A 72089-nucleotide genomic window follows, 5' to 3' on the forward strand; every position below is an offset into this window, starting at 1 on the left:
ATTGATCAATCTAGTTGTTTATTTTTGTGCTTTTTAGTTTGATTTCTGTGGGTTGGAGTATGTGGTTTTGGACTATTTGATTGGTCATCATAAAAATGGTTTTCATTTGAAAAGAATATACATTAGATCAGGTTATTATTTTGTTTATCTGGTTGCTTATTAGATGTTTCACTCATTCATCCTTGTTAGGTTTTTTTTGCTTTCTTTTTTGGTGAGTTGGGTTTGACCCACTGCCCAAAAGAAGAACAAAGTTCCCACCTAAACCTTCATCCCTCAAGTTACATGGCTTTTTTTCGGTGCCTCGAGATGTTGCACAGAAAGTTGGCCGTTGGGGATTCAAAGCAGATACTCGTTGCCTGCCAGCCCTTACTCGATCCCGTTGAGCCAACCCCTTTGAGGATTAATCTTTGTTATGTTAGGTAGCGTGATTTGGGTACATGATCTAATTCATGTCATGCTTTCATATTTAATTCACTTCTAGATTGGTTTAAAGTGTTGGGAAATAGATTGGATAGGTGCATCTAAGTATAGTTAAACATCTTAACACGGTTTTAGGTAAAGTTATTTCACCTTAAACAATTTGCTCAAGTACAATTATAGATGATGATGACAAATTATTGTTTGATTTTAAATTTAAACAATTTACTCAACTATGATTAGCAACCATTGGTCACAAACTGCACATGATTTGAACTTTTTTTTTCAGAAAAAAATGTCATTGCTAGTTGGCATCTTTTCCAAAGATGCTAGTAACCTATCAATTTAAAAATTAGGTGAATCATTTTAGATTCACCTAGGGTTGACATTTTTTTAAGAATGTTAGCCATAGGGAGCCTTTCAATAGTTTTCTCTGCTTTTTTTTTAATTTGCTGCTTAGGAAACTGCCTTTCCTTGGGACTCTTGTTAGGTGGAGTGAGGTTCAAATAGCAGCTACTGTTAGATTAATTATTATGTTCTGACTTGGCATACTTTCCGTCTTTCCTATAACCCCTATCTTTGAAAAACTATCCCTTTTGACATATTTAGCAAAATTCTGTTTGTTCAAATTTCTAGAACTTTTTTTTTAGTAAAACATCTTCTTTTTTTAGTTTAGAAATTCTTCTTAGGTCAGTTCTTCTTACTTCAGGTTGATTTTGAATTTCTTTTGTAAAATAGGCACATACCATTTGTCATCTGTAACATTTGTTGCACAACTTCTCATACTATCTTCATTTGTGATATTAATCTCTAATTGGTCAGTTTAACACCCACTTTGGCAAACACATGCAAGTTGTTACTGGTCCAAATAAAATGTTTTTATATGATAAGTATGTAGACAACAATAACAAGTTAATGATGGTCTTGGTTATCATTTCATCAAGGGCACCTTCCTATAGTTCTCCATGACACAACACTCTGGTGAGTTTTTTCAATTTTGTTGTTTGAGATTTAAAAGTTAGCTGTCAATCATCTTTGAGCTATCTACAACACTTCCTATATTTTTATCATCAATATTATCAAGTGTATGTATTATTTGTTAAAATGAACATACTCTAATACCAGTAGCTGCATGCATTTTATGAAACTACCAAGGATGAGAAAGGTGCATAGTGATGTTTCTGTCCTGAACATGAAAAATGAGATTATGAGACTGAGAGACCAAAACATAACATCTAACATAGGAGCGGAAGGCAAAAGATCCAGTTTAATATTATAATTTTTATTTATTGTTGCTTTGTCATGGATGTGCATATGTGGATCTATGTGAGGGGCCTTCTTGGCAAATGATGTGATTATGCCCTGTCACGATATAATGATGATTTGTTTTTTTTATGATTGTGATTATCTCATATTTGAGCTCTACCTTAAAAGGGTTAGAGATTTTCTTGGCTTGTTGTCATACTGCGAATGCTAAGCCTTCAGTTGTTTCTTTTTTCAGGTTTTGACGGATCCAGGGCAGCAGGCTGATCAGGTGGTTTTACTCACATCCTACTGGAGAGGTTTTGGATCTTTTGTAGTGTCGGCACGTCATGTCTTGTTCTATTTGATGTCTTATTTTTGTTAGGCATCAAAGTTGTGGTTTAGGGCATTTTTTGTCATATGTAGTGACGTGATTTTTGTATCAATGAAATTGATTATATAATGAGAAGTTGCCCCGTTGTTTGAAATTGCATGGCTCATTTCCTTTTGAATTGTTCTATTGTCACACCTCAATGCTTTATGTTTAAAAAAAAAAAAAACAAAATTATTTGAAGGTCAAAAGGTTGGGGTGTGACATTATCTGATATGGTTTCCTTTCTAAACCAAATCTAGGGCTATTATTTTCACCCAAATTCATACTAAAACACACATCCAAATAAAAAAAAACCAAAGCACATATGCAAAATCCAGTATGGGTACATATTCCAATCCAATATTGATACCTAAACTCATATCCAAGACAGTCTCTAAATCAAAACCCAAGTCCAAACTTGACCTAAATGCCCAAACTTAATACTGCCTTCCACATGTACATTTATGGAGCTAGGAGGTTTGATTCATTGAGGACGACTCTTTCCTATCCCTGGACGCAAGAGCAGAAGCAGAAGATCCATTTTATTGTTTTAGTTTTTCTTTATTGTTTCTATGTTCCAGATTTGGATCCATGAATCGATGTTTTACTCTATATAAAGGTGTTTAGGTCTCATTTTAATCCGTTTTGAGTTTAATGAAACCCTAATTATTTGTATTGGATTCTTTTTTTTTTTTCAATTTCTCCTCTAATTAATCTGGCATTGGCTCTGGGTTAGAGAAGAAGGCCTCTTCCTCACTGCATCAAAATGATAGCTCGATTTGATTCTAATGCTGAGTAATGCATGCAATCGATTGCCATCCTTCCCTGGTTTGATAAATTGATTAACAGGACTTGCCAAATCCCATAAATTTTAAGTTAATCTAGTTCACAGGTATATACCAGGATTAATGATGCGATGCTTGTGTCACCTAATTAATTACATTGTTGTCAAATATGGATGCAGTTGTTAGAAAACGGAGCAATGTAGCTTTCGTAACGAAATTGATTGTATAAGTTTGCGATATAATTGCAAACATTAATCCTGCAAACCTGTAGGTACTAGATCCATAAAGAATCTTCTTGGCTGTTAGCCTTTCCTTGAAATGAAAACCAAGGAGAAAAATTTTTGAATTATAACAATATTATTAAAATATACTCTTTTTTCTCTTTTTGGAAATCAGAATTGGAACTAAAATTCTAGTTCTATTTTGAAGTAGACTTTTTATTCTGGAACCAGACCGAACAAACGCCTCCTTAGGGATCCAATACCATCCAGCATCTGGCATATTTCAATTTTTTCTATATATATGTAGTAAGAGAATTTGGTTTATCAAACCTGCTTGATACTTCTCATTTTTTCATGTTTTTATTTCTTTCCTAAAAACGGAAACTAACACCGTGTGTGTATATATATATATATATTAGACCTTAGGTTCTGAATTGCTGAAAGATTCTTTTGCTGATCCTGAAATTATGGCTGATAGTTGGTCGATGTAACAAACGGCTGATCGATTTCAGTTTTTAACCTTGTTATAACATATTTCCTTTAACTAGTCGATTTGGAGATCGGGTTGCATGCACACGCTTGTGCAAGCAACAAATATGCACTTACGAAGAAAGGAGGGTTGGGGTATTTTTTTAGAATAATAAAGGTATGTATATTTTAGAAATTTCCTTTTCATCCTTCTAAACATTTTTTTTTTGCTTTATCGAGCATTTTAGTCATTACACACCCTTTTATATATATATATATACATATATTGGGTCCAATCGAACCCTGTTGGGCCAACCCAAGCTGGGCTTTTATTGGGCCAACTCCGGCCGGCCGGGGCACCCGGTAAGTTTTTTTTGAACCCGAACCTAAACTCGATCGAGCCAGGTACGGGTAAGTTTTTTTTTGAGCCCAAACCTAAACTCGATCGAGCCAGGTACCGCGTACGTGGCCCAATGCCCCGCCTTTTATGTTCTACACTAGACCAATCTCAACTATTTATACACCTATAGTTCACAAACAACAACAACAACAACAACCCTTATTTCATTTCAAATCCATTTCACATAAACACACCAAGCACAAGCCCTGCATGGCAGGTAACGAGCTAAATTAAACATAACCTACTACACTTATATATGAAACGGCCATCACCATGTCTCAGCAAACACTCAAGAGACACCTGCTAGGAAGCAGGAGGCGCGGCCACCGCAACTGCAGTGACGCTCTTTCCGACCTGCCTTAGGACCTTGGCAAACTCCGCTAACTTCTCGGCCTCTGGGATCACTTCCTTGACAGGCTCGGCTTCGCAGAAGGCCGCAGACCACGCCTCCAATTTTGGAAACTTGCTCTTCTCCAATAGCTTCGTCCCAGTGTCTCCTTCTAACACCCTCAGCCAACCTAGAAAGCTTCCCAGTGCTAAGTCCAAGAAGCCGATGGTCTCGCCCCCGAAGAACGCCCCTCCCTTGCAACACTTTCTGAATGCATCTTCCAGCTGCTCTAGCGCCGCCATTAGCTGCTCCAATAGATCCTTCCCGTCCTCGCCTTCTGTTAGGATTAATCCGCGCATCGGCCCAAAAAACTGCGTCAACAAACATGGTTGATTTTTCATTGAGTACTGGAGATATTGCAGCTGTTTGTTTTTCTTGATCTTTAGTGAAATCAGTACAGCCAAAAGAACCGACTGATCTCAACTTTAATGAGATTATGTCATCTTAAAAGAGCTAACCGAGTACGCATGAATATTTGACCGACTGCCCTACCTTTTCATCAATGTAAGCAGCCCAGAAGCGGGCGGTGGCTCGATCATACGGATCAAGGGGAAGGATGGCCGGAAGTCCGGCCGACGCCCACACCTCGTCTATGTACTCTACGATGATCAAAGATTCGCAGACGGGCTTGCCGTCGTGGAGGAGAACGGGCACCTTCTTGTGGACGGGGTTGGAGTCGAGAAGGAGCTGGCTCTTGCTGAAGGGCAGCTGCTCCTCCAGGTACTCGTAGGGAACGCCCTTGATGTTGAGGGCTACCTTCACTCGAAGCACGAAGGGGCTCGCCCACAGCCCAATCAGCTTCACCTCTCCTTGCTTTTCCATCTTTCTCGGTTTGCTTTTGGTGATCCATCTATCTCTTCCTTATTGAAGCGAAAATCGATCCAGTTCAGTAATTGCACTCACAAAAGGTCTAATGCATGCTTGACTTGGCGTGACCATTAATTAGTAAAGAAATAGGCTGGAATGGCCTTTCTTCTCAAATTTTCTTCTTTATATATTTTCTTTCTGAAACACATCGCCCAATAATACGGATCATGATTTTGTGTCGTACAATAATGCAGAAAATATTGGCAGCTTGCCATTTGCCAGAGTAGTTGAGCAGTTGCTCACTCGTACGGATGCCAACAGAATCCGATTCGGATATGTCATTAATTATATTGCTTTTTTAATATTCACACATTTAGATTTGAATTCGAATAAATATCTAAATCCGAATCAGTGGTGATATATGATGCGAATCAGTGGTGATATATGATGCGGTAATGGTTCATGGTGTTTTTAGCAACAATTCATTGATGAAACTTTTTACTATCTGATAATAACATTTAGGGTTACGGCAGCATGGAATTTGTTCATTTATATAATTAGTGCCCTTTGAGAGCTTAAGATTTCTTTAATTAGTGTCCTTTAGCCCAAAACTGCCGATCCTTGACTTTTGGGCTGCAATATCTGGTCCGTATATTCAAATTTGTCATATAGAGTAGTTATGGGACACAATTGAGTCATGGAATCATTTAGGGACAACGGGTTCAACATTTAAAACGATCAGTGATTTCCTTTGTCATTCAAAAATAAATAAATAAATAAATAAAGATGCCCATTGTAGATTAATAATAAATACAGTTCTATTTGGATGTTAAGTGAATCTTACCAATTTTTTAGATTTTTTTTGTAAATGGAGAACTTTTCAACCGACGATAACATATTTGATTCATCTTCGAACTCCTCAGAGATATATGGTTGAATTGTAGATCTGGCAATTCTGTAATTAATTTAGTTATGTTTATTACATACAACTGAAAAAGATGGAAGAGAAACTGAAAATAAAAATATATATATAAAGAATTTCAGAAAAGTGAAAACCATTCATTTTAGAAGTCAAGTGAAAGACACTAGCTTCGGATAAAAGAGATGTTCCAAATTTTATTTTTCGTTTCAATTTTTGTATAGTGGCAGCATGAGGTTGAGCAAACATATACAGTATTAAATCCATGACTTCATCACAAGGATACAAAGTTGGAACAATTCACGATGATTTTGGGGATATTTGATAACATAATAGTATCTTACTGTTCCACATATTTGCCCTAATCTATCTAGTACACGAAACTGTAACATGTTGTTCCTGCTGTCAAATTAATGACCCCGTTAACATATAAATTCAATTTTTTTCTCAAGGTCAAATACTAAGAATAGGTTTTTAAGTATTTAAATCGTTCAATAATTTCAATCTGTTTTGTATCTTTCAGCGTTTGGATTACAAAAAACTTAATTTGCTCAAGTTTTTGCTAATTAAGTTACTGCTTGAAGGGTGTTCTTAGTTTCACATATCTCAATTAGGAATATCATCAGTATGCAATTTTCATTAGATCATGTAAGGAAATTTAGATGTCATTCAAGCCAAAAGTCATACCTAAATGGTGGATAAATTTGCATAAAAACATTGTGCAAGAATGAATACAACAGGGTGACGATTCTTGCAGCACAAACACAAACAAATCAGAAATCATTTGCCTCAAGGAGTATAGCACAGTTGGGTCGCAAGTTGGCTGACACTCAAGGGATCCAATATTCTAATCTCATGGTCATTGTCACACTCTAGTATATTACTCATCTGGGCTGCATGGCAGTGAATTGAATGTACTGTAGGTCCACCCAAGCCCCCAAGGTAAGTGAGAACCTTAAGAGGCATAAGGATATGGCCTTGAAGTCTTTATACCAAATGTGGTTTTCCCTAAGTGAACATAAAAAAAAACATCATGGAATCATTTAACGACAATGGGTTGTACAAATCATAGTAACTAAAAGGAAAGATACCTGCTGCATAATTAAAAACAAAAACAGCATAGTTACCTCCATGACATAAAGAAGAAGAACAATTATGGGCCAACATAGGCATATCAGTCCAAAGAGGATAGGGGATTTGCAGCTCTACACATTGGATTCAAAAGGTAGTCAGCAACCTGAGGAAGAATCTCATAGTGAGAAATTTGGATATGAGGTGAAACTTGCAGCATAGCTTGAACGCGATTTACCGTCTTGTTTCTGCTTTTAAGAGCTCTGTGAAGGGTATGCTGAGTTTTTCTATTGTTGGTGCGGATCATAATCTGAGCTTCAAAACACTCACTAAACTTGGTGATGTGCTTGAGGATTAGCAGCTCCAGCAAACAGTAATCTCTACATCTACAGAAAGCTCTTCATTTAATGAGTCTTGGATCCCTCTTCCAGCAACATAGCGTATTTTAGGATCCTTATCAAGCCCAAGGGAGAGTAGGGCGATATGAAGAGTGTTTGTTTCGTATGAAGACCAAGGGTCCACAAAAAATCTATCACTGAGCCATTAAGATAATTTTCTCATATCGTCCTAAGAAAGGAGTCCACACAAGATTGAAAGGCAGTCCTTTTGAATTTAGGAATAGAGAAGGTAGTGCCCTGGTGGAGCACCTCATTCCTCAAGGACCACAATTTCCACATGACTTAGCCACACTCCAACATCTGCTAAGACAATCTCTTTTCAGTGAGGTTGTTTTCTACCTTTTGAGCTCATGGATGACATCTGCTTGTAAAGTCCTCATCCTACAAAACTTGTTATAAGCAGCCACGAATTAGACGAGAATTTACACACAAAAAAAATGATCAAGGTTCTCTTCTTGCTTACATTACAATGGGCATCAATTAGGCAGTTGGAAACTGATTTCCTTTAACCTACATAGGGTGGGTAGTTTATGTTCACATGCAATATGTAAAAACCATTTTGCTCTATGGTGGAAAGGGTTACCCCAGAAGAGTTTATCGGAGTAGCTCATTAGAAGGTGAACTTCTTTGCAGTCTACTGACAACGAAATTAGAAAGGAAAACATCATTTTTTGAGCACTTATCTCAAGATCCTAATGAAACGTTATTTGATATTCTTCATCAATTTCTTGAAATGGAACACTAGTTCCCCATTTGTCGAGCAAAAAAATTTGTGTTTTTCCTTCATCCACCATCCATTCCGCTTGGGTTTTCACCTCAGACCAGTACTTAACTCGTGTTTCTACAACTAGAGAATCTACTGTTCACTTTGCAGGTGCACAAGCTATCTTCAGTTAGACATTTGCTCCTAAGAATTTTTGTCCATAGGCAGTAAGACATTAGAACATTAATAATAATGTGAACTAACACTGGCTTGTTAACATCTTTGAGCAGTTTAAGCCCAATGTTGCCTTCATTGTAAGGTCTACAAAGCATTTTCCAAACAATGTAGTGAGATTTCTTACTTTCAAGCCAATCATCCCATAAAAATGTGGTCATGTGTCTCTCAATAGAAACCAGCACCTAAAGACAAGCGAAGAAAAAAAAAAGTCCAATACTCCACAAGTTAAGCTACCATTGACTTGAGAAAGCACACTTGGCCTGCATAGCAGAGGGTTTTGCTTTTCCATCCAGCTAGACAAGAGACTATTTGAAGGAAAGGTTGGCAATGGGAGGACCTCATTTGGCAATAAAAAATGCTCTCAGTTTTGTAGTAGGAAGACTGGATGGATGTCATTTCAATATATCAAAAACTTGTGTTGCTTCTTCTTGTCCACATTAGAGAAAAAGGTTATGCACTTTTGCTCGTTGATATTGAGATTTGAGGCTTGAGAGAATGCCTGAAAGGTGTTGCCAAGAGCTCGAACTGAAATCTCTTATGCATTGGAAACACAAAGGATATCATCAGAATCAGAGCCTTAGCCCGACTAGAGCTTTTTCATGAAGCCTTGCGAGCTTGCATTAAAAAATCTTCATTGAAATAGCGAAGTGGTTTGGGGAAATGGGGTTGGATCCATTTATAAGGATTGAGAAAGCCATAGTGGAAAAACACATCACCTTTTGTATCCATCTTGGATGGATACCCAAGCACAAGAGTGCATTACAGAGAAAGTTCCAATTCAACCTATCATAAACGTTGGAAAGGTTAACCTTGAGCCTAACTGATAGTTACTAAAGCGGTCGTGAACTTGGACAATTTCGTGGGCTATTATGATTTTGTCTCTAATTCTCCTACCCTTCAAAAAGGTCCAATGCTTTGGAGAGATTATTCTAGTAAGAATGGGTCTCATCCTATTTGTCATCTTCTTAATGATGAATTTCTAAAAATAGTTGCACAAAGCTGTAGGTCTAAAGTCTTTTGATTTGAAAGCTCCTACCACATCAATACTCAAGTTGATCTTTAAAGTAGAAGTCATGTCACTAACCATCCTAATATGTGTATGATCTTCTGATTTCTCCATCTGGGTTTGGACAAAGAAATCTTTTGGCCTCTCGCAACATTGGGTATGATGCATTGCATCTAGCGCTATGTTTAATATATATTTTGAATTTGTTTGGGTTGCCTCTTACACACACATCTTTGATATGAATCATATGCATCAATCTATTATTACATCAGCAGGTTGTATGTATAAGAATTCTTTATTCCTATGAACACATGTATTCCAAGAACACGCATTTGGTATGCCAAATGCTACCAAAGAAGTGTTTACCTTTGTCTCAACTTCATATTATAACCAACCTGAACAAGGTCATTCAACCTTTTATATTCAAACATATTCCTCTTCTTACTGTGGATGTGAGTTATTTCTTACCTTCTTGGTGTTAAAAACCAAAAAACCCTCTTTCTCCAAGCTTCCCACCGTCCCGAGACTCCCCACAACAAGAAATAAAGCTTCTTCACCGGCAAATATTGATGCAAATGGAGAAAATCTCTCCCCCCCACGTCTCTTGCAGTGTTTAGAAACAATAGAAAAGAGAGAGAGAGGAGCGTAGGTTTTAAAAAAAGACGCAAAAAAAGGGCCGTCGGACCCCTTTTTCATTTTAACCCCGTATCGCACGATACGGGGGTGTATCGCCCGTATCGCACGATACGGGCGATAACACGTGCGATACGCATGCATATCATGTACAGAACATGTGTCGTATCGTTTTTGTTGATACGAACGATACGTATCATACGATACGCGTCCGTATCATACGATACGGATAACATTGGCCTCAAGAGGGTGTCGACGGGTAGTGTCGACCTACAAGCCCTCCAATAGGCCTCCTCCTAACTTCTTGATGTTGCCACCAAACGTCAAAACTCAATGCTTCGATCAATCCATCACTAACACATTTCTCATTAACTTTCTTTCTTTAGTTGAGGCGTCTTCCCAATAGTACACCCAACTTACATATTCTTCTCACTCACATCAAAATCTCTACCATGTTTCCAAATAGCTTCGAAAATCAACACCTTAAGCTTAAAAGATCATTAGATATGAATCAACGCTTCTCCAACATAATCTTAAACTTTTTCCAAAAAGCAAAGTCACTAACATGCATCCCAAATCATCAATACTTAATTCTACCATGCTCCAACCATATTTACAAGTGTTCCAACAAAAAATATACAATAAAATAAGCTCAATTACGCCTTGCTCACCCCAATTCAAGAGTCTGAACTGCTGCAATCTTCCCAGCAACCACCTCACAAGTTCAAGTGACTCCCAAACAGATAAAATCTCTCAATGCCACCTCCACCAATGCATTCTAGTCACTAGTATGAGGGGAAAGATGCGTCTTCAAGCTGCAAATCGACCAAAAAGCCATAAAAGAGTCAAAAATCAACAAAAGGGAGTTCAAAAAGGGATCTGTCATTAGAAGAGGCCCATGGTAGTGGTGTGGGAAGCTGAAAACGAATGAGAGAGAGAGGGCGCTGACAGAGAGGGAAGACAGAGAGAGAGGGTTCGGACAAAAAGGGGGAAGACGGCAGTGAGGGTGAGAGTGCGTGAGAAGGGAGAAGAAAACGTGAGGGTGAGTGAGGGGACATGAGAGCTGTCGGGATGGAGCTCCGATTAGAGAGGGAGATGACAGAGAAGAGCAAGGGACAGGAGGGGAGTCGACAGAAAGCAATGAGAGAGGGAGGAGGGGAAAAAGAAGAAGGAAGAGAGGAGAAGAAGAGGCAGAGAGAGGTTGGGAGGGCTTACCAGAGCAGCACCGCCGCCGCCCTTCCTCCGCTGGCCCGCTCGTCGCCTCTGTCACCCTCGACCGCCTGCTTCTTCTTTGCATGGAGCTCCCTAGCAACAAGAGAGGCAACGAAGGGGGAGAGCGAGAGGTGGACGAGGGAGAACAGCCCTCGTCGGGCTCTCACGCGGGTAAGTTGTGGGTCCGGGTCTGGACCTGCTCCAACCTGACCTGAAATAAAAACGAGTGTTACAGCTGATGTGTTTACTAAGGCTCTTCCCATTTGGTTCAATATCTATGCTCAGGGAATATTGAAACTAGAGAGTCGTGGGCCAGTTTTCTGAAATATTAGAGAGTTGGGGTCTTCTTTAATAATTTCTTATACTTATGTTGAAGTATTTTTTACAATCTGCCGTGCCCTAATCTCTCTTTTATTGGAGATTAGGGTAAGTTAATTGTAGAAACACGAACACAGAGAAAGAGAAAACGAGGAACACGATGTAACGTGGAAAAACCCTCAACAAGAGGAAAAAAACCACGGATGAGGAGCTGGTGCCCACTAGCCGCCAGACACTCTCTCTCTTAAGATTCTATTAACCTTAAAGATTAGGGTTACAATGATATAAGTATGCCCTAATTAGGACATACTGGATCGGGTTCAGACCTGAACCCGTACACCAATGTCCGTCAACACTCCCCCTCAAGTTGAGCATACATATCAAACATGCCCAACTTGGATACATTCCTCTCGAACGAAGTCGAGGATAGAACCTTTGTCAGAACATTAGCGTGGTCTTCAGACTTCATGTAAGGAAGGATTAACTCTTTAGCATCAATTCTTTCACGAATAAAGTGACGATCAATCTCAACATGCTTGGTTCTGTCGTGTAGAACAGGGTTGTTGGCTAGATTGATTGCAGACTTGTTATCACAGTACATCTTCATAGGTCCTTCAATCTCTATTCCAATATCAGTCAGGAATATTTTCAACCATAGTAACTCTGACACTCCCATAGCAACGGCTCTATATTCTGCCTTTACACTCGATCGAGAACATACATCCTGTCTCTTGCTCCTCCATACTACAAAGTTTCCTCCCAGGTAGACACAGTACCCTGTAGTAGACCGTCTGGTATCAACACAACCTGCCCAGTTTGCATCGGAATACCCCTCGACCTCTACATTCTCTTGTTTTACATACAAGAGTCCTTTACCAGGATTTCTCTTAAAGTAACGTAATACTCTTGTTAAAATATAAATCCTTCACCAGCACGTTGAAGAGAAGTCTCTTAGGATTCCACCTCCTTGTAGAATGTGTTAAGATATTTAATGTCCTTGTAACATGTAAAGAGTCTCCTAGGATTCTATGTTGTAGTTAATATCCTTGTTATATGTAAAGTCTCTTAGGATTCTATGTTGTAGTTAATATCCTTGTAATATGTGAAGTCTCTTAGGTTTCTATGATGTAATTAATGTCCTTGGAGCTTGTGAAATCTCCTAGGATTTTACGATTGGAGACTCTTAGAATTCTGGAAATGGGATTATAAATAGAGGCCATGCCAACCATTTTGGCTAGGGCTTCTTCTCCTCAATTTCTTCTTGTTTTCATTCTCTCTCTCTCTCTCTCTCTCTCTCTCTCTCTCTCTCTTACTGCGTGAGTACTGTTTTCTGGTTACAGATATTGGTGCTAGATTTCTATCATGGTATCAGAGAGCCAGGTTACGTTATCCCTACCAAACGAAATGCCCAAACAGGTTTGATCTGGTTAGAATACTTTTCTCATCTTGTCTCTATCCTGAATTTACTTTTCTATTGCGCAATTCTTGTTCCTTTTTCTTCTTGCTTACCCAAGGACACATCCTGTTATATCGTGTCTTCTTTCCCTCTCATCTTCTACCTATATACCATTTCTTTCTGCTGTCATGGAAAACCTTTTGCATTCTGGCATGTCCTCAAGTTTTCTTCCTCACCTTATTACCGAAAAACTCAACCATGAGAATTATCTGATCTGGAAAAGGCAAATCATGCCTTTCATAAGAAGTCAAGGCCTCTTTGGACATCTCGATGGTTCAACAAAGGCTCCACCAATATCCGTTTTACAGGAAATAAAAAATGAGGCAGACAGCAATCCTGAACATGCTATGTGGATGAGACGTGATCAAAGTGTGATCAAAGTCTGGTTGCGTATATTTTGTCCACTTTATCTCAACAAGTGTTACTTTCAGTTTCTGATGATTGTATTGCAGAAGAATTATGGGAAACCATTGCTGATACATTTTCCCAAATATCAGAAGCTCGAATTATGTACTTAAAGAAAGAATTTCAGAATTTGAGCAAAGGTTCAACGTCTATCATGGATTATTTGGGGCGTATTAAAGCCGTCGCAGACCAACTTGCTGCCTCAGGGAATAACATTTTTATCATGCTTTTATTACAGCTCTTGAGGTCCTTCCTGTTCTGCCTGCCTTCAACCAACTACAAGGTAAACTTCTCCAACATGAAATGAATATGAAAAAAGTCATTGAAAGGACTGATCAAGGGAACACCCAAAATGTGTTGGCTATGAATGTAAAGTTTGGTAAGAGCCATGGGAACTCCAACCATGGTGGTCGTGGCATTCTACAACACCACATAACCAAGCTATGTCTCTTTTGGATACTTCAAGAAAAATATCAATTTGTTTTCAGTGCAACAAGAAAGGACACATGAAGGCACAGTGTTGGTCTAATCCTCAAAATAAAAACAAAGGGGTAAGACATGATTATAAACAAGGAGGACAAAGTTCTAAATCCACCGCTGAAGATATGCAACAGCTATTGATGACCGCATTCTCAAAGATGACTATAAAGCAAAATGAGCAGGGAGAATGGTTCTTGGATTCAAGTGCAGCTACCTATGTGACAGGAAATGCAGGTAAATTGACTAACTTATCCCCTCATTACGGTAGAAGTTGCATTATAACAGGTGATGGAAAATCTCATCCCATTACACATATTGGAAATGCACATATTCCATTGTCATCCTCGTCTCTATCACTGTCTAATGTTGTTCTTGCTCCCAATATCAAAAAGAACATCATATCCATTTCTAAACTCATTGATGATACAAGCTCTTCTGTTGAATTCACACCTGTCTATGTCAAGGACCTCTAAACGAAGAAAATGTTTCCTAGAAGGGAGCGTCAAGGGAATATGTACGTCCTCAAGGAATGTCTACCCAAGGATTCATCCACTTTTGATATAGGATTTTGATATAGGATTGAAGACATTTTCTCTTTCTCATAATGCGTCATCAGTTTTCTCATAATGCGTCATCAGTGCCAAGTTCTTGCCATTTTCAATCAAAAGTAAGGGGCCCTAACCAATTTTTGGAGTCTGATTTGTGGCATAGTCGGCTAGGACACTGTGGTCGACATTTCATTGAAAAACTTGTCACAGATAGTCTCATTCCAAGATCAAGTTTACCTCTTACTTCAAGTGTCAAAAAATGTTCAAGTTGTGGACTTTGTAAGAGTCATGTTTTACCTTTCCATAATATAAATCAAAGGGCTTCCAAACCTTTTGAAACTATTTTTTCTGATGTATGGGGGCCAGCCCCTATTGATTCCATGTCTGGGTCAAGATATTATGTCTTATTCATTGACTCTTACTCACGTTTCACCTGGATTTACTTCATGAAACACAAATCAGAAGTACCCCACATATTTCGAAACTTCTATGCCATGATTCAAACTAAATTTTCATTCAATGTGGTGCATTTTCAATGTGATGGAGGGGGAGAATATTCCTCGCTTGATTTTATTGAATTTCTACGTGAAAAAGGGATAACTAGACAAATTTCCTGCCTTTCCACACCACAACAAAATGGTGTAGTTGAGCGGAAACATCGACATATAGTTGAAAGCGCCATGAGCATGATGCATGATACTAATGTGCCCATTTCTTTGTGGACTGAAGCCTTTCATACTGCTGTATACATAATAAATTGTTTGCCTATGACACTCTTGATGTCTAAATCGCCATATTTTACACTTTTAGGCAAACAACCTGATTACAAGAACTTGAAGGTTTTTGGTTGTGTATGCTATGTTCACGTTGATGCTGCCTTGAGGAACAAGTTTCAAGACAAAGCTATTCAATGTAGATTCGTTGGATATGCTAATGAATATAAAGGTTTTCGATTCTATGATCCAACAACTAAACGTATCAAAACTTCAAGAAATGTCATTTTTGATGAACATAGTTTTGATAATACAAATGAAATGCCTATGACCATTGAATCTTATGATCCCTGGACCAGTACACAGTTATTGAATGCAGATCCTGTTGTAGAAAATGATGTGCCTCAAAATGAAGATCCAGAGAGAGCAATACAACCGTCGGATATGGCTCAAAGTGAAATTCAAGAAGAACTAACACAGTCTTCAAGTCATCACGAAAGCAATAATGAAGAACCGAGCAACGATGCACATCGGTATTCGGGTCTTATCTACAATCGACGACTAAGGGACAGAGATGCTCACAGTGAAGAAGACAACATGCCCCACCTTAGAAGATCCCAACGCATTCGTCATCCCATTCACAGGTGGGTTAGCTATGATTCTTTATCACTTGATTTTTAGTTATTCATGATAAAAGTTGGCAAGGAGGAAGAACCTACTTCATTTGATCAAGCATCAAAATCACATCATTGGAGAAAGGCTATGAAAGAAGAAATGGATGCCTTGCATGAATGTGGAACATGAGAGATCGTTCTGAGGCCATACGAAAAGAACGTAGTGGGCTCCAAATGGGTATACAAAATTAAATACAAACCTGACGGCAGCATAGAAAGACACAAAGCAAGGTTAGTAGCAAAAGGGTTTACACAACAATATGGAGAAGATTATGATGAGACATTCAGCCCTGTGATCAAAATGGGAACAATTTGCGTGATTATATCATTGGCAGTTGAATATGGATGGAGACTACATCAAATGGACGTGAAGAATGCTTTTCTTCATGGTGATTTAAGGGAGGAAGTATGGAACAACCTTCCGGATACACGAAAGGAGACTCTCATGCATGGGTTTACAAACTAAGAAAATCTATTTATGGACTTAAACAGGCCTCACGTTCGTGGTTTGACAGTTTCTCCTGCAAGATTCAAGAATGTGGTTTTCGGAGATGTCCTCTAGATCACTCTCTTTTCATTTATCGAAAGGAAAACATATTTACTTTACTTCTTATATATGTTGATGATATTGTTATCACAGGCAATTCAAAAAAACACATAGAAGAAGCTAAAGTTTTGATGATGCAAAACTTCAAAATGAAAGAGCTTGGTGATTTACGATTCTTTCTTGGAGTGGAGATTGATAGGCACAATAATCGCCTCACATTGACACAACAGAAATACACGTTGGATCTGCTGAAAAAGTCAGGTATGTCTGATTGTAAGCCTGTTGGAACTCCTAGTGTTCTAAATCAAAGACTAAGTGCTCAAGATGGGGAGTTATATGAAGATCCTACGCAATATCGAAGTATTGTTGGGGCACTTCAATATTTTACATTTACTAGACCAGATATTATATATGCTATGAATCAAGTATCTCAATTTATGCATGCACCTAGAGATAGTCACATGGATGCTGTCAAAAGAATATTAAGATATCTTAAAGGGACAGCAGGAGATGGCTTAGTTTATGGTAAGAGTGAAAATATAACTATTGGACATCAACTTATGACATTCACAGATGCAGATTGGGCTAGATTGGGCTGGAGATCCCGATCAAAGAAAGTACATTTCTGGTTTTTGTATTTTCATTGGACGTAATCTTGTGTCTTGGAGTTGTCGAAAGCAAAAGGCAGTAGCAAGATCCAGCACTGAAGCTGAATACAGATGCGATCCAGCACTGAAACTGAATACAGAGATGCATGGCTACAGGTACTGCTGAAGTTACATGGGTTAGACATTTGCTTGGAGAAAAGATTAAAACATCAATGTTAATGTGCGATAATCAAAGCGCTATTAACATTGCCTATAATCCCGTACAACATGGTCGAACAAAGCACATTGAGATTGATCAACACTTTGTTAGACAAAAGGTGGAAGACAAGGAGATTCAGGCTATTTATGTTTGTACACATGAACAAGTTGTAGACTTATTTACAAAAGGATTAACAAAGGAACGATTCTGGTTTCTAAAAAGCAAGTTGTACATGGTGCAAAACTATGCACAACTTGAGGGAGGGTGTTAAAATATAAATCCTTCACCAGCACGTTGAAGAGAAGTCTCTTAGGATTCCACCTCCTTGTAGAATGTGTTAAGATATTTAATGTCCTTGTAACATGTAAAGAGTCTCCTAGGATTCTATGTTGTAGTTAATATCTTTGTTATATGTCTCTTAGGATTCTATGTTGTAGTTAATATCCTTGTAATATGTGAAGTCTCTTAGGTTTCTATGATGTAATTAATGTCCTTGGAGCTTGTGAAATCTCCTAGGATTCTACGATTGGAGACTCTTAGAATTCTGGAAATGGGATTATAAATAGAGGTCATGCCAACCATTTTGGCTACGACTTCTCCTCAATTTCTTCTTGTTTTCATTCTCTCTCTCTTTCTCTCTCTCTCTCTCTCTCTCTATCTATCTCTATCTTCCTGCGTGAGTACTGTTTTCTGGTTACAGATATTGGTGCTAGATTTCTATCAACTCTGTCCACAGCCTTTAGATGTGCATCAGTAGGAACATGCATGAATTGACTCAATACATTTACCGCAAAGGCGAAGGTGATATCAGGTCTCGTGAGGGTAAGGTAAATCAACTTCCCAGACGTTGATATCTTCATTTAGCTTCTTCCCAGAGCAGCTCTCCATCTCTAAGACTCAACTTCTGCCCAGTGTCAAGTGGGGTAGAAGCAGGTATACACCCAACTTACCAGTCTCTTCCAACCAACAGATCTAATGTGTATTTCCTTTAGTTTAGCACAAGACCAGTACTCGATCTAGCAATCTCAATACCAAGAAAATACCTCAGCTTGCCAAGGTCCTTGAGATCAAATTTCGTTGCCAAATTTCGTAGCCAGTAACCCTTTTAACTTGATGATTTCCTCATCATCATTACCTGTGACAATCATGTCATCCATATACCTCCTCATCATCTCTGGTTCTTCATATCCTGGAGGCATATGCATATATACTTCTTCATCGAGGTTACCATTGAGGAAAGCATTCTTAACATCTAGTTGGTACACCTTCCACTCCTTCATCACAGCTAGGGATATAACAATTCTGCCTGTCTGTCTTCATCACAGCTAGGGATTTCGCAACAGGAGCAAAGGTCTCCAAGTAATCAATCTCATATTTTTGGCTAAACCCTACAAGACGAGCTTTATACCTTTCAACACTCACATCTCGTTTGTACTTAATGGTATATACATATTTGAATCCAAGCAAGTGAGCCGCCTCAGGAATTTTCACAACCTCCCATGTCATGTTTCTTCTCAAGGCTTCCATTTCTTCTTCCATAGCATCAGCCCACTTGGAATCACTTTGAGCGTCAGCAACGGTCCTGGGAATCACAGCCAAAGAAAGAGAAGAAACAAAGCACTTGTAATCCTTACCAAGTCTGGAATAAGATACAAAATTACCAATAGGGTGTTGAGTACATGACCTGGCACTCTTTCTCAGGGCAATGGGATGATCTTCATTTGGTTTTTCAACCTCGTCTTGACTCTTGAAGGTCGGACTTGGTTGGAAGGAGTGGCATTGGGATTGGAAATAGATTTCGCACCACAAGTCACCTCCTCTGTCCGAGCACCTCGTTTAGAATAGACATGTCCAAACAAACGATGGCCTTCCTTCTCAGTGTCACACCCTTTCTCCTTCTCAGGCACATCAACCACAGTGAGAGATTCTGCTTTCTGTAAATTGAAGCTCCTGGCTCTGAGAATACTCTTCCCTAACCACAGACTTCTCCCCCTGAAGAGGATTCTCACCAAAGTAAAAGGCATGTTCTAAGAAGGTAACATCCCTCGTAACATAAACTCGGCCAGTGATGGGGTCAATACATCTGTATCCTTTCTGAGTAGGGGAATACCCAACAAACACACCTTTGATAGACCTGGGATCAAGTTTCTTAATATTGGGACTGTGATTATGTATAAAACACACACAGCCAAAAACACGAGGGGGGAGTAGAAAAGGTTGACGACTACCGAGGAGTAACGAATGGGGAGTCCGACCATCCAGAACACGACTGCGATTGATGAGATACGCACTAGTAAGAACTGCATCACCCCAATAGCCCAATAGTGTTTAGGAAGATTTCTCTGAAACAGGAGGACCCTGGTGACATTAAGAAGCTAGCGATTTTCTCTTTCAGCCACCCCATTTTGTGGGGGGGTATAACTACAGGACGTCTCATAAACAATCCCCATTTTTCGAAGAAAATCGTCAATCGTCTGACACATATACTCACGGGCATTATCGGACCGAAAGGTTTTAATAGTTCCACCATATTGGAACCTCACTGCGATCTTTTAACAAGTACACAAAGGTAGCCCGAGAGAGAAGTCATCAATAAAAGTGATAAAAGTATTGAAAACCTTGACGGGTATGAATTCCCGAAGGCCCCCACACATCCGAGTGAACCAAGGAAAAAGCTTCATTAACACAATTAGTAGAAATAGGGTACGAAGCCCTCACATGTTTGGCAAACTGACACACATCACAGGAAATCAAAGACAAATTCAAAGAAAAACACAAATCGGGGAACAACTGTTTCAAAATCCCAAAAGGTAAATATCCAAAACGTTCATGCCAGTACAAGAAGGACTGAAGACAATCTTCTCTTCGTTTTTCTCTCTTGTTGATCGTTGTCACAAGAGCTGTAGCCACATGCATGGGAAGACGATATAGGCCATCAGACGCCAAACCAATCTCAATCATCTTCTCTGTCACCAAGTCCTGCAAAACACAATGGTTGGCAGAAAAAATGTTCAGCTCTTTAGTAAGTTTACTAACCGACAAGAGATTTAATGGAAACTGGGGGACATGTAATGCTCCCTGCACATGAAATTTGTTCAACAAGACAGAGTCCCTTCGCCTGCCACAACAGTAGAGGAACCATCTACGAGAGAAACTTGTTCCCTTCCCGAAGTTAACTTATATTCATGAAATAATTTTGGGTTACCTGTCATGTGGTGTGTTGATAGATTGTGTGTTTCGGGTTCGGATCCATACCCGACCCGCCTTGTAGCCCGTTTTGGGCTGTACTCTACTTAAGTCATGTAACCTTAATCCTTAAGAGTTAATGATAATCTTAAGAGAGAGAGTCTGGCTACTAGTGGGCACCAACTCCTCCTCATTCGTGGTTTTTTCTCCCTCGTGTTGAGGGTTTTCCATGTTACATCGTGATCATTGTTTCTCTTCGTCTTCTTCTTGTTCGTATTTCTACATGGTATCAGAGCCGTGAAGTTCCGGCGTTTCTGGTTTGTCTTTTACCCGTGTTGGAGAAGGTCTCGCCCGGCACTGTTCATCGCCCGTGCCCGACGCTCGTGCCCGAGCTTCGTCTGTCGCCCCGCCGCCGTCTCCGCCCAGCGCCACTCAGGATTCCGCCGTCTCCGCCTAGCGACGACCGGCCCAGCGACGCCCTGATCAGCGCCGTTCCTGTTCAGCCGCTTCCGCCCAGCGTCGGCCTGCCCAGCGACGACCTGTCCAGTGGTGTTCCTCTCTATCATCCGACGCATCTCCCACCGCCGTGTCTTTTTCCGGCGCCGCGCCGCTCTGCCTGGTTCCGGCGGTCTATTTCCGCCCAGCGCCGCGCCGCTCTGCCTGGTTCTGGCGGTCTGTCTCTGCCCAGCGCCGCTCCCTCGTCTTTTTTTGGTGTTGTATTGTGCTGTTGCTCCCTGCTGCCCTTGCTGCCTACTGGGCTTCACCCGTAGCTAGACTGGTCTGTGATTATGGCAGTCTCCTCTTCGTCAACTGTCAACACCAATCCCATTGAAATAGGGGCTTTTAGAACTGAGAATGTTCCCATGCAAGTCATCACTCTTCGCCTCACCAAGGAGAATTATTTCTCGTGGTCGCCTGCTATGACTATGGGAATTGCTGGCCGTGGTCGCATGGCCTATATTGATGGGAGCAACCTCGAACCAGCAAGAACAAGTGATGTGTGGCATACTTGGTTTCTTGAGGATAATCAAGTGAAAACTTGGATTGTCAATTCTGTTTTCGCTGATATTCAGCCCCTTATCCTTCGGAAGAAGACTGCTAGAGACATGTGGGTGGTCCTCGAGCAAATGTATGGCCAAAAGAAGACCGCAATTCGTACTTACCAAGTAATGAAGACAGTCTATGGCATTCGACAAGGAAACTCGTCTGTTGCAGAGTACTATGGGGCTTTAAAAGCCAAGTGGGAAAAGCTTGACTATCATTCTGATATTCCTTGGCATTGTCCCCATGATCAGGCGCTCTATGTTGCTCATGAATGGGAAAACAGGGTGTTCCTCTTTTTAGCAGGTTTAAATGATGAGTTTGAAGGTGTTCGAAGCCAGATTCTGAATTCAGGGGAGATGTCCAGTATTGAAGATGTGTACTCCTGTGTTGAAGCGGAAGAACAGAGGAAGCTTGTTACAAAAGAAGGGAAGAGGGAACTTGTGCCCGAGAGATCCGCCCTCGTGAGTCGTGGTCCTGGCGGCCCGTCTAGATCCCTTCGCCGGTGCACTCACTGCAAGAAGACAGGTCACACCGTGGATTATTGTTGAGATCTTCATCCAAAAAAAAAGGGAAACAAAGGGAGATCTTCGATTGGGAGAATGCCTGTGTCTGAGGTGCCAGCATCCAGTGGAGAAAAAGTCTCCATTTCTGCTGACCAGCTTCGTGAACTAAGGGCTTATTTGGGCAGGATCGATGTCAACAAGATTGAGACCTCAGAGGGAACTACAGCTAATCATGCTCTTGCGGTTATTGGCAATCAAGGTAACTCTTCTGTGGGGGAATGGATTGTCGATAGTGGTGCTACTCATCACATGACAGGTAATCCAAAATTGTTTCATGAGTATAAGTTGTCCTCGGGAAAGGAACATGTTTCTCTTGCAGATGGTTCCTCTACCTGTGTGGCAGGCGAAGGCACTCTGTCCTTGTTGGACAAATTTCATGTGCAGGGCGCATTACATGTCCCCCAGTTTCCTTTAAATCTCTTGTCAGTCAGTAGACTTACAAAAGAATTGAATTGTGAACTTATTTTCTCTGCCGATCGCTGTGTTTTGCAGGACTTGGTGACAGGAAAGAAGATTGGGATTGGTTTAGCTTCTGATGGATTATATCGTCTTCCCATACGTGTGGCTACTGCTCTGTTGACAGCGATCCGCAAGACAGATAAGAGAAGAGAAGATTGTCTTCAGTCCTTTATGTACTGGCATGAACGTTTTGGGCATTTACCTTTTGGGATTTTGAAACATTTGTTTCCAGACTTGTGTTCCTTCTTTGATTTGTCTTCCATTTCTTGTAATGTTTGTCAGTTTGCCAAACATGTGAGGGCTTCGTACCCTCTTTCTACTAGTTGTGTTAATGAAGCTTTTTTCCTGATTCACTCTGATGTATGGGGACCTTCGGGAATTCATACCCGTCAAGGTTTTCAATATTTTATCACTTTCATTGATGATTTCTCTCGTGCTACATTTGTGTACTTGTTAAAAGACCGCAGTGAGGTTCCTCGTATCATCGAGACATTCATTCTTCTTGTGCATACCCAATATGGTGCGAATGTTAAAACTAACTTTCAGGTCCGATAATGCCCGTGAGTACATGTGTCAGCCTGTTGAGGAGTTTCTTAAACAACGGGGGATTGTTCACGAGACATCCTGTAGTTACACCCCCCCTCAAAATGGGGTAACTGAAAGGAAAAATCGTCAACTCCTTAATGTCACCAAGGCTCTTTTGTTTCAGAGAAATCTTCTTAAACACTATTGGGATGATGCAGTTCTTACTAGTGTCTATCTTATTAACCGCATGCCCAGTCGTGTTTTGAATGGTAGGACTCCCCACTTGTTGCTTCCTGGCAATCGTCCACCATTTCCTCTTCCTCCTCGTGTTTTTGGTTGTGTATGTTTTATCCATGATCACAGTCCAAATGTCAAGAAACTTGATCCTAGGTCTATCAAATGTGTCTTTGTTGGATACTCCCCTACGCAAAAAGGATACAAATGTATTGATCCTAGTCGAACTTATGTTACGAGGGATGTTACCTTCTTGGAACATGCCTCTTACTTTGGTGCGAATCCTCTTCAGGGGGAGCAGTCTGTGGGCAGGAAAGAGTGTTCTCAGAGACAGGAACTTCAGTTTATAGATTTTTTGGACTACAAGAAAGCAGAATCACTTAATACTTAATACTGTTGATGTGCCTGAGAAGGAGGAAAGGGGTGACAATAGCATTGAGAAGGAAGGCCATCAGTTGTTTGGACAGTTCTACTCTAAACGAGGTACTCGGACAGAGATGATGACTTGTGATGCTAGATCTACTTCCAATCCCAATGCCAGTCCTTTCCTGGATGAACCAAGTCCTACAGAGGAGACCGTGGAGACTCATGATGAGGTTGAAAAGAAGAATGACGATCTTTCCATTGCCCTGAGAAAGAGTGTCAGGTCATGTACTCAACACCACAGGTAATTTTGTTTCTTATTCCAGACTTGGGAAAGATTACAAGTGCTTTGTTTCTGTAGAAACACAAACCACAAGGAGAGAGTAGAGAAAACACACACAGTATACGTGGAAAACCTCAAAAAGATGTGAAAAACCACGGGGAAGCTCTGACCTAGGGGCAAACCGCAACCCTAGGAGAGAGAAAATAACATTCACTTAACTCAACAATTACATGTAAGTGAAGAATATATAGGAGGGAGAGAAAGAGTGCCGCCTAGGATATCGAGCCTGCCTCGGTATCCGTGCCCCCAGATATGGACCCGGTTCCCCATTACAATATATTCTAACACTCCCCCTACATGTCAAACATGCCAACCTTGCTAACATTTTTCTAACATTTTTCTCAAATTGAGATGTACATAAAGACTTAGTTAAGACATCTGCAACTTGATCACTTCATATAGGGCAGAATCAACTCCTTTGAATCTATGCGTTCCCGTATGAAGTGGCGATCGATCTCCACATGTTTAGTCTTGTCGTGCATGACCGGATTATTTGCCAGGTTAATAGCAGACTTGTTGTCACAATACATCCTCATCTTCTCTTCCATTTTAACCCCAATATCTGCCAAAAGAATTTTGAGCCATAGCATTTCTGTAACCCCCATAGCAACCGCCCAGTATTCAGCCTCAGCACTGGACCTGGAACAAACTTCTTGTCGCTTACTTCTCCAGACCACAAGGTTACCTTCAAGAAAGATGCAGTATCCTGTGGTAGACCTCCTAGTATCCTGTGGTAGACCTCCTAGTATTTGTGCATCCTGCCCAGTCGGTATCAGAGTATCCTTCAATACTTAGTCGATCTTGTCGAGTGTAGAGCAATCCTTTCCCTGGGTCATTCTTTAAGTATCCCAATACTCTTTCAGCACTTTTCCAATGACAATCAGTAGGGGCATGCATAAACTGACTTAACACACCCACAGCATACGTAATATCTGGGCGAGTAAGAGTGAGATAAATAAGTTTACCAACCAGCCGCTGATACCTCCATTTTCCTTCCTCATCCAAGATAGTCCCAGATTTGATACTTATTCTTGTGCCAGACTCCATTGGGGTAAGAAAAGGCCTGCATCCCAGTTTACCTGTCTCTTTTAGAAGATCCAAAGTGTATTTTCTTTGGCTCATAACAAGCCCAGTCTCAGATCGCGCGATCTCAATTCCCAAGAAATACCTTAGTTTGCCCAGATCTTTGAGATCGAATTCAGCAGCTAACGTTTCCTTCATCTTCTTTTTTTCCCTTTTGTCGTCACCTGTGACAATCATATCATCAACATATACAAGTAGAAGGCTCACCAGACCATTTCTCTGCTTGATGAAGAGGGTGTGATCACCATTTCCCTGTTTATACCCATTAGTCTTCATTACAACCCTTAGTCTTTCAAACCACGCTTTAGGGGACTGCTTGAGACCATACAAAGCTTTCTTGAGATAGCAACACTTCCCGTTCCGAGCATATCCAGGCGGCATGCTCATATAGACTTCTTCCTCAAGGTGACCATTCAAGAAGGCGTTCTTGACATCAAGTTGGTCCATGCTCCACTTCTTCTGCACTGCAAGAGCTAGGATGACCCTTACGATCTTCAGTTTCGCCACGGGAGCAAACGTCTCAAGATAGTCAATCCCATATTTCTGGCTAAACCCTTTAGCAACAAGGCGGGCTTTATAGCGTTCTACAGTGCCATCAGGTTTGTACTTCACATTAAACACCCACTTGAAACCAACTAAGTGAGTTCCCTTGGGGATGTCAACAACCTCTCACTGTTCTTTTCTAGGGCGTCCATCTTCTCTGTCATGGCCTGTAGCCATTTAGGATCCTTCCTGGCATCTTCCACTGACCTGGGAATAACAGCCATAGATAAAGAGGTAACAAAGCACTTGTAGTCTTTACTGAGTTTAGCATATGAAACAAATCTCTGAATAGGATGAGAAGTACATGACCTGGTGCCCAGGGCTATGGGAAGTTCTTCATTCATTGGACTTGGATCATCCGGGGAGGTCACAAGATTGAGAAGATTGGGATTGGCAACATCGACATCTTCCATCACATCCTTCTTCTTCCTGCTGTAAACCTGACCAAATAAGTGACCTCGAGACTCCTGTTCTTCCACAGGGCCCCCTCCATCTGACTGTCTATGTCCTTCCTGACAACGTCTTCCACACTTGGAGAACTAACTGTATAATCCAAGAAATCCATGAACTGAATCAACTGATGCGAAGAATACTCTTCCCTTCTGTCACCTAAACACTCCCCCTGAAGAGGAGTCGCAGGAAAGTATGCCACATGTTCATGAAAGGTAACATCCCTGGAGACATATACTCTGGAAGTGCTAGGGTCAATTGTATCCCTTCTGAGTGGAGGAATACCCCAAAAAGACCGCTTTGATGGACCGAGGATCAAGTTTCTTGAGAGTGGGACTATGATCATGGACAAAGCAAACGCACCCAAACACTCGAGGGGTCAAAGGCCAGGGATTCTGAGTAGGCCACCACGACAAGTGGGTACTCCTGAAGGACCCCAAACATATCAGAATGAACCAAAGCAAAAGGACGGTTGGCTTTATTGAATGAAATAGGGTACGAGGCCCTAACATGTTTAGACAACTGACACACTTCACAGACGAAGGTGTCCAAAGAAACAGAATGAAACATCCTAGGAAACAACTTTTTAAGCAACGGGAATGGAAGATGACCAAGTCTCTCGTGCCAACGCATAATGATGGATCTGTCCTCGGCCCACTGGTGGCTGAAATCAAAGCAGAAACAACTTGTACGGGCAGTCTGTAGAGGCCATCAATAACCGAACCAATCCCAATCTTCTGCCCCGTCCCCAAGTCCTGCAGTAAACAACGATCAGCAGAGAAAATTAGATTACAGTTTAACTCTTTGGTAATACTGCTGACAGATAACAAATTGACTGGAATGTTGGGAACATGTAGGTCATTATGAAGACTGTTGATAGATTGTGGGTTTCGGGTCCGGATCCATACCCGACCCGCCTTGTAGCCCGTTTTGGGCTCTACTTAAGTCATGTAACCCTAATCCTTAAGTGTTAATGATAATCTTAAGAGAGAGAGAGTCTGGCTGCTAGTGGGCACCAACTCCTCCTCATTCGTGGTTTTTTCTCCCTGTTGAGGGTTTTCCACGTTACATCGTGATCATTGTTACTCTTCGTCTTCTTCTTGTTCGTATTTCTACATGGTATCAGAGCCGTGAAGTTCCGGCGTTTCTGGTTTGTCTTTTGCCTGTGTTGGAGGAGGATTTGCCCGGCACTGTTCATTGACTCGCCCGGCACTGTTCATCGTCTCGCCCGGCACTGTTCATCGCCCGTGCCCGACGCTCGTGTCCGAGCTTCGCCCGACGCCCTTGCCCGACGCCCGTGCCCGACGCCCGTGCCCGACGTCCGTGCCCGACGCCTGAGCTTCGTCTGTCGCCCCGCCGCCGTCTCCGCCCAGCGCCGCTCAGGATTCCGCCGTCTCCGCCTAGCGACGACCGGCCCAGCGACGCCCTGATCAGCGTCGTTCCTGTTCAGTCGCTTCCGCCCAGCGTCGGCCTGCCCAGCGACGCTCTGTCCAGCGGCGTTCCTCTCTGTCATCCGACGCATCGCCCACCGCCGTGTCTTTTTCCGGCGGTCTGCTTCCGCCGGTGCGCCGCTCTGCTTGGTTCTGGCGGTCTGTTTCCGCCCAGCGCCGCGCCGTTCTGCCTGAGCGGCTGCCTCTCTGTTGCCTGCTCAGTTGCTTCCGCCCAGCGTCGGCCTGCCCAGCGACGCTCTGTCCAGCAGAGTTCTGCTTCGTTTTTTCTCCGGCGCTGCCTCTCTGTTGCTGTCTCTTCTGCCGGTGAGGTTTAGGCGTTCTCCATTTTGTCCTGCTCTATGCCTTTTTTGGTGTTGTATTGTGCTGTTGCTCCCTGCTGCCCTTGCTGCCTACTGGGCTTCAACCGTAGCTAGACTGGTCTGTGATTATGGCAGCCTCTTCCTCGTCAACCGTCAACACCAATCCCACTGAAATAAGGGCTTTTCGAACTGAGAATGTTCCCATGCAGGTCATCACTCTTCGCCTCACCAAGGATAATTATTTCTCGTGGTCGCCTGCTATGACCATGGGGATTGCTGGCCGTGGTCGCATGGCCTATATTGATGGGAGCAACCCCGAACCAGCAAGAACAAGTGATGTGTGACATACTTGGTTTCTTGAGGATAATCAAGTGAAAACTTGGATTGTCAATTCCGTTTCCGCCGATATTCAGCCCCTTATCCTTCGGAAGAAGACTGCTAGAGACATGTGGGTGGTCCTCGAGCAAATGTATGGCCAAAAGAATACCGCAATTCGTACTTACCAAGTAATGAAGACAGTCTATGGCATTCGACAAGGGACCTCGTCTGTTGCAGAGTACTATGGGGCTTTGAAAGCCAAGTGGGAAGAGCTTGACTATCATTCTGATATTCCTTGGCATTGTCCCCATGATCAGGCGCTCTATGTTGCTCATGAATGGGAAAACAGGGTGTTCCGATTTTTAGCAGGTTTAAATGATGAGTTTGATGGTGTTCGAAGCCAGATTTTGAATTCAGGGGAGGTGTCCAGTATTGAAGATGTGTACTCCTGTGTTGAAGCGGAAGAACAGAGAAGACTTGTTACAAAAGAAGGGAAGAGGGAACTTGTGCCCTATAACGAGAGATCTGCTCTCGTGAGTCGTGGTCCTGGCGGCCCATCTAGGTCTCTTCGCCGGTGTACTCACTGCAAGAAGACAGGTCACACCGTGGATTATTGTTGGGATCTTCATCCAAAAAAAAAGGAAAACAAAGGGAGATCTTCGATTGGGAGAATGCCTGTGTCTGAGGTGCAAGCCTCTAGTGGAGAAAAAGTCTCCATTTCTGCTGACCAGCTTCGTGAACTAAGGGCTTATTTGGGCAAGCTCGATGTCAACAACACTGAGACCTCAGAGGGAACTACAGCTAATCATGCTCTTGCAGTTATTGGCAATCAAGGTAACTCTTCTGTGGGGGAATGGATTGTAGATAGTGGTGCTACTCATCACATGACAGGTAATCCAAAATTGTTTCATAAGATTGTGTTGGCAAGAATGTGACGCGAGAGAGAGAGAGAGAGAGACGGCACACGCTTTCGATGATCGGAACAAGAATGTGATCCATGGGCTCGCTCCTGCCAACACAATCCTTCACGTACTTGTGCAGAAAGAGAAGTGCGTCATCCAAAGGACCTGGGGAAGCCGAAGCACATAATCGTCGTTATACACAGACGTCGCACGCGCAATTAGATATAGAGAGAAGGGGTGGAGGCAAACCGTCCGTGGAAGGAAGAAGACCACTTCCAGACTTCCTCCCTGACTTCAAATCGGTGCGAGAGAGCACGGCGTCCAGCTCTCTCTGGCGAGAGCCAAGCAACGCATCCAACGAGCGACCAAGCAGCGATGTCGACACACTGTTCCAATCGGCCTCCCATATCTGGTCTTCCATTTATCGCTCGAGCATCCTCCAAGAACGACGAAACTTGTTTACGTTCGCCCCCGTGCACGGTTTCTTGGATATGGGGGTTTCAATGCAAAGGAGAAGGAATGCGAAGGTCCTGCGGAGACTTCAATTGAATAATCGTCATTCGATTTTTTAGTCGGTGTTCCGTCGGCAGGTTTTCAGCAGTTTTGGAAGAAGGCAGGGTCGGGAGGGGGACGGGTTGTGGGTCCTCCAAAACACGTGTTGATACTGGGTCCTTGGGTCCTTAGGAGACCCGAGACCGTGACTACGCTAACTCTTTCCAACTCTTTTTCGACACAAATATAAATGACACTGTTGGGTGAGTGGGTTTTTCATCTTTCAAAGGCCACTCAACTTTTTTAATAAAAGGGTGCTTTACGGTGTTTCCTTTTTGTCATACTTGGTCTTGCACATTAAATGTTTTTATTTTGCAATACAGATATTGATGCTAAAAAATTCAAAACAAAAACCGACTATTTATGCTTCTATCTCAACAAAAAATCAATGGCCTATTTTGCTGGAGATGATGAGGAGGAGATTATCAAGCTAAAAGGGTTACTGGCTACAGAATTCGACCTCAAAGATCTTGACAAGCTAAGGTATTTTCTTGGTATGGAGGTTGCTAGGTCTAGTACTGGTCTTATACTAAACCAAAGGAAATATACATTAGATCTGCTGGAAAAAACTGGTAAATTGGGATGTAGACCTACTCCTACCCCTTTTGACACTGGGCACAAGTTGAGTCTTAGAGATGGAGAGCCTCTCTGTGAAGAAGACAAGGGAAGATATCAACGTTTGGTTGGGAAGCTAATTTATCTTACCCTCACGAGACCTGATATCACCTTTGCGGTGAATGTTTTGAGCCAATTCATGCATGCGCCAACCGATGCACATCTGAAGGTTGTGGACAGAGTGCTATGCTACCCGAAGAAAAATCCTGGCAAGGGACTCCTGTATGTGAAACAAGAGACTGTGGAAATCGATGATGCGGATTGGGCAGGTTGTGGTAATACCAGACGATCCACTACAGGGTACTATGTCTACTTGGGAGGAAACCTTGTTGTATGGAGGAGCAAGAGACAGGATGTTTGCTCTAGATCCAGTGCAGAGGCAGAATATAGGGCAGTTGTTATGGGAGTGTCAAAGTTATTATGGTTGAAAATATTGTTGACTGACATTGGAATAGAGATTGAATGACCTATGAAGATGTACTGTGATAACAAGTCTGCAATCAACTTAGCCAACAATCATGTTCTTCACGACAGAACAAAACATGTTGAAATTGATCGTCACTTCATTCGGGAAAGAATTGCTGCGAAAGAGTTGATCTTACCTTACATGAAGTCTGAAGACCAATCTTCGTCTTCTTCTTGTTCGTATTTCTACATGGTGAGTGGCACCACTATCCACAATCCATTCCCCCACAGAAGAGTTACCTCTGCAAGAGCATGATTAGTCTTTGTCTCATCTGGTGTCTCGGCATGGTTGACATCAATCCGACCCAAGTAGGCCCTCAGTTCACGAAGCTGGTCAGCAGAAATGGAGACTTTTTCTCCACTGGATTTGGGCATCTCAGACACATGCATCTTCCCAATAGAAGACCTCCCTTTGTTTCCCTTCTTCTCTGGATGATGATCCCAACAATAATCCACAGTATGACCAGTTTTCTTGCAGTGAGTGCATATGCGAAGAGATCTGGTCGAGCCTCCAGGACCACGACTTACAAGAGCGGATCTCTCATGATAGGGCACGAGATCCCTCTTGCCCTCATTTGTAACCAGCCTTCTCTGTTCTTCTGCTTCAACATAGGAGTACACATCTTCAATACTGGGCACCTCTCCTGAATTCAGAATCTGGCTTCTAACACCTTCAAACTCATCATTTAAACCAGTATTGAAGATGTGTAATCTCAGGCCAGTCCAACAAAGGGCACGGGCGGCGGTAAAACACGGGCGGAACCGACGACAACGGAAAGTACCAACGGAAGCAAAGAGCAAGGGCGACGTCAGCAGCGGCAGCAAGGGCGACGTCAGCAGCGGCAGCAAGGGCGACTTCAAGGGAGCAAGTCGCGGCAGCAAGGACGACGTCAGGGAGAAGGTCGACGGCAGCGGAGCAAGGGCGATGGCGGGTGGAGGAAACACCACGGCGGCGGCGGTGATGGCGCACAAGGCAACGGCGACGACGCACAGGGTGACGCAGGCGGTTGGAAAGGGCGACGGCAGCGGTGGTAGTAGCAGCAGCAACAGCGGGTGGAGAAAACACCACGATCACCAAAAACGTCCCAACCTCGTTGGCTCTGATACCATGTAGAAACACGAACAAAGAGAAAGAGAAAACGAGGAACACGATGTAACGTGGAAAAACCCTCAACAAAAGGAAAAAAAACCACGGATGAGGAGGAGCTGGTGCCCACTAGCCGCCAGACTCTCTCTCTCTTAAGATTCCATTAACCTTAAAGATTAGGGTTACAATGATATAAGTATGCCCTAATTAGGACATACTGGATCGGGTCCAAGACCTGGACCCATACACCAATATCCGTCAACATTAATGAAAGCACTTTCTCTCCCCTAGATGCTGGTTGTAATAAATCCAATGGTCTATAAGTCACGCGGGAGTCAACACAAGTGCATAGATAGGTGTGAAGCAATTTCAAGTCTTGGTAGCAGAAAGATGTGTGTGTGTGTGCATAGGTGCTTCCTCTGCAGTCCCATCGATTTGAATTTAATCATGCAGCTACATGGACAAGAGAAAAGCAGATATACTAAGCATGCAATTTTTTTAATGAATAAACATTTTAAGGTAATTGAGCATGTAAAGAAATTTAAGTTTCCAAGACAATTATTAGTCGCCCTGCTAATTAAGCAAAATGACATAGTCTCTATCTTTGATGATCTAAAGTGTGGACTTGCATAACATTTCAAACTACATGATCACTACAAGATGTTAAGTTTCCAAAGTGTCGTTAATAAGATGACACACAATTAAAAGTTTTAATGAAAAAAAAAAATTGACCAAGGCATGCCTGAGCGACATGGTGTATAGCGTCAGGGGTGGATTCAAAAAACATACAATAAGGTCAGGGACTTGAAAAACTCAAATGAGCAATACCAATCTGTGTGTGTGTGTGTGTGTGCATGTGCATGTGTACCTATGTTGCACGCATGTGTGGTAGCGAATACCTTGAGTTTAAGAAGCAACTTTTCAATCTGGACAAGATGCACGGAACACCCCAAGTGTCTAGAAAAGGATTTGAAAATACTCATAAATTAAAGATTTTGAGAAATACAGAAGGTTTATCTATTTGTGACCAATATAGAAAGTGTCTTGGTGTGTGGCCTTTGAGCCAGCTTTGAGCAGTAGGGACATCCGAATCAATACTAGAATACAGTTCAATACTTGAACCTGCGGCCCAAGGCATATTTTCTATATTTTCTATAAAAGAGGTATACTGTAACACCACAAGTGTGTGGACTAGGACTTGAAAATAGTCATAAATGCAGTTTCCTACAGTACAAACCAAGGCCAATTGCAAGTGTAGGTTAGAATCTCCGATACCCAGCACTTCGGTCTAAGAAAAATAGATCTTGACAATGATTCTAACGAGACATCTAGAGAAAGATCAGACACATGCACTTCTTGCAAAACACATACCATGGAGAAATAAAAGACATGCATCAACTTGATGAGAACAAACACGACGAAGAAGAGCTTCTGCAAGGAGAAATTCCTGACCTGAAATAAAATCTGGATGTCCACTAGATTGAAGAGAGCCATCCACCTGTACCAGCAGCTACCCTTCTCCTTCAGACAAGCTTCAAAGTTCATGTCAATTGTACTTGAACCAGACTTTAATTTGAATGTGCACTCAAGGAATTTGAGCAATAACCAGCCAATTTCATAGCAGGTGCCAATTTGCAGGCACTTTTGGTACTAAACTTGAAGTGCACCCAAGTCACTAACAGACGAATAAGCTCTACATAACTGCAAATGTGAAAAGAAAAGAACACCACAGCAACAACATACAACACTAACGTTCTTGACGAGCATGACAACTTAATTGAAATGAAGGCACCATACTTTATAAACACAAAAATCCCTGAAGAGACCTCCAGTCCATGTTAGTTGATGAAATCAGAACTACATGCAACCGATCCACCTGATGCCTACAACTGAAACCCGACCAAATTGTGGCACTAAAAACCTCCCAATACATTACCTAAAGCCGAAGTCAAGAGAAGCAGCAAAACAAGGTACTCGATCAGCAATCACGAAGTGGATTGGGGAAAATACCTGCAGATACTATGATATAAGTCTTCCCCATGCAGTCGATGATTCCAAATTAGGCGTCCTTTTCATCGACCTATTATTGTTAAGTTTGTGCATATGGGGATCGGGTCTGTTCAGACCCGATCTACTTCTTTTATATCCACATGCCTAAGAATACTAGGCGGTGGCATTCTTGTAATATTTTATATATTTTTGTACAAATCTGTTGTAACCTAATTAGGTTAATGTTTTTAATAGAGATTAAGGATTGCAGGGCTGTATTGGCCGACTGCATCTCTTCCTCCATCGCCTTGCTTTCTATCCTCTCTTCTCAATCTATCTTATTTTCAGCCGGAGAGACATGATTTAGTGAAGATTCTTACAATTATTCCATGTCGATGGCACTGTATTCACTTATAGCTTATAAATTAGCCTCAATCTATTGTACCAGAGACCATGAAAAGAAGAACAAACCAAGAGTATCTCTATCCGATCAAGGAAGTCTACAGTTTGATCCACATGTTCCCCATGCTGTCAAAGATGCACCTAGAACACCTACGCACATGCTTTTATCTAGGTTAACTATTTCTAAGCAACCAGCGCTTTAAAACACCTTGATTATCATGATAATGAATCACTTATGCAGTTCTGCAATTGGAACTGAGGTGCCTAGTGGATATCTTCATGAGTCGCAATCATGGAACAAAATGACCATTTTAGAACTTCAAACAATGTCATTTTTTGAAAGTCTTGCAATATCTGTGACACTGGAAAGAAGCAACAAAAGCACTCATGGCTTGAATTTTCCTGGTAAATGTACATGCACAAACAGATGGAACAGAAACATGTCATCTGCTCCGATATGTGGAGAAATAAATCTACATACACATGCAAGTGCAGGTGCAGATGCAGATGCATGTATATAAGCCTGCGGAAACATAGAGAAGCACAGAAGACTGACCTCCATAGTTAGGAAATACTAGGTCAACAAATAGGTCAGACTTGCAATATCTTGAGCAGAAAATGATTATTTGAAAGCAAATCAAAACATGTGAAAGCCATGTAAGCCATACAATTAAGGCAAGTACAACAATACTTTAATCCGTTCAACATAGCATGGGGCAAGCCTCAAGTACCTGGATTTACAATCTTAAAAGAATGCTGGAAAGTAGCAGCAAAATATATTTTAACGCTTATCTCGCAACATGTACTGTGCATGGTCTACCATCAAGAGGACGATGATTGACGACCAACAGCGTAGATTATCTTTAAGACATTACTTGTTTTAATGTTTCCAAACCACAAAAACCCAATAAATGACCATTATGAACAACCAACCTTCCTACAGACATAATAGATGAAAGGCGTGCAATTGACACAGTAACAATCTTCAGAAATTTTTGAAGCCTGTAGTGTTTATCTGGAATTGTCACAGAATTTAGAATCTATTCATAAAAAGTATAAACATGTAATGAACACACATAGTTTACATATACAAAGTAAAACGACATGCACATTCTTAGAACAATTTAAGCATGTTAACAATTGCAACTGATGATCAGTAAAGCAACTTCATTTGCAGAAGGAAAAAGTACTACATCCAGTTATCACATAGGAACTGAAAAGCAACTTTACATATATAGATTTAACAAACTATTTAGCACAAGAATTCAAGAAATAAGCCACTTTAGGAAAATAAACATAAGCAGAACATAGTATGACGAAACATCTATTCGTTGTGGTATAATAAAACTAATTAAATAATCTAATAGCCGCTAGCAACAGGGAAGCACCAGTATATCCTGATGCCAGGGCAAGTTCATAACATCTAAAGGAAAAGTAATATCCCTACAAGAAATAATGTTTTATTCAAGATTCAAAAGAGACCTCATTTGGAACCCTGAACCACAACTACAGATGTCTCCAAATTCACCTCTGATTTTTTATAACGTGCTTAGGAGGCAATTGATGGTTCTAGAGTTGTACCTTATGCTGGGAATTTGACTACAATATCCTGCCCCAATTTAATGTCAGGCATTCAAACAAGGTGTTGCATGTGCCAATCATCTGTGTTTCCCATTCAGGAACACCAGCCCAGAAGTTGACACCCCCTCCAGTTCATGGTCCTCCTTCAGTTCTTCGGGTTAGATTTCCCTCAATTGTATTATTCACGATTATGATAAGTTCTGAACCAACCAAAACTAATTAACCACCTCGAAAAGTTTCATTGTTTTACATGTTCAGATGCATCTGTCAACTTAGATTATGGCAAATTCTGATACCAAAACAGAAGGAACATAATTATTGACATTTATTGTATTGATTGCTTGCAATGGCATTGAGTGGATGATGTAAGAAATGCTTAGACAAACCTGAAACCAGCATAGCAACCATTTAGAATCATTGGAAAGCATATTTGCTTTATACAACTGAATTTGCTCAAGCACTTCACGTTCTAGTTATGTCATTTAAAAACAGAAAAATATGTCATGTGCAATATGGAGTTACCTACTTCTGGCAATCTACTTCCAGAAAACTCGAGGGAAACAAGTCCACGGACTAGGGCGCACCACCCAAGTGAAATAAAATGATCTACTTTCCTTGTGACAATCCCCACAAGATCATTTGCAAAAGCAAGGAAAAGCTCATCGTCTTCAAAAAAGTCGTTGAACAATGCCCAACATTTGCTTGAACCTTTTTGAACCCTTCAGCTTGACTGCCTGTGATGACACAACGCTTTAGACCATAACGATTTACCACAAAGAAAACAATTAAAGTCAGAGTAAATTAGTGGCCTTCTAGAATAAATGTTTCAAAATCAAAGACATCATTGAACCTAATGAATAAATATGAAAACTATTTAGTAATGATATGCTGACAGTCAATGCACATAGAAACAGTTCACAAATATAAAAAAGACCATAAACCATGTAGATCCAAAAGCCAGCAAATTACACCGTCTCCTAGAACATGAACTAGAAATGCTTGTGAAACTACACTCATTCTTCAACACAGTGAGTAATCCATCTTGCTGAAAGATGAATCATTGGTTACGAAGCAGTAATCTTCATCTTTAGAACCATTCTTCAAATGACCAATAAATCATGTTGGTCAAAGTTAAACTGTTTACATAGCTTAGAGACTACAAGCATAGAGTCACAACATGATTTATTGGTCATGATTTTCAAAGTTAAACTGTTTACATAGCTTGTTCTCCTTCCATATTTTTTTAACTGCAACATAGTATAGTACTCAAAATGCAGTTAAATATCAGGCACCTCAATCTTCAAAATTGCAAAATTCTCTTCGAAATGCATGCTTGAAACAAAACATGAAAGGGGTGGAAAGAAACAATACATCCTCATCACACAATCGGAGTCCTCCCAGCACCTTTGCTTCACCACCATGCATGCATGGATGCATGGTTCGTCTCACACAAATATTGATTAATGGCTCATGTTGGCTTGTAGATGAACTTTCAACTTCAAAAATTGCACTGGAACATTGATGCATAGGAGGAGGTGATAAATGCTCCTAATCCCTTTCTTCACAACCCCCTAGCTACCAATTTTAAGAGAAAATACAATGCATGCAGAATCAATGATCAAATCTTTATAGATCATCCTATTGCCTCCTTGTTCTGCTGCACCATCAACAATTATGAAGACAGGTAGAGTCTCCCCCACAAAAAAGCATATTTAAGTGTCCTATGCACTCAAGAGAGAAAGGGGCTAGCCTTTTCAATAAATAAGAGGCTTGAAGTGAGGCTAATTTATAAGCTATAAGTGAATACAGTGCCATCGACATGGAATAATAGGTCGATGAAAAGGACACCTAATTTGGAAAGCATATTTGCTTTATACAACTGAATTTGCTCAAGCACTTCACGTTCTAGTTATCTGTCATTTAAAAACAGAAAAATATGTCATGTGCAATATGGACTTACCTACTTCTGGCAATCTACTTCCAGAAAACTCGAGGGAAACAAGTCCACGGACTAGGGCGCACCACCCAAGTGAAATAAAATGATCTACTTTCCTTGTGATAATCCCCACAAGATAATTTGCAAAAGCAAGGAAAAGCTCATCGTCTTCAAAAAGCCGCTGAACAATGCCCAACATTTGTTTGAACCTTTTTGAACCCTTCAGCTTGACTGCCTGTGATGACACAATGCTTTAGACCATAACGAATTACCACAAAGAAAACAATTAAAGTCAGAGTAAATTAGTGGCCTTCTAGAATATATGTTTCAAAATCAAAGACATCATTGAACCTAATGAATAAATATGAAAACTATTTAGTAATGATATGCTGACTATCAATGCACATAGAAACAGTTCACAAATATAAAAAAGACCATAAACCATGTAGATCCAAAAGCCAGCAAATTACACCGTCTCCTAGAACACGAACTAGAAATGCTTGTGAAACTACACTCATTCTTCAACACAGTGAGTAATCCATCTTGCTGAAAGATGAATCATTGGTTACAAAGAAGTAATCTTCACCTTTAGAGACATTCTTCAAATGACCAATAAATCATGTTGGTCAAAGTTAAACTGTTTACATAGCTTAGTAGAGTCACAAGAATTCTCTTCTTTGGTCCCGTGAGTGCTACTTGAGCCTATTGCTGAAAAATTTTATGAAGATAAATACCGAACACCAAACTTAATCAACCATCCATAACATAATATCATGTCAACCAAGCAAAAGGAAGACAATGGCATGTCAACAATGTTTCTTCTTCCTCACTTGAGTTGTCTGAACAAATTCTTATTTAATGATCTCAAGCTGCAAATAACTTGGCATTTGGCATTTACAATGACCAAGGAGGAGGGACATTTCCAACCAATGAGGGCAATATTTAGAACAATAGTCAGGACATGCTTCTTATATAAGAATAGTTTGTTTATATTTTTATATCTTATTTGAATGCAAAATATTTCTAAGAAAGTAAAAATTGTTTCAGAACCTACCTAATTCAAATGCATTCCAGACCTCGAATGGAATGCACGACCATATTAACTTGCAGTAATATTAGTATAATGTATAACATGCTACGGACACACAAAAATGTATTACAATGAGAAAATACTGTTGTTTGCTAGTGATAGTCACAAATGGAGGTGATACCTGAAAATATTGCATTCTCAATGACAAAAAAGAATTACATCACAAATTGAGCTTCATACCTAAACAAGTTTAATTATACAAACTCAAATGCAAATCCCTATCTAAAGTTTTCCAATTAATCCTCAAATCCTGAAAAGCAACATAAGATCATAATTAAGTACACAACAACAACTAACCAAATCTAAACAACAAAAGAATGTGCGTAGACAATGACTCACATACACAAGACACATAGTCGATCCTCATCCAACTCCAAGGCCACAAGGCAATTCAACAACATGCAAAGATCGTTTGAGCGAGTGTCTCATCAAGAACAGAAATGCGACTCACCTTCGACCATGTCGTGGCACTGCGGCAGCACATGAGCATCACGCTTCTGCCACTTGATGATCGCCTCATCTTTCCAAACCCTATTGCCACTCCAAATCGTGACGACTCCGCCGGCCAGAGCTGACGTCATCTTGCCGGAGAATGGGGAAAACACTTGGACCTAACCATTTGAATTCCAAGAAGTCGCACTACAATCTTATGCTCCAAAGGGTGACGCTGAAATAGAGGAAAAAGTTAGAAAGCTGACCAATTTAAGGAATTAAAGAATAATGCACAAATAGTAAGTTGAAAATCTTTTTTCACATCATTTAAAATGTAAACGCTTCAAATTGCAAATGAGGATCATAAAACTCCACAGTCCAATGCAGCCACTGATGTTTCATCTTTGAAGGCTCATTGACTGTGTATCACGCACTGCTTGTTCTCCTTCCATATTTTTTTGTCTGCAACATAGTATAGTACTCAAAATGCAGTTAAATATCAGGCACCTCAATCTTCAAAATTGCAAAATTCTCTTCGAAATGCATGCTTGAAACAAAACATGAAAGGGGTGGAAAGAAACAATACATCCTCATCACACAATCGGAGTCCTCCCAGCACCTTTGCTTCACCACCATGCATGCATGGATGCATGGTTCGTCTCACACAAATATTGATTAATGGCTCATGTTGGCTTGTAGATGAACTTTCAACTTCAAAAATTGCACTGGAACATTGATGCATAGGAGGAGGTGATAAATGCTCCTAATCCCTTTCTTCACAACCCCCTAGCTACCAATTTTAAGAGAAAATACAATGCATGCAGAATCAATGATCAAATCTTTATAGATCATCCTATTGCCTCCTTGTTCTGCTGCACCATCAACAATTATGAAGACAGGTAGAGTCTCCCCCACAAAAAAGCATATTTAAGTGTCCTATGCACTCAAGAGAGAAAGGGGCTAGCCTTTTCAATAAATAAGAGGCTTGAAGTGAGAAACAAAACAAAGTGAAGATACCGATGTAGAAGAAGTAGCAGCAAATATAGATGACTATAAAACTCTAGTATACACATGCATCCTTATATACCTGGGTATAGCCATGACATGTGCAACTAACGTATCTGCATTTAAATAGAATCACAAGCTCAATGAAGAGAACACAGACAGTTAACAATCAAACTGCAACTACTTTAACTAAGACTCAAACAAGCATGGCATTTTGAACCACGAGCACTACCCTCAACCACGTCCCCACTATACTAAACTGCTGCAAAGAAGGCAACAAGAAGAAAATTCAATTTAAAACCAAACTTTCACGCATCTCGAACTAGATCAAAACATCAAGAAAATTCAATTTAAAATGTGTTCTTCACAAAAAAAAAAACATAAATCTCATAAGGACAACCAAATGGATCCATGTTGGACTTAGAGAAACTCGATTGGCTGTACAGAAAATGATGAAGGACATGCACATGGGAGATTCAAGCTCGCTCCCTCTCTCCCATACCCTCCACACCCCTCTCCTTTAGCACCCACCTAGCCAAGCTGAATCCCTACCAAGTCCCTAAGCACCCATGCACGTTATGCCTCCCTCCTTATTCTCACCCTAGAGGTCGCACCACATCCCTATCCTCGGACTCACCAAGGACTCCAAGGAAGAGTGACACCTCAAGTTCCTTAAGCAAGGACCTAGTGGCTCGGCAGCCGACTCCTTTCCCATAGACATGAAAAGGCTTGAGCCCTAACTCTACAGGAGACCCAAGTGAGCAAGGGCTCGAACAAAATAAGGCAATCAAAAACCTTACTAGATAATTTTCCTAGCAATAACACACAAATACATGCAAAATCACAATTCTCCCCACTAAACAAAAAGTCTAAAACTGTGTAGGTTGGAGTATTGGCTTTGATATGGATAGAGAACCCTAAATAAATAATAATAATAATAACTAGAAAATTTGTAAAAAGTAAAATTGAAAAATCCGTTTCCTAAATAGAATTCAAGAAACAAGAAATAGAGCTCAGTTTACCAAATTTTTGTTTGTGAGAAATAGAAACAGTGAAAAGTTTAACAACAATATATCAAACTACTCAAAGTTCAAAAAAAATTTGAAATTTTGTCGGCTCATTTTCACACAAGAAACTTCAAACCAACAATCAAACCCAAATTCAACTTCATCCCAGATCAGAACGTCATAAGTCTTCTGACTCTAGAATGATTTTTGTAGTTTTTACAGGTTTGCTAATCATGGTTAGACCTGTCTTTGTAAAGAGTTGATACCAAAACTAAATGTTGTATTGACTCAACACGAAACAGATGACCTTCAAAAATACTGAATGCTTATGATATAAGGAATGTCAACGACCGAAGACAAATAACGAAAAAACAAATCGATGACTAATATATGTTTGCAAAATCATTCAACTAACTAACTAGGTTCGACCCATTCAGAAAGGCTTGACTAATGAAGAGAAACAAACACACAAAGTAAATACCAAGGCATAACAGCTCCAACATTCATATACATTCTAAAATATAAATCGGTGTAACCATGCCATGCGCAACTAACATACATATTCAAAATCACAAGCTCAATGAAGAAAACACGACACTTAACAATCAGACACCAACCACTCTAACTAAGATTCAAACAAGCATGAAAATCAAAAAACTACCCACGTCCCCACTGGTTTAGACTACAAATAAAATATGCACCTAAAGAAGGCCAGTCAAGCACCACAAGAAGAAAGTCCGAACAATTGACCTTCAACAATAGTCTCACATGATGAGGACTCTAGTTAACTGACACACTACATGAAACTAACTCTAAACTGAGCACGGCCATAGGCTGGAATCACATGGAACATAAAAAAAGATACAAACTGAACCTAGGTCTCAAAGTCTAAAGACTCTAAACCTGTTTGGCACTCACCAATGAGACCTGACCTTACACGATTCCAAATGGAACCAAGTCCCAACCCGTAAAGAGAAAGTTCAATGGAGGACCCAGCAGTGTGGTGGACAGTGTGCTCGATGATGCTTGAAGATGGAACACCTTCTCTTACTCTCACTTTTGACACTTGAAAATTCTTTACGCCAGCTAAGAAGAGCAAACAAGAAGGAGGGATAAATAGAAGGAAATCTACCACATGCTGGAGATGGGGGGTTGTTAAGATGAATGGTTAGATGGCTATGTGCCAGAAACACCACAGGGCCTTCTCAAGCATATCCAACATTTTAAAACAACTAAACGTAGCAAGACTACAAGAATGTAGTTAGCTAGTATAAGATTATGTAAATGAAAAAAATCAAATCAAATAAAATCAAGAATCACATTTCAAAAAAACTACTACCTAAACAGCGATGAGAAATAGGACCCATGAGTGAGGAGAGGGGATTAAGTGTGATGCCCATCCAATTTGTGTCCATAAGGGAAACCAAATAAAATCACGTGCTTACCCATGTTCTCTCTTAGTTTCCTTATTGCTCATCCACATCATCCCAACTTATCCAACATATGTCTACCTAGAAACCAAACTCAACTAAACTAAGAATCAAAATCAACTAAAATCAAACTAAACTAAGAATCAAAATCAACTAAAATCAAACTAAGACTCATGCAATTGACGACGCTTTAAAAATTTCACCAAGACGCCCTAGGGACTAATACCTCTACACAACAAGTTAAGACATAAAGATAGCTCAACTTGCAATGAGATAAACAGGCATATATATATATATATATATCATACATGTACATACATAATATATTAAATAATATGTGTCATATAATATAGTATAATTATATATAATATATGTCATATGCATATTATATATATGTAATATAACATATATATCATACATACATATTATAATGTACACTGTATACATGTACATGTGTAATAGCTAACTAAAGGATCTATTCAACTAATCTGACACTAATGTGATACAAGAGAAACTGAGCATCAAAAAGTGAGGCGAGGCGTTAATCTTCTCATGAGGCGAGGCGAGACGAGGCGTTAATTGAAGCGTAAGCTTCAAGGACAAATTTGTGAATTATATAATATTTATAAAAATAACAACAAAACTGAAAAAAATGACTACAATACTAAGCAAATAATTAAAGAACATTACATGCAAACAACAATAATTTGTAAATTCAAACAAATACAATGTCATATAATTAGCACATAGTGTAACAAATATTAACAACAAACACATAATGTAACAAATATTAACACTATATGACAAATTTGAATTATTAACAAGTGACAACAATAACATATTAACAAGCAACAACATATTTATAAAAAACAGCATAAACTAAGACATGTAAAAAATTTGAATGAAAATATAATAAGTTAAAGATGCATTAGATGCACAAGATGATGGCAACGGTGGGTAGATTGTCTACTTACGGTTCAATATTTTAATCTTTATCTGTAAGACACAAATTTGGATGGTCACCGACTCACCAACACGATCAACCTATGCAGTTAAGCAAAGCAAATCTGATTTAGGATAAAATAGACCACCCAACATCACTTATAATAGTGTTGTAGTCTTTTGCTGCTCAACGCCACTTGCAACAAATGGCAACATTGGGCATGAGGACCACCATCCATGAACACGTCCAACTTCTAATGATGGCAAATGATGACAAATGGCAAAAAAAAAAGGATATGACTGCAAAGCGTCGGCCCCGAAGCTCCCTTCGGCCTCCCCCTTTCTCTCTCCCACCACGAAAGAAAGAAGGCATGAACAGCCGAAACTCCCCTCCGCCTCCCCCTCTCTCTCTCTCGGCCACGAAAGAAAGAAGGCATGAAGAGCCGAGCAGTATCAGACACCTTACCTCGAAAGGGCAGAGAAAATAGCTGATGGATTTTTGACGTTGGAGATGGCTCAAGGCGTTTTTTAAAAAAAACGTCTTGAGTCGTGTTTTTTCTCCATGAAGCGTACGCTTCTTATAACATTGTTGAGCATCATGCTCGTCTAAAACCATGAAGGACCTGAGGACATAAAACCCAAAACTCATGCAACTTCGATGAATAGAACCTTTCAAAAATGTCACAGTTCAAAATGGAATACAAAATTGATTGGTCCTTTTGAAAAGAGATAAGAGGTGTTCCATGACAGACTCAACCCTAAGTCAGGGTTATGTTAAAGACACTCTGTAAAGATGGAATAATGGGTCAGGCTTAATCACTTATCCCAAATGATATGCATCTCTTGAGACAAAGAAATGAAATTCGTCACACTCAACATGAGTTACTGGGTTCGAGGAGTTTCATCTATTCCAGGAATGGACTAATGGTTTGGTAATGGAATGGCCAACATCTTTCAAGGCCAAAGGGAATTGGGAATGAAATGACAAACATATTTCAAGACCAAAGGAGACTGGTTAGTTCCTCCTATGACTAGAGATGTCAAGTTTTTAGTTTGAAATAGTTCAAAAATGATCAATTTAACTAATAAGCATGAGTGCTCGTGTTGTGCAAATAATATAGCCTTCATTTACACATAGCACCTACCGTACAAACATTAGGATTCATTTCGCGTCAATGTCGTCAAATCTCTAGAAGGGACGCCTTTCAATTTCCAAAATATGAACATAAAGGAATCATCCTCAGCATCTTAGGTAATAAAAAATAGGAGAAGGTATTGACCCTAGGACCGCACATCTACCAAAGATTTTCACATTTAATTCCTGCGAGTTCAGCCTTCATGCCTTTCATCTCTTGGCAACACCTTTTGCTTTTTTTTCTTTTTTTTTTCTTTCTCTTGCATTCAGCTTTTGCCTTTAAATTGTTTTTTTTCTTGATTTTTTTTTTAGGCCGACCTTCACCTTTGAGGGAATACCTCACCACCCCAAAGGCTACTACGAAGCTCCACCGCTTTGGTGGTTATGTGTAGCTTTGTCGCGTATCCAACCCGCTTCACCTTGTGGGTTTTCGACGAGCCAAAGGTTCATAAGTCGTTATCTTCGCGGTATAGACATAAATCACCTATATGCCTACCCGGTACTCTTGATTACTGACCCAGAGAAATGACTACACAAGCCCCGAGACAATCTCTCAACTCTCATTTTGCTACCTACCAAGATCTTACAAAGCATTTTGGCTTCTCTCTCAAGATATCTTCCTGCTAAATCCTTGCAAATGCTTGATTACCAGAGTCAATAGCATTTCCTAGTCTCGACTTCCTCAACTTCATAGGACCTTTCCTTAGTGCTCATATTCAAGATCTTTTCAATTTTCCTCCTCCACTGTTTGGCAACAAAAATTTGAAAATTTATCCTTCTGCTCACGGAGGTACTAAGAATAAAGAAAAGCCACATCATTGAGTGAGAAGACACTTTTAAAATGTTTTTAAGCAAAACTGAAAATTATCACTTTTACAAAAATTCTTAACATCAAATGGTATATCACCAAGAGGAAGGAATTCTACTTTAAAGAAGAGGATGAACGCAAAATAGCATAGGTTGGTTGGGTAGAAAGATGAACTTCACCAACTCTCCTAGGGGCTTCTATACGAAAGGCATTTTCCATGAATGTTTGAGTCCTCAACTGATTGAAAGTTTTACAAATGGTTTAGGTTAAGCTCTTATCTTTCCCCAAATGAAGCCCGGGATAAACCAATCCTATGTGATGGGTTTTGCAAAATCATCAAGTGCATGATAATGACAACTACAGGATTTGACTCTGTTAGACTCTAAATGTACTACTATCCAAAGTCTTGTCCCCTGGTTACATAAGGACTTTGCAAAATATGTTCTTGACCACAAACTAATAAAGCATTAGCAAAAAACATCCACACACAATGTCGTCATACATGGAGGTGTCATGGACTTGACTTTATTTATGTCATCTACTTACTCCTTACCATGACTTTATGCTGCCCTTCCTTTGCATGATATCTTGACTTGATTCCTGTTTGAGATATCTATGAAACCCCTGAACCAAGCTACACCACTTAGAGAACTGATTTTCATTCGTTGACTACAAATGATAACCCTAGAGTTTAGCTTCTACCCTGTGAAACATGACCAAGCGACGAGGCGAATCTCAAAACTCTTGAATCCATGTCACAGAAAAAAATTATTAAGCTAACAACTGAGGAAACTGTTTCGCCTGAAACAAACATAGACTTCCAAAATTTCCTATCCACAGCAACAACATACAACACTAACGTTCCTGACGAGCATGACAACACTTAATTGAAATGAAGGCACCATACTTTATAAACACAAAAATCCCTGAAGAGACCTCCAGTCCATGTTAGTTGATGAAATCAGAACTACATGCAACCGATCTACCTGATGCCTACAACTGAAACCCGGCCAAATTGTGGCACTAAGAACCTCCCAATACATGACCTAAACCCGAAGTCAAGAGAAGCAGCAAAACAAGGTACTCGATCAGCAATCACGAAGTGGATTGGGGAAAATAACTGCAGATACTATGATATAAGTCTTCCCCATGCAGTCGATCATTCCAAATTAGGCGTCCTTTTCATCGACCTATTATTCCATGTCGATGGCACTGTATTCACTTATAGCTTATAAATTAGCCTCAATCTATTGTACCAGAGATCATGAAAATAAGAACAAACCTAGAGTATCTCTATCTGATCCAGGAAGTCTACAGTTTGATCCGCATGTTCCCCATGCTGTCAAAGATGCACCTAGAACACCTACGCACATGCTGGTCATCTAGGCTAACTATTTCTAAGCAACCAGCGCTTTAAAACGCTTTGATTATCATGATAATGAATCACTTATGCAGTTCTGCAATTGGAACTGAGGTGCCTAGTGGATATCTTCATGAGTCGCCATGATGGAACAAAATGACCATTTTAGAACTTCAAACAATGTCATTTTTTGAAAGTCTTGCAATATCTGTGACACTGGAAAGAATCAACAAAAGCACTCATGGCTTGAATTTTCCTGGTATATGTACATGCACAAACAGATGGAACAGAAACAAGCCATCTGCTCCGATATGTGGAGAAATAAATCTACATACACATGCAAGTGCAGGTGCAGATGCAGATGCATGTATATAAGCCTCCGGAAACATAGAGAAGCACAGAAGACTGACCTCCATAGTTAGGAAATACTAGGTCAACAAATAGGTCAGACTTGCAATATCTTGAGCAGAAAATGATTATTTGAAAGCAAATCAAAACATGTGAAAGCCATGTAAGCCACACAATTAAGGCAAGTACAACAATACTTTAATCCGTTCAACATAGCATGGGGCAAGCCTCAAGTACCTGGATTTACAATCATAAAAGAATGCTGGAAAGTAGCAGCAAAATATATTTTAACGCTTATCTCGCAACATGTACTGTGCATGGTCTACCATCAAGAGGACGATGATTGACGACCAACAGCATAGTTACTTGTTTTAATGATTCCAAACCACAAAAACCCAATAAATGACCATTATGAACAACCAACCTTCCTTCAGACATAATAGATGAAAGGCGTGCAATTGACACAGTAAGAATCTTCAGAATTTTTTGAAGCCTGTAGTGTTTAACTGGAATTGTCACAGAATTTAGAATCTATTCATAAAAAGTATAAACATGTAATGAACACACATAGTTTACATATACAAAGTAAAACGACATGCACATTCTTAGAACAATTTAAGCATGTTAACAATCAGTAAAGCAACTTCATTTGCAGAAGGAAAAAGTACTACATCCAGTTATCACATAGGAGCTGAAAAGCAACTTTACATATATAGATTTAACAAACTATTTAGCACAAAAATTCAAGAAATAAGCCACTTTAGGAAAAGAAACATAAGCAGAACATAGTATGACGAAACATCTATTCGTTGTGGTATAATAAAACTAATTAAATAATCTAATAGCCGCTAGCAACAGGGAAGCACCAGTATATCCTGATGCCAGGGCAAGTTCATAACAGCTAAAGGAAAAGTAATATCCCTACAAGAGATAATCTTTTATTCAAGATTCAAAAGAGACCTCATTTGGAACCCTGAACCACAACTACAGATGTCTCCAAATTCACCTCTGATTTTTTATAATGTGCTTAGGAGGCAATTGATGGTTCTAGAGTCGTACCTTATGCTGGGAATTTGACTACAATATCCTGCCCCAATTTAATGTCAGGCATTCAAACAAGGTGTTGCATGTGCCAATCATCTGTGTTTCCCATTCAGGAACGCCAGCCCAGAAGTTGACACCCCCTCCAGTTCATGGTCCTCCTTCAGTTCTTCGGGTTAGATTTCCCTCAATTGTATTATTCACGATTATGATAAGTTCTGAACCAACCAAAAATAAATAACCACCTCGAAAAGTTTTATTCTTACATGTTCAGATGCATCTGTCAACTTAGATTATGGCAAATTCTGATACCAAAACAGAAGGAACATAATTATTGACATTTATTGTATTGATTGCTTGCAATGGCATTGAGTGGATGATGTAAGAAATGCTTAGACAAACCTGAAACCAGCATAGCAACCATTTAGAAACATTGGAAAGCATATTTGCTTTATACAACTGAATTTGCTCAAGCACTTCACGTTCTAGTTATCTGTCATTTAAAAACAGAAAAATATGTCATGTGCAATATGGACTTACCTACTTCTGGCAATCTACTTCCAGAAAACTCGAGGGAAACAAGTCCACGGACTAGGGCGCACCACCCAAGTGAAATAAAATGATCTACTTTCCTTGTGATAATCCCCACAAGATAATTTGCAAAAGCAAGGAAAAGCTCATCGTCTTCAAAAAGCCGCTGAACAATGCCCAACATTTGTTTGAACCTTTTTGAACCCTTCAGCTTGACTGCCTGTGATGACACAATGCTTTAGACCATAACGAATTACCACAAAGAAAACAATTAAAGTCAGAGTAAATTAGTGGCCTTCTAGAATATATGTTTCAAAATCAAAGACATCATTGAACCTAATGAATAAATATGAAAACTATTTAGTAATGATATGCTGACTGTCAATGCACATAGAAACAGTTCACAAATATAAAAAAGACCATAAACCATGTAGATCCAAAAGCCAGCAAATTACACCGTCTCCTAGAACACGAACTAGAAATGCTTGTGAAACTACACTCATTCTTCAACACAGTGAGTAATCCATCTTGCTGTTTACGAAGCAGTAATCTTCATCTTTAGAGCCATTCTTCAAATGACCAATAAATCATGTTGGTCAAAGTTAAACTGTTTACATAGCTTAGAGGCTACAAGCATAGAGTCACAAGAAATCTCTTCTTTGGTCCCGTGAGTGCTACTTGAGCCTATTGCTGAAAAATTTTATGAAGACAATTACCGAACACCAAACTTAATCAACCATCCATGACATAATATCATGTCAACCAAGCAAAAGGAAGACAATGGCATGTCAACAATGTTTCTTCTTCCTCACTTGAGTTGTCTGAACAAATTCTTATTTAATGATCTCAAGCTGCAAATAACTTGGCATTTGGCAGTTACAATGACCAAGGAGGAGGGGCATTTCCAACCAATGAGGGTAATATTTAGAACAATAGTCAGGACATGCTTCTAATATAAGAATAGTTTGTTTATATTTTTATATCATATTTGAATGCAAAATATTTCTAAGAAAGTAAAAATTGTTTCAGAACCTACCTAATTAAAATGCATTCCAGAACTCGAATGGAATTCACGACCATATTAACTTGCTGTAATGTTAGTATAATGTATAACATGCTATGGATACACAAAATGTATTACAATGACAAAATACTGTTGTTTGCTAGTGATAGTCACAAATGGAGGGGATACCTGAAAATATTGCATTCTCAATGACAAAAAAATAAAATTTTTTTAGCTGGAAAAATATCAGGTAGATTCACGATATTGTCAAATTCATTGTTCAAAAACTCACTTAGACAATGCGTTGACTCAGCTGGACACATTGATATATTGATGACCGACACTCAATCATGTTGAAATCTACAACTGTAAAGTAGCTAAATGATCTGGTTCTTTGTTATTACATGAGTACATATAACTTAGTTATGGCTTTACTTGATATTAATTTGATTTATTTTGAAATTAAACAGATAATCAGGTCATTCTACAACCTTTTCATATTTCGTTGACAAGTTATCTATTGTTTTTCAAAAACAATCTACCCAGCATCAAACTTACTTTTTTTAAACTAAAAAATAGCCTTTCAATGTTTCATTTTTAACTTATAATCCTCATTTGTTTGCTTTAAACTACTTAGAAACTGCAGCAGGGGAGGCATATATGGGCTGGTGCGGGAAATTGCTCACATCAGACCACAAAAAATTGCTTTCCTACATTAATACCTCATGGCCATTTTATTATTTACATACTGGTTTCCCCTTCAAATTTGATGTATTAGTTGCCGCTCAGCCAGAAATTCTAGCTCCGGCAATGAAAAACTGCCTTATGAACGTTGAAATCTCTAATACTTTTTCATTTGACGGATTCTTCAATTGTACTTTAATATTTTATTTCTTGAAGGCTTGTTTTTCTCATAAGATTGTGTGCAGAACTGTTCCTGAAAGTTCATTTATGGCTTGAATCTTCTCTCTCTTTTTTTTTGGCATTTTAATGTACATTTAAGATTGTTTTTAAGCTATTTTCTGTTTGAAGCCTTGAGTTTTTCAAACTTCCTACAAATTGAGAAGAAGTTTTAGCACTAAACTTCATGGTTCCCTCCCTTTTGGGTTTGGAGGAGGTGAACCACTAGTTAGTACGAAAACTCGGGTTTCATATATTTCCCTCTTATTCTTTAGATATTTCTAATTTGTTGAAGTACTGAAGTTTTCCCGAGGACAACAAGAACCCGGGCTTAGTCTGTGTCTCGTTGAAGGGCTATCCCCATCAGAAGAAGATATGGGTTTCATCTGCCCATAGCCTCTCCTGCTTAAAAACTAAACCTGAAATTTCAGATGGTGCAAATGGTGCATAACAACATAATCAGGTACTTCACAGGATTGAAACAGTGATTCAACTCATATGTACCCTATGACCATCCATGAAGATAACAATTCCTTTAACCAAAATGTGCCCTAAGCTTTCTTAGTCATGCAGGTCCACAAGATCACTTGCTTCAAAAAAGGCGATCAAATATCGAAATTCTCTCCATCCAATGACGCGAGAGAGAGAGAGAGAGAGAGAGCACAGGATTTCGATGATCGGAACAAGAATGTGACGCGAGAGAGAGAGAGAGAGAGAGAGACGGCACACGCTTTCGATGATCGGAACAAGAATGTGATCCATGGGCTCGCTCCTGCCAACACAATCCTTCACGTACTTGTGCAGAAAGAGAAGTGCGTCATCCAAAGGACCTGGGGAAGCCGAAGCACATAATCGTCGTTATACACAGACGTCGCACGCGCAATTAGATATAGAGAGAAGGGGTGGAGGCAAACCGTCCGTGGAAGGAAGAAGACCACTTCCAGACTTCCTCCCTGACTTCAAATCGGTGCGAGAGAGCACGGCGTCCAGCTCTCTCTGGCGAGAGCCAAGCAACGCATCCAACGAGCGACCAAGCAGCGATGTCGACACACTGTTCCAATCGGCCTCCCATATCTGGTCTTCCATTTATTGCTCGAGCATCCTCCAAGAACGACGAAACTTGTTTACGTTCGCCCCCGTGCACGGTTTCTTGGATATGGGGGTTTCAATGCAAAGGAGAAGGAATGCGAAGGTCCTGCGGAGACTTCAATTGAATAATCGTCATTCGATTTTTTAGTCGGTGTTCCGTCGGCAGGTTTTCAGCAAGGCAGGGTCGGGAGGGGGACGGGTGGTGGGTCCTCCAAAACACGTGTTGATACTGGGTCCTTGGGTCCTTAGGAGACCCGAGACCGTGACTACGCTAACTTTTTCCAACTCTTTTTCGACACAAATATAAATGACACTGTTGGGTGAGTGGGTTTTTCATCTTTCAAAGGCCACTCAACTTTTTTAATAAAAGGGTGCTTTACGGTGTTTCCTTTTTGTCATACTTGGTCTTGCACATTAAATGTTTTTATTTTGCAATACAGATATTGATGCTAAAAAATTCAAAACAAAAACCGACTATTTATGCTTCTATCTCAACAAAAAATCAATGGCCTATTTTGCTTTCATCCTAACCATTGGGCCAAGTTTCTTAAAAAATCAAGAATATAAATGACATTAACAAATAATGGCCCATAGCTTATAGAGTGAAGTGGGACACCCAAAGCAGGGCCACCTAGTTATGAGACAGCAGGGACTCAATACCACACCTATTATATCATCTTTCACAAATTTTAAACAAGTAAAAAAAGAATCAAATGTAGTTATCACTCATGGAACATCTTTGAATGTTAAAGGAGTTGAAAATTTTGAAGAAAAAATTGGAGAAAAACTAAAATTCCTTATACCAAAAGTTAGTTATGTTCGTAGACTTAATTTTAACTTACTTTTTGTATCTCAAATTTCATATCTTGGTTTTGATATAGTTTTCTCATCAAATAAATGTTTGGTGCAAGATCACCAAAGAGATATATAAAATTTGAGAAGGTTTTAAAAATGAAGATCTTTATTATATGAACAATTTATATATATCTAAAAAAAAATTTGTAACTACATCAAAAATGTAAACATCACTGTTTAGCAATAAAGATTAGGTCATAAAAACATTAGAAAATTATCTATGATGACTCATACCAATGATATTTTATTGAGAGCTATAAATGTAATGATTGCATACATGAAAAAAAGAAATTTTACCTTTTGGACAAATATATTCTATGCCTTTTGAGCTTATTCATTTTGATATATGAGGGCCCTCCCCTATCATGTCAAAATGAGAGTTATCTTCTATCGTGGTGCTAACCATAAATTTTCCAACATTGGAGCTCTTTAGCTTGGTGTTATACTTTTTTAAGAGAATTGGAGTTGTATTTTCATTATTCGCTATTCAAAAAAAGTAACTTTTACCTTGTAAACTCTAATTGGTCATCTTGCTTTACTTGATGACCAATTGCTCATTTTTTGTTCTTCTTTTTCTTCCTTTTATTTTTTTCTCTCTCTCTTTATCTCACTTCATATCTTTCTTTGATGGGTATTTTAGACTCTTGAAAACATAGTTTAACTTGTATATTTGCAATTTCATCTCCATCATCTGAACTTATTGGAATTGATTGCCTAGATGATTCCCAAACAGGTAGCCAACAGACTCTAATACACTAGGCCTTGATAGGAATTATATGGATTATGGAGATCCAACAATAGATATTAAATTGAAGATGTAAAACTAAGCTATTTTTTCAGGAGTCAAAAGTACCCTTTAAAGGAGTAGAGAAAAAAGAAATAGAGAAATTAATGAGTTTCCTTAAATAAAACCTCTTGGGTCTTATGAGTGGTATTTAGGCTATTGAAAAAACAACTTTACTTTTGTATTTATAATTTAATATCCCCCATATGATCTCCTTAGATTTGATGGCCTAGATTGTTCTCGTAAAGTCTGGTATAATATATATATATATATATATATATATATATATATACACACGTGGTAAGGACAAAAAAAACTCAATCATTGGGAATAGAGTAGAAAGTAAATTTGGAAGCAATATGCCTCCATTATATAATGATATTATAACATATTGGAGATGATTGAGCATTGATATATATTGGCAGGTTAAAAGTGGTTGCAGTGCAAGATTTTGAGTGGATCCCTAGTTTGGGAATGCATTGAGCAATGAACTTCTTATTAAAAAGTTGCATTTAAGGAAAGTTGATATTGGGTTGTCAGTTAGTTAAGGTATAGTCAAATACAAAGATAATCCAGACATTCAAAGCCAATGGTGGGTGTACAACAATGATGCATATATCAGTTAGAGCTAGAGGTACTATGGCCAAATGGGGCAGGGAGCTTTGGAATTCTTATTCAGTTCCAAGGGCATGTTGATTTTCTTACATTATGAGTGTCAATAGACTTCCAACTAAAGTCAGATCTCAATGGTTTGGGCTTACTCTTGTGTCTAGGTGTGCTTTATGAAAAAAAGACATTGAAAGTCAAGCAACATCTTTTGTTTACATGTTCTTTTGTTGTAAATATTTGGATTTGCATTATCAATTGCTTTGGTGGCTATAGAACTCCCTGTGGTGATTTTTGTTTAGAGTTTTTGCGATAGTTTAGGAGTAAGTTCCAATTTGAAGAGTATACCAGATGTTGGACCCTTTATTTTAACATTGTAATATGAAAGTTAATGCTTTTTTGAAACCAAACTGTTTGTAAATGGGTGTCAAGGTTGCTCAAATCTGCTCAATGTAAAATATGGCACTGCTGATCTGAGTTTATCCCGAAATTGTAGTGGTCAAATAACATGAAGAGAGTTATTCAGTTGTGGTTAAAGCTTTGCACTTTTTAATAATTTTGGAAATTCAAATCTATCCTTGTTTTACTGTGGTGGTGGCTACTATGGTTTGGGAACAAGCTGTCAGATGTGCTTCAATTTTATGTTTAATGGTGAGATTCAAGTGGAAAGATGCATCCACGGTTAGAGGAATGTAATGTTCAATGAGTCTTATTTGTTGAACATCTTGGTCGCCAGTCTTAATGAGAGTCTATTGCTACTAAGTAGTTTGTTGCCGCACTTGAGTCCGTTGTTGTCATGTCATTCTCTAATATCTTTTTCTCTTGAAGTTTATGTCTCCTCTTTTAGTTTCTATCATTTTGGTAACTGTAAATTCTCTAACATTGGAGCTCTTCAGTTTTGTGTTATATTTTATTAACTGAATTGGAGTTATATTTTCACTATTGCCTATTCAAAAAAAGTAATTTTTATTTTGTAAACTCCAATTGGTCATCTTCCTTTACCTGATGTCCAATTGCCCACGTATTCTCTCTGTGTGTGTTTTCCTTTGATGGGTACCTTACACTCTTCAAAAAACAGTTTAACTAATATATTTGCAATTAATCTCCACTATCATAACTTATTGGAATTGATGGCCCAGACGATTCCCAAACAGGTAGTCAACAGACCCTTATGCACCAAACTTTGAAGGGAATTATCATACGGGTTATGGAGATATTCCGAAGCTAAGCTACTTTTTTACCTTTTAAAAAGGAGATGAGATAGAGAAAAAAAAAATAGAGAGAGAGGCAAATTAATGAGTTTACTTAAATAGACTATTTTAAGTGGAATTTGGGGTTATTGAAAAAACAACTTGAATTTTATATTTATAATTTTAATTTCCACCATCTTTATCTCTTTAGAATTGATGGCTTAGATGATTCTGATCAAGTTTGATATATATTGATATACTTGATAAGGACAAAAAAAAAAAAAAACTTAATCACAGACAATAGAGTAGCGAGTAGAAGGAAAGACACCAAAGTGATAGGGAAATCTCACAAGACTCATATAGAATGAGGGGTGGAAACAAAAGGTTCTAATATTTGCCGATGGTGTTTATAGGTTTTCCATGAATGGAACTCTTTTTTTACCCTACAAGAGCGTGTTTGCTTAGTTCACTTACGCGTGCATATGCACATGTACAAACTCAAGGGGTTTATGAAGACTGCGTCAGGGAACCAATGAAAGTGGACCGTGGGTACCTATTATTAGACATACAGTGAATTATTCATTTGTAGGTAGGATTCGTACATTACTATTGAGGACCCTAAATTATTGGCTATCAAATTAAAGTTTATTTACATTGGCTTCGAGATGGTCGGCCCATGGAAGCCAGATCACCATTTTGATTCTTTGGGGCACTACTCTTATGAACATCAAATAATGGCAGTGCAACACCTTAGTTGATGAGTGTACCGTGGGCCTACCCAAGTCTCAAGCAACCCTCTATCTCAAGGGCAGGTAAAAGCAGGGAGGACTTTGGCCTTCTTCGGGTGGCTCTCAATCACCCGAGAATTTATCTACATGGATAGATGAAGAACATAGGAATTTAAGAGAAAAATATGATTTAGAGAACAAACTTTAGAAGTGTTTTAAGATTGTGTGTCTTAGCTTTTTTGGAAAATAAAGTTCAGTTTGTGCATCATATCTTTATGATTTTTTATCCTTATATTTTTCAGTATTGTTCTTACCGTCCATGTTAAAACATTTAAAACAATATATCATATTCGTGAATTTTAATTTAGTAGCTAGGAAACATGTTCTAGTTAAGTTTATTTTCATGTAAAAATATATTGATTTTTCTACTAAGACAATATTACTTCTGCTCTAGATTGAACTGCGATTCGAATGGATGCAGTTCTGCATTTCTTACATATCAATTATAAATTTCTGCAACTAAAATCCAATTAATCCAATTAAAAAAATGAAGAACTTGGTAACTTAGGGTCAGATATCAATAGCAATCATGAAATAAAAATATATTTTTTTTCATAAAATAAATCTTTCTCAAGGTTTTTTTTTTTTTTGGGTCTTTTTTTGGCTTTAAGTTTCGGTTCATTGCCTAGCCCAGCTGGTCAACTATATCAATAGCAATTTCTAATCGCGAGTTATTAGAAATTTCGGCAGTATGAGAGGGTGTTTGTCAACCTTGGATTTGATAGTTGAAGTGATCTGAGATCACTGGGAACCTTTTAGGGTCATGGATTTAGATCAGACCCTATTCTCATTGGCCTTCAAATCCGAGGTCAATTTGTTTACATAATAGGTCCCATATAAAATGGATCTAGATCTCAAACCCAACGCTATCAAACATACTCTAAATGAAAAATTAATTTCGTGCACGACAATTGCAGCTGTGTTGCACCGGGGTCATCAATGCTCCAATCCAAACCAGACAGGTGTCAGGCGGGCGGATGGGATATCAGACCACCAACTCACCTATTAGAACGGTGGGTCAGAGTCGCATCTTTGACCATCCAGCCTATGTCCTCCTTGTTCGGTTGACATGCAGTAGTTGGCCGGCCAAGGAACTGGGTCACCCACGTCCACCAGCATGAAGTTTTTCTGTTTGAGCTTGCTTTCGAATTGATCAGCTTCTGACAAAAGTCTTGAATCAATTTATAAGGAAATGAGGAAAAAAATGAAGAACTTGGTAACTTAGGGTCAGATATCAATAGCAATCATGAAATAAAAATATAATTTTTTTCATGCAATAAATCTTTCTCAAGGTTTTTTTTTTTGGGTCTTTTTTTGGCTTTAAGTTTCGGTTCATTGCCTAGCCCAGCTGGTCACATATTTAACCATCTTTGACTTGACGGGATTGACCCGCATATTTCTTGGCACCCAAAAGAGGAAATGAATGCACGACTTTCGTAAAAGGAATAATGATATTATCAATTAAACTTTTTAAAACGTGCAAAACCTGGTTTCTCGGTTATTTCAAATAAAAAAATAATAATAAATATGCAACAAGATTTTGTGAAGCCATAAAATTTAGGTCTTAAAGTGGAGCCACAAAATTTTGGACATAAAGTGCATTTATAAACCGAAAGCAGGAAAAAAAGAAGGTAAAATAATTGTCATTGTCCTCATCTTGAAGGGGTAACCCAAAGCACGAAAAAAAAAAAAAAAGGTAAACAATTGTCGTTGTCCTCATCTTGGAGGGGGTAACTACTGGTAGCCATTAGGTGGAGCGAGGAATTTTGTCACAAGGCCAAACTATAGTTTCAAAATTTTAACATAGGTTGAAATATAAATTTTCAAATTTTATATATATATTCAAATAAAAAAATTATATTTACATACAAATTTTTAAGTGTTTTAAAATCTGAAGGTAGGTTCAGGGCTCCTGCCGGTAGGGATGTCAACAGATCATATATGTCCTTAATCGTATCCACTTTTTCGAATATTCACATATTCGCATTCTAATTCAGATTCAAATTAAAATAAATAGTCATATTCAAATCTGAATCCAAAATCCAATTTTACAATCTGAATCTGATCTGAATCCGATTTTTATATTTATATCTAAATCTGAATCCAAATTTTGAACCAGATTTTATTAATAGTGAATTCAATATGAATCTGTATCTGAATTTGATCGGATATTTATGTATATCTGAATCTGAATCTGATCAGATGTCATGTATTAAATGATCCAAATTGAATCTGATTTCTTAATCGAATATTAACTTTTTTTTTTCATATCTGAATTTTTTGGATCGAGGTCAGATATCCGATTTAAATCAGATATATTTACATCCCCACTTGCCGGCCCCCTTTACCTCCTCCTGGTCTGATGGTCTACCATTTTAACGTTGTATTTATGAAGTGCTAGCAAAATTTGCATGGATGATGTTTATAACTTTGAAAAGCTTTATTGCCTGAAATATAATAGAGGTAGTGAATTGGTTTCGAAATATTATTATGATATCGTGTAACATCGGATGAATAAACAGTTAAACAAATTAATTTAATGGTTCAATACAGATATATTTTTATTTTATTTTTGTAATGAAAACGTCAATATTAATAACTTTAGTTAGTAATTTGTAATTATTCAACGTTTTTTTGGTTGAAAGTTACCCTAAATATTCTACTTATTTTAAAAAACTAAATATATATAAACCCAAGAAAGAAAAAACACCGTTTAACTTTTATATATATATATATATATATATATATATATATATATATGAATGAATGAGAGAAATGATACAATTTACTTAAGACATTTTTTAACCAGTGTGTCACCTAGCCATATAAACATAAATATATATACACGCTAAAAAATGGCCTGTCAATATCGGTGGATTATACACATTAAAAAATAAAAAAAATGGCTGAAAGATTTTGGAAATTAAACATTTAAAAATATATTATCTAACCTTTTTAGAGTGGCGCCCACTTAATAAAAATAGACATATTATATTAGTTATGTATATAAACTTAAGTACCGAATGTCTCACACGTAAGACTGCACATTTGAGGAGGGAGAGGAAGAGAGGGGTGATATGACCCACCCAGCCACATTGGCTTCACTTGATAACTCGGGCCTGTTGTGCTATTCATCGCTTAGCTGACCGTGCAAAAAAAAAGAAAAGTATGTCGGATTGGCAATCGAGAAATGTGATTTTAAGCTGTGCGGTTGTGTGTAATTTGAAAATCTAGGTCATTACCTGTGCAAAATAAAAAAGTTGGACAGGTTTCTGTAAGTTCCTCTTCTTTGAAAAGGCAACGCCCCCCTTATCATGGGCCACAGATTGGCACATAATTGTGATGCATCTAGTACACACAATTTTGACCCTAATTTAATGTTTTGAGCTCCAAATATTAAGGCAACTAATTTAGTGATTTGTACAAGTCGCTTTTACCAGATAAATATCACAAACTCATTGAATTTGTAGAAAATTAGTTTTAAAATCAAAATTCACTCCACTAACCTCATATACTTTTTTTGAAAAAAAATTGTGTTGGTCGTCCACTTTTATCATATGATTATGGGTTGTCAATGGGTCTGAGCCCGGTCCCAGCTTGAAGCAGGCTCGCCCCTAAAGAGGGTTTCATGTACATAAGAGAACCGTAAGCCACTTACTTTAAATGTGTTAGACCCACTTATAAACTTTACAACTTGGCCTTGCTCGATTCGGGTCCCATTCGTTCTTTTTACTTGAGCCTAATAGAGGCGGCTGGAACAGGCTGTAAAAATGTTCCGCGCATCGGCATCGTCGGATTGCGGGGACCCTGAATCGAATCCTGACTCTGCCATTCTGGTGCCCGAGCTTTTTCTATTTGGGTTCCGGACTCACAAGCATTAATTTTTCCTTCTTTGAACGGTTATATTCATCGTTAGAAACATATATGCACTTCAATAATCGAACACAAAATTTTTGGCTGAGAATCACTAATATATGCTGACTCAATTTAGATTCGAAATGACACCAACGTGTAATAAATTAAATTGTGTTGCATCGCCAATATGCAATATAACAATGAATATTATGAGAATATTATGCTTGTACTCCAGCCAAATTATTACATCAAGATGCAAAGCTTAAGTCCAGACTCCAAACTAAGACGCCACTTCATCGAGTTGGACCGGGCCAATTCAATTTAGGCATGGGATCCGAATCCAATCTAGTGGCTGTCAGTCACGGGTGCCTGGTGACTAGTGAGGAAAGAAGAAATGAGCAAGTCGGTGGAGGCAAATTCTAAATATGTCAAGACTTTTATGCATAGTCCAACACCAATAATCTGAATTTAATACATCTTAATAACTTGACAAAGTTCAATCCGATAATTTAGGAAAGAAATCGACACTTTAGGAGGAACTGCATGGAAAATCAAAGAAAAAGAAACTCTCAATATTCTTACTTGTTGGTCTTAGTATTGATGAGCGATATCCAAGTATGAGTGAATATGAGCTGAGTCTGAACCCAAGTTTAGTCAACTTGAGTTTGGTTTGACTAATGAAACCTCGAACTTGAGAGTAGCTTGACGGAAGCAGCTTGACTCGACGGTTACGTGTTGAACTCGAGCTCGACTCGATTAAGGGTCGACAAACTCATAAGTCCATTTGAATATATGGACTTGATTAAGGCTCAACAAACTCGATTAAGGCTTGAGCTTGACTCTGCAGTTACGTGTTGAGCTCGAATCTAACTCGATTGTTTGAATGAGTCGATTCATGAACTCGAGCTCGACTCATTAAGCAAATGACTCGGCTCGAACTTGTCCACGAGCTGAGCTTTGATGAGTCAAGCTCGAGTTGTTCGACTCGTTATTCACCCCTATATTCAAGTGGGGTTGGGTGCGACAAAAGGGTCGAGGGTCGGTAAGTACATGCAAGTTGAACCATATTATGAGCATTACCCCCAAGACACCTAAAGCAAACTTGGTACCCTAAATGAGATAGGGTTTGAGTTATTTCATTGGGCTTTAAAATAAAATACTCCTCCTACTCACCCAATCTTAATTATGGTGGGAAGTCCGTCATCCCCTTCCACCTGGATCAGTTGCAAACTTAAAGAGACAAATCAAGCCTTCTCTCAAAATCTAACCCATTTGCGTCCACAATGCAAAACAACTTATCCATTAAATCGCTAAGTAGGCATTACTAAATTGATGCTTGTTTAATTAAATTAAAGAGATTTAAGAAAAACTCGCATCCGCATGTATCCAAGAATATTCGTTTGTGCAGATTCTTAAAGAGAAGTGGGCGATTCAAACCAAATCCGCGGTAAGGTAATTCTTTTCTTCGTTTAAGAGCGCCACATGTCAAATATGAACTAATTTCCTGATAATTTCTTTTAATACATTTTTCCATCGTTTTTGCTAAAATTTTATTTTAATAAATTTTTTGCCTATTTAAGAGGGACTCGTTTGAGTCGGTGAATCAGCATTTTCGATTCGGTGGACAAACCGATTCTAATAGCACTGAACCAGAATATCCGTTGGACGCCCCTATGCTTATCGAATCTAACTCGACGTCACGTGTTGTTGAGTCGTAAGAGACGGTTTTCCTTCCCTCCAAATTATTCTCACTGCGGTCCAAACATTATCCATCAACAGAAAAAAGGAAAAAGAAAATAAAAAGATTAGAAGTATGAAAAGAACGGAATTTTTGCCGAAGCATATAACCTTTTATAGCTTTTACGGTTTTACCTTTCCGATAAGGATTTTTCTCCTTTTGCTTTTCCACTTTTTCAATGTGAGGTCATACTTTTACTTGCAGTGCCAGATAAGGGTCCCAACTTTCTGATCGCCCCTTACTAACTCAAAATCGCCAACAATAATAATTAGAGCAAGGCATCTCTTTCGTCAAGAAATGAGAATATATAACAAAAAGAGGCTCTTGTTTCCACTTTCTTCGTTTCACCGCTTGGATTTGGTAAAACTACTTCACAAAAAGCACGCTTGCAAGTGACGGCAAGGATTAATTTTTTAAAGAAAACTGTCTATTTGCCATTAATTAGGGTTGATGGACCGCGGCTGGCTATATATATATATATATATATATATATATGAAAACGGTGACTATGGTTTTTTTAATTGATTTGGTTTTTTAAATGACACAGTTTAATCAAACATGATGAATGGTTAAAAAAAAAAGTAATGTTATTTTATTATACGGTGACTATGGTTTTTTTAATTGATTTGGTTTTTTAAATGACACAGTTTAATCCAACATGATGAATGGTTAAAAAAAAGTAATGATATTTTATTATATATATATATATATATATATAATTAAATGATTACTTTGGTTTTTTTATAATCACTTAAAGTCACCTAACCAAGCCAAGGACATCTAATATAACATGATAAACCGTTACTAGTAAGACAATTAAGAAAATGTGAGGGAGAATTTTGTTATTTACTATTAGTTTGTACATTTGTCTTTCTTTTTTTTCTTTACTATTCATTTTTTTTCTTTACTATCCATTTGCTTCAGATAAATAACCTTGGTTAGATGGATGGGTAATTTTGAAAACCCAAAGTTATTATTTACTTATATGAAAAATAGTAACAGGATTTTCAAAGTCACACGGACGGTTAAAAAAAGTATGAGGAGAAAAATTAATGGCCATTTTCATCATCTAACATTAGTTTTTAAATTTTTTTCTTTGTTTTTCTTTTAAGTAGTTGAGTTATTGTAGATAGTCAAATTCATCATTCGTTCACTGTATACACTTACAGCAATGTGTTCAGAGATGGTTAAAAAATATAAAAAGCTGTAGCATTATGACATATATTTTTTTAAAGGTGAGTGGTTCATTCTAAAACACAATTAACTGTTGCATGATAGACTATCGTTAATATTTTTATGACATTCAAAAAAAAATTAATTTCCAGCCATTCGGCACATTTTTTCTCTTATATTACATGACCTTGAATGGGAGGTATAATAATATTGGACATGGATAGCGTTAACATAATTCCAAAATTTGGGTTTCAATAGAAATTTTCTTCAATTTTGTTTTTGGTATTGTGATGGTATTGCAGACAACGGCCTCGATCGCCTTCGGCATTAGCAGTCTGCAATGGCCAACCATCTATTCATGTTGAGTCCTTGCTGTTTCACACCATTGGAGAAAATACTTAGTAATCAAACCTCATCTTCCGCAATCAACGGTGCAAAAATAAACTTGTTAACCTAAGCAGTTAAATGCAAACATTTGAAACTCGAGATTCTGTTTGTCATAAGTTTATTTGTTAGAAGTGATGTTTCCATAAGTTTTCATCTTTTATTGTATGTTTTTTGGGCTGTGTTTGGACGGCATGTTACAAAAATGTCCTTTTTGTACAACCTAAATTTTTAATCAGTTTTTAAAAGTTATTAATGCCATTTTGAAAATGTCGCTTCGACCAAAGCAGTTTCCATTGATTTCCATTTTATTCAAAAAAAAAGAAATGCAAAAGCAAAATGTGTTTTGGATCTACCAACGAAACGTATGAACAAGCTATAAAAAATAATTAGAAAATTAGTTCTCAAAGATTACTATTTAACTTTATCACGTATGAACAAGCTATAAAAAATAATTAGAAAATTAGTTCTCAGAGATTACTATTTAACTTTATCAAGGCATTTTCCACCAATTTGTCAATACACTCAAATATAATGCTATATTGGTTTGATTTCTATCTTATATTTATTTTAATAAGGTGAGTAAGAGCTTACCAACCTACTCAAAGGTGAAGCATTAATGTCAATTATGACATATACACTCTTCAATTTGGGTACCACACTCCATTGTTTAACATGCATCGACATCACTTTTAAGAGAATCATATTAAAGACCTACTCTTTTATACAACCCTAATCTAACTAATTATACTATGTCTCTTTCAAGCTACTTTAATTAATGAGGCACAACCCCAAAATCTACCAGCCGAATTGTTTGTATCTTTTTTAATAAATTTTATAACATTTGCTTGGTTGCATTCGCATTTAGCATCAAATTCACCGTCATGGTAACTACCATAACGAGCAAATTTCATTTCAAATTCAGAGGACGGCACGAGCATTTTCTGAAACTAGGCAAACCAACTTGCTCTCACGTTTTCTTGTGGCAGTTGTGGAGAAAAGCTTGAAGCCTATATCAAGAAATTTAGAGAAAATACTGAATCTTGTTTTTCGGAATCGTAACAAGCGAATCCACCAGCATTGCCAAAAAAAAAGAGAAAAAAACAGTTCTATTTTTGGGCTGAATCGATGTAAAAAAGAGCCGAATCGTTCGGTTCTTTTGACCCGATGGTTAAATTTTATTTATTTATTATTATTATTACAGCATTTGCGGTTTATTCGAACTTTATTTTTTTAATTTGAAAATGTAGTTTTTCAAGCGTCTCCGATTCAACCATTTCGATTGTTGCGCTTCTTTAAGAAATGATCCGATTCAAAAACAAAAGGCCGATTCACTCGGCGTAAATTAAAAAATAAAAAGTTATAAAGCAAAGGAAGAAAAGAGGAAGGATTAAAAAGTTAAAAACGGAAATCGAAGATGTCCAGTGGAGTCCGTTATAGGTAAAAAAAAAAAAGAAAAAGTTTTTTTTACCACCTCTTCTTCCATTTTCACCGTGTGAAAGGCAAAAATTCAAAGGAATCGAATCAACCCTTCCTCTCTTCTGCGGAGACTCTATAGAGAGAAGACCTATAAATTGGAAGACAAAGGGAGGCGCAAAAACCCTCTCCTCCCTCGTCCCCTCCCTCCCCTTCTTCACACGGCCATCTCCCTTCCTCTGTAATTCCATCCGCTCCTACCTTCCTTCCGCCACGCCACTGCCACCGCCGCCACCGCAACCCCGACCCCTTCGAGGGAGGAGAGCTCGATCGGATCGTCGAAAAACCCTAAGCGGAGATGAATCCGTCGGAGATGCAGGCCGCGCAGCTTGCTGCCATCCTCGGTCCCGACCCCGCGCCCTTCGAAACCCTAATCGCCCACCTCATGGCGACCTCCAACGACCAGCGATCCCAGGCAGAGGCCCTATTCAACCTCTGTAAATCGAACCATCCCGACGCCCTCGCCCTCAAGCTTGTCGTCCTCCTTCAGTCGTCGCCGCAGCCAGAGCTCCGGGCGATGGCAGCAATCCTCCTCCGGAAGCAGATCACCCGCGACGATTCCTTCATCTGGCCATCCCTTTCCGCCCAGACTCAGGCCAACATCAAGTCCTCCCTCCTCGCCTGTCTCCAGCGTGAGGACACCAAGACCATTCTCAAGAAGCTGTGTGACACTATCGCGGAGCTCGCTTCCAGCATCGTCCCCGAGGGGCAGTGGCCCGAGCTCCTCCCCTTCATGTTCCAGTGCGTCACCTCCGATTCCCCTCGTCTCAAGGAGAGCGCCCTGCTCATGTTCGCTCAGCTCTCTCAGTACATCGGCGACATCCTCCTCCCTCACCTCAGCACCCTCCACTCCGTTTTCCATCAGTGCCTCGCCCCATCCGCGCCGAGTGAAGTCCGGATTGCCGCCCTCAGCGCCACCATCAATTTCATCCAGACGATCGAGTCTCCCTCTGATCGCGATTGTTTCCAGGACCTCCTCCCCCCCATGATGCAGACTCTCACGGAGGCCCTCAACCGCGGGGAGGAGGCTACTGCCCAGGAGGCACTCGAGATGTTCGTTGAATTGGCCGGAACTGAACCGAAGTTTCTTCGCCGGCAACTGGTGGACATCGTGGGTAGCATGCTCCAGATTGCAGAGGCCGATCAGTTGGAGGACGGAACCCGGCACCTTGCTATCGAGTTCATTATCACTCTTGCTGAGGCGAGGGAGAGGGCTCCTGGGATGATGAGGAAACTGCCTCAGTTTATTGGTAGGCTGTTTGCAATCCTCATGAAAATGCTGCTTGACATTGAAGATGATCCTGCTTGGCACACTGCTGATTCGGAGGAAGAGGATGCTGGTGAATCGAGCAACTACAGCGTGGGACAGGAGTGTTTGGATAGGCTGGCTATTTCTTTGGGTGGAAATACCATCGTTCCTGTTGCTTCTGAGATTCTTTCCGCTTACTTGGCGGCTCCCGAATGGCAAAAGCACCACGCTGCCCTGATCACCCTTGCACAAATAGCCGAAGGATGTTCGAAGGTATTCTTGTTCCTTTAATATAATTCTTTCTCTGAAACAAATGAAATTGATTTATAGGACTAACTTGGTAATACATTTCGAGTTGATTACAGGTGATGATAAAGAACTTGGAGCAAGTGGTTTCCATGGTTTTGAATTCGTTTCAGGATCCTCACCCTAGAGTGAGATGGGCAGCGATCAATGCCATTGGCCAGCTGTCCACTGATTTAGGTCCAGATTTGCAAACTCAGTATCACCAACGTGTGCTCCCTGCATTGGCATCAGCCATGGATGACTTCCAGAACCCGAGAGTACAGGTTTGTTGTACATTTCCCAATTTCTTGTCTATGGAGAAATGAGAGGGGAGTTGCACCAATCATCAGCCAACCTTTATGCTGTCCGGCAATCTTTTATGGATGTCTAATATAGCAAATTTGATTTCTCTGGGTTCCAGAATGCACGTCAGTTCGTGATGTTCTTAAATGATTTTTTTCCCCGGTTCCATCATCTATTATATTGCTGATAAGATTGGTAACAATAGATTGATTGGTTCTATCGAGAAGTGAAAGTTGATAGCTTTGATCGCTATGGGCATTGGGAGCTGTGAATCATGCTCAAGGTTGGAATTAGTCTCTTGTTTTGTTTAACAGGATGGCTGTCCTTTGTAATGTGGGAGTTGCAAGATGGAAAAATTCTGAGAGCAAAACCTTTCTACCGATTCTTAATCTATGGCCCATTCTTTTTGTAAGATGTAAAAGCTTGATCATTATTTCCTTCCTATTGATCTAGCTTCTTTTCACTCAGTAGAAGGAAATGATTCAGCGTCAGAGATAAAAAGAAATGTACTTTTCATATTTCTGTCATTAATGCTCGGATTGCGTGGATTTCTTCTTTTTCTTGTACCAGATTCAGTCTTAATTGTTTGAGTCCATTGAGTTCCCTGTCTCTGTTGTGTTGCCTACTACATTATATGACACCTATCTGTATGAATGATACTTTTTAATGTTTTAGGGGCAAATTGAAGAAGAAAAGATCCATAGAGCCTTCCTTAACCCCTTGTCTAATTGTATCCAAATCTGGTTGCTTTCTTGGCAATCAGTTTGAAGAGTTTAAGTTCATATAGGTGGAAATTCAATGAGAAAAATAATTAATCATCAATTGTTTTCTCATAAACAATTGGTAACGGACTTCTTTGAAGTACCAGGTTTTCTTGTTTGAAGGTATATGTTTCAAGTGTGATGTTGTTAATGTGAGGTTTTTGGAATAACAAATTGTTCTAATAGCAGTTTATACATATGTTATTGCAATGCGGCTTTTGTCAACTATGGATATATCTGAAGCCTTTTATGTTTATCATTTTTATTAAATAAAATTATACTTTTGTATTGTGAATCTGTAACCAACGGTCTGATACCTATGTAATTGCTGATATACTTTTTTGCTTGTAATTTTTTTATTAAACGCCCTTGCAATGAGAATTGTGCTCACTTGTGATGTCATATGGGTGCGGGTGCGGGATGCGGTATATATATCAGCAAAATTTAAATAAAAATTAACAAATAACCACTACGAATTAACAAGGATTAGATCGTTAGAGTTTTAAGGATTGTTCCATCAACTGATTCAATCATTCAACAATTGCAAAAAAAGATACAAATCAAAGAACAGAAAGACATGTAAGAATCCCAACCAAGCTCACGAACAAAATGTAAGATTCCAACATAAAAAATATACAAATAAAAGAACAGGAAGATAGAAACAAAAATAAAAAATCAGCAAGGCACAACAAGAGGAAAATCTGTTGCTAACATGCTTATGAACAAAAATAAAAAAATGCTACAAACAGAAGGATAGAAACAGAAATGTAGAATATCATACCATGAGTTGATGACAACAGAAAAACAAAAAAATCGCTGGAGTCGCTTGAATGATCAAAAGAGGAAATCAACAGTAATTTGGGAAAATGGGTAAATCAGCAAGGGGCTTTTTAATTGAATGTTGGGAATGTTTAGTTGGGGCGTGGGGATGGGAAACCTGTCGTCTAACCAATAGGTTGGCTGGAAAACAGCGTGAAATCCGGTGGAAATATACTGTGAAGGGCATTGGTTGATGAGGGAGTTGAGTGGACCTACTTGAACCAGGCAGATGTTGAGGATGCCCTGTGGCGTAGAGGGACTGGACCAGTCAGGTAGGTATCTGAACATCAACCAAAGAGGAACGAGTGCCGGTGAGCTAGTGTTTGCCGGCGAGTTTGAGAACCTTGGAAAGAAGACGATTCGCCAGAGAGAACCATGATTGGCCAAGAATCTTCATCGGCCGTTGGAAACGAGCTTTTCATGATTAATGAAGCACAACAGCAACAGTCTTCTTCGGCCGTTGGGCAGCTGAAGGGCTTCAACGACGCCCTAATACAAGAGAATAAAACCCTTGTTCGACAAGGGTTTATGATGTTCAAATTAAAAAAAAAATCATTAAAAAGAGGTCATATTTGTCCTCCGCGTGTCTTGACACACCCGACTCATCGTTGACCTGAGTCGGGTGTGCTTGCGTTGCGCCATCTTTTACAACAGATGCGGCAGATCCCATTGGGCAAGCGTTGATCGCGTCCAGTGCTGTGTCGGGCTACACCCGTCAGTGCATCCACACCAACACCTACTTTGGTGCGGGTGTGGCGGCCTGTTAGCCGAATCCTTGTGACATAACTCATTTGTTTCCATTTCCTATATCTAGTCAGACATGATAAACTTCTATTTGTTAGAAGGGAATAGTTCACTAATAAATTATGGTTACAATAATGTTTGAGGCCCCAAGTGTTCCTGACCTATGTATTGCGAAATTGGCTTGAAATATGGGCACCTTGGATCTTCTTTATCCTCTGAGAAAAACAGATGTAAAGCGTACTCTGACATCAACTTGTGTGTTGTGGTTTGAGGTTTGAATCCTGCCAAAAGGTTGATGGTTAGAGTTTAGACTCATTTTCAACTGTTTCCTGCTGGAGTCTCATCTAAATGCTGAAGCCAAATTTGTTGTATATGACTATATGTAAGCATTATATCTCTACATGTAAAATTGCATACCTGAAATTTGGTATTGTGTGATCAAGACCACAGCCTAGATCCTTGGAGTGAGCATATTTGTACTTATAGATCTATGTGACGTTGGAGACGGAATTAGATCGATCACATGTTTATCCTTTTATCCCTGCTTCTTGTCTTGCAGGCTCATGCTGCCTCTGCTGTTCTTAACTTCAGTGAGAACTGCACACCTGAAATTTTAACACCGTACATGGATGGCATTGTTAGCAAATTGCTTGTTCTTCTCCAGGTAATTTATCATGTCTCATTTCAGTGTTTCTTTATGTGCTGTTTGATTAGCTGCAGTTTCTGTCTTCCTGCATGCTGCAAATGTGTGGCTTCAGTTTTTTTTTGTTCTTTTGATGTATGAATCCAGAATGGGAAGCAAATGGTTCAAGAGGGTGCATTAACAGCACTAGCTTCAGTTGCAGATTCTTCACAGGTAATTTCATGTTCAGCGCATAGTCAGAAATATAGTTCTTGGGTTCTATCGGCAATGTTGTTTCTCTTTGAAAAATCTTAGAAATTCTTAGGAATAAAAAAAAAAAAAATATATGAAAACATACCTTAAAAAACATTAAAAATGGCTTTTAATGGAACATATTGCATATAATAGTTTTTGCCACATTTTAAGAATATCGTGAGATTTTGACATTAAAATTATCTTATACTGTTTTGCCATAAAAGCACAATATTTTGGTCTATGATTCGTTATGGCTTCTTGATATATGATTGTTGCTGTCTTTCATGTGTAATTCTTGATTTTGTACAGGAACACTTCCAGAAGTACTACGAAGCTGTTATGCCTTATCTTAAGGCTATTCTCATTAATGCTACTGACAAGTCTAACCGGATGCTTCGTGCAAAATCTATGGAATGCATTAGTCTGGTTGGGATGGCTGTTGGCAAAGAGAGATTCAGGGATGATGCTAAGCAGGCAAGAAATTGTTACTATAACTGAAAACTAAAATTCATTTGACATTTGCTTGTTCCATGCATGTTTTTTGGTCTCAGAGTTAATGTGGAAAGACTTATACCTGAATAAACATGTATTCTTATTTTTCCAATAAGTTGATTCATTGTTAGCTGGTTTTATGGCCTGGAGAACCTAGATTTGCCTGATAGTAATATTCAGGTATCACAGTCTCTCTGTGCAATGCAACAAGCATTAGTATACTTTCATGCATTAGTCTCTTATTTATGTACAAGCACATTTACTTGTCTGTGTCACTATGTGTGTGCTTGACTGATCCAGAAAAACAAATGTAAAAAGATATTTCATTCATTAGGCTCTTATTTATGTACAGGCACATTTACTTGTCTATGTTACTATGTGTGTGCCTGACTGATCCAGAAAAAAGAACGTAAAAAGATATTGTTTGGAAGTGGAAACTGCATGTTGCTGGAGCAATGCATAATGACAATAATGATGAAAGAGAGATCATCTGTATGCCCTTTTCCCTCTCCTGTTTGCAAAGTCAATTCTAATGTGTTCTGTCTTTGTTTTGTGTTCTAGGTTATGGAAGTTCTAATGTCACTTCAAGGGTCACAAATGGAGTCAGATGACCCAACAATAAGCTATATGCTGCAAGTATGAAATCTACTTCTTGGAATCTCTATATGTTTCTCGAATAGCCTACACATTACATGGCTTTAACTCTCTACTACTATTACTGCTATGCCATTATCCAAAACACAGCTTTTGTGTATGCAAGAAATTGCCCTTGATGACAATGAAAAACTTTGGAATGAACACTGCAGGCATGGGCCAGGCTGTGTAAGTGCCTTGGACAAGATTTCTTACCATATATGAGTGTTGTGATGCCTCCACTTCTTCACTCTGCCCAGCTGAAGCCTGATGTTACCATCACTTCTGCTGATTCTGACGAGGATATTGATGAGACCGATGATGAGAGGCAAGTTCTTTTTTTAGTCATTATTTACTGGGAAATTTCAATTTTACTGTTTGGAAGATGCAAGTTTTCAAGTATGGAGAACTATGTTCCCCTATTTTCGTTGTTGCAGCCTGCAGGCAGGGGTTAACAATTTCCATAGGATTTATAGTACTAGGCTTCATGTTATTTTGCCAAACACAAACAAATGCATGTTCCTTGATCATAGAAAATCATTCATAAGTTATTTTTCCTCTGCTGTTTTCTGTATGGTTAATATTGTTGCATATATTATGTTGTAGATGTGTCTTATGTTGTTTGCCAATGAGTTTTCTGTGAACTAGTGTAGGTTTTTTGGCTGTGATACTAGATGAACTTTATATGGTTGAGCAACAACCTTGTGTATACATTGTACAACCAGGAGAAAAACATCTATTTTTCCCAAGGAATGAAAACACAAAAACTTTGCTTTAAGCGGTAGCAGTCTGTACAAAAGGTGTGATTGTGCTTTACCTGCTGGCACCAAAATTACATAGCATGTAGGTAATTAGGATATTGCATGACATTTCTTGATTCTTTCCTTTACCTGAGGATAGTTCTTAAGAGTAAACAAACAAAGAAAATCACTTTCTCCAAAAAAAGTGCATGGCTCTCTTTCTCCTACCTTCTCTTATACTTTTCTCGTATAAGTATCATGGAATAAATTCTATGGTGAAAATGAGGTTTCTTAAGTGGGTTGCCTTTTCTGTGTAGGCAATGGTTAGCTTTACCTTTCAGTTTTGTTCTTCTTTATCTTAAATTTTGAAACAAGTAAAATCAAATCAGTAGTTTTCATGTTTAGCAGTATTATAATTACCTTATAATCCCTGCATCTGTGCAGCATTGAGACCATTACTCTTGGTGATAAAAGAATTGGAATCAAAACAAGTGTTCTGGAGGAGAAAGCGACAGCCTGCAATATGCTTTGCTGTTATGCTGATGAACTGAAGGAAGGGTTCTACCCCTGGATTGATCAGGTACTCTACTGCCTGTTA

The 72089-nt window shown here is 39.2% G+C and overlaps 3 protein-coding genes across 29 annotated transcripts in view; 1 reads left to right on the forward strand and 2 right to left on the reverse strand.

Annotated features, from left to right (window-relative positions):
- Window positions 1–4036: 4036 nt before the first annotated feature.
- LOC116256315 (glutathione S-transferase U17-like) lies at window positions 4037–5202 on the reverse strand. Its single transcript, XM_031632653.2, has 2 exons — window positions 4787–5202; window positions 4037–4605 (listed from the first exon to the last, which is right to left on the reverse strand). Exons 1-2 carry the CDS (start codon window positions 5114–5116, stop codon window positions 4210–4212), a joined length of 726 nt encoding a protein of 241 aa, XP_031488513.1. The 5' UTR covers window positions 5117–5202; the 3' UTR covers window positions 4037–4209.
- Window positions 5203–6701: 1499 nt separating this feature from the next.
- LOC116255718 (uncharacterized) lies at window positions 6702–51884 on the reverse strand. 27 transcript variants are annotated; one of them, XR_007573741.1, is made up of 11 exons: window positions 51565–51884; window positions 51378–51480; window positions 48757–48967; window positions 48483–48618; window positions 39463–48377; window positions 39160–39375; window positions 37643–37853; window positions 33163–36416; window positions 7330–7870; window positions 7148–7257; window positions 6702–7028 (listed from the first exon to the last, which is right to left on the reverse strand). XR_007573741.1 is itself a non-coding variant. In XM_050078543.1 (9 exons), exons 1-6 carry the CDS (start codon window positions 51734–51736, stop codon window positions 11444–11446), a joined length of 756 nt encoding a protein of 251 aa, XP_049934500.1. In that variant the 5' UTR covers window positions 51737–51884; the 3' UTR covers window positions 6702–7028; window positions 7148–7257; window positions 7330–10883; window positions 11284–11443. The 27 variants fall into 27 exon arrangements, 12 of the variants coding, with proteins under 12 accessions (XP_049934500.1, XP_049934506.1, XP_049934508.1 ...); XR_007573749.1 differs by having other exon boundaries at window positions 7330–11491; window positions 33163–33231; window positions 36209–36416; window positions 39160–48377; XR_007573744.1 differs by having other exon boundaries at window positions 33163–36068; window positions 36209–36416; window positions 39160–48377.
- Window positions 51885–64697: 12813 nt separating this feature from the next.
- The window catches only part of LOC116255736 (uncharacterized), a 14259-nt gene continuing 6867 nt past the window's right edge, over window positions 64698–72089 (forward strand). The window contains exons 1-8 of the mRNA XM_031631686.2: window positions 64698–66110; window positions 66203–66406; window positions 69309–69413; window positions 69540–69605; window positions 69936–70100; window positions 70680–70754; window positions 70925–71079; window positions 71936–72071. Coding sequence (XP_031487546.1) covers window positions 64887–66110; window positions 66203–66406; window positions 69309–69413; window positions 69540–69605; window positions 69936–70100; window positions 70680–70754; window positions 70925–71079; window positions 71936–72071 — 2130 coding nt within the window. The 5' untranslated portion in view covers window positions 64698–64886. The remainder of the gene's footprint in view (window positions 66111–66202; window positions 66407–69308; window positions 69414–69539; window positions 69606–69935; window positions 70101–70679; window positions 70755–70924; window positions 71080–71935; window positions 72072–72089) is intronic.

The sequence above is a fragment of the Nymphaea colorata genome, chromosome 6, assembly GCF_008831285.2.
Source record: "Nymphaea colorata isolate Beijing-Zhang1983 chromosome 6, ASM883128v2, whole genome shotgun sequence".
Taxonomy (NCBI): domain Eukaryota; kingdom Viridiplantae; phylum Streptophyta; class Magnoliopsida; order Nymphaeales; family Nymphaeaceae; genus Nymphaea; species Nymphaea colorata.

What these genes read in the sequence shown, in the direction of transcription:
- LOC116256315 (XM_031632653.2), bottom strand. Translation starts at nt 5,116, where the DNA reads ATGGAAAAGCAAGGAGAGGTGAAGCTGATTGGGCTGTGGGCGAGCCCC. An exon ending in CTGCTTACATTGATGAAAAG is followed by an intron (nt 4,606 to 4,786) that starts GTAGGGCAGTCG and finishes TTGTTGACGCAG; the next exon opens with TTTTTTGGGCCGATGCGCGG.
- LOC116255718 (XM_050078541.1), bottom strand. Translation starts at nt 51,736, where the DNA reads ATGGAAGACCAGATATGGGAGGCCGATTGGAACAGTGTGTCGACATCG. An exon ending in AAGTAGATTGCCAGAAGTAG is followed by an intron (nt 33,243 to 37,642) that starts GTAAGTCCATAT and finishes TGAACTTTGAAG; the next exon opens with CTTGTCTGAAGGAGAAGGGT. An exon ending in ACATCCAGATTTTATTTCAG is followed by an intron (nt 26,777 to 33,162) that starts GTCAGGAATTTC and finishes TGTTTACTGCAG; the next exon opens with GACTTGGGGACGGGGCAGAA.